Source organism: Apus apus, chromosome 5 (assembly GCF_020740795.1).
Source record: "Apus apus isolate bApuApu2 chromosome 5, bApuApu2.pri.cur, whole genome shotgun sequence".
NCBI classification, from domain to species: Eukaryota; Metazoa; Chordata; class Aves; order Apodiformes; family Apodidae; genus Apus; species Apus apus.
This window is the reverse complement of record NC_067286.1, coordinates 1688532-1740197: the sequence shown is the minus strand read 5'-3', so window position 1 is coordinate 1740197 and position 51666 is coordinate 1688532. Positions and strand designations below refer to the sequence as shown.

At 52.2% G+C, this 51666-nt stretch overlaps 3 protein-coding genes and 2 long non-coding RNA genes across 12 annotated transcripts in view; 2 read left to right on the top strand and 3 right to left on the bottom strand.

The window, feature by feature from the left end:
• Positions 1 to 17111, bottom strand: part of RAB3IL1 (RAB3A interacting protein like 1) — a 21260-nt gene extending 4149 nt beyond the window's left edge. The window contains exons 1-9 of one of the 7 annotated variants that reach the window (XM_051620804.1): positions 16704 to 17107; positions 8720 to 8954; positions 8142 to 8237; positions 6398 to 6475; positions 5598 to 5813; positions 3238 to 3357; positions 1878 to 2006; positions 1651 to 1763; positions 559 to 582 (exon numbers count right to left, since the gene is read on the bottom strand). In XM_051620804.1, the coding sequence (XP_051476764.1) occupies positions 559 to 582; positions 1651 to 1763; positions 1878 to 2006; positions 3238 to 3357; positions 5598 to 5813; positions 6398 to 6475; positions 8142 to 8237; positions 8720 to 8954; positions 16704 to 16855 (1163 nt within the window). In that variant the 5' untranslated portion in view covers positions 16856 to 17107. Of the gene's footprint in view, positions 1 to 558; positions 583 to 1650; positions 1764 to 1877; positions 2007 to 3237; positions 3358 to 5597; positions 5814 to 6397; positions 6476 to 8141; positions 8238 to 8719; positions 8955 to 11358; positions 11427 to 13632; positions 13753 to 16703 lie in introns of those variants that run through there. The other 6 variants (XM_051620809.1, XM_051620808.1, XM_051620806.1 and 3 more) reach the window with 6 other exon arrangements.
• Positions 17112 to 22979: 5868 nt separating this feature from the next.
• On the top strand, positions 22980 to 34991 carry BEST1 (bestrophin 1). The gene is made up of 10 exons (XM_051620799.1): positions 22980 to 23004; positions 25406 to 25565; positions 26477 to 26571; positions 27258 to 27491; positions 28289 to 28443; positions 29473 to 29550; positions 30922 to 31074; positions 31479 to 31559; positions 32401 to 32552; positions 33284 to 34991. Exons 2-10 carry the CDS (start codon positions 25414 to 25416, stop codon positions 34473 to 34475), a joined length of 2292 nt encoding a protein of 763 aa, XP_051476759.1. The 5' UTR covers positions 22980 to 23004; positions 25406 to 25413; the 3' UTR covers positions 34476 to 34991.
• Positions 34992 to 35906: 915 nt separating this feature from the next.
• Positions 35907 to 40193, bottom strand: FTH1 (ferritin heavy chain 1). Its single transcript, XM_051620839.1, has 4 exons — positions 39904 to 40193; positions 38053 to 38199; positions 37174 to 37299; positions 35907 to 36237 (listed from the first exon to the last, which is right to left on the bottom strand). Exons 1-4 carry the CDS (start codon positions 40012 to 40014, stop codon positions 36073 to 36075), a joined length of 549 nt encoding a protein of 182 aa, XP_051476799.1. The 5' UTR covers positions 40015 to 40193; the 3' UTR covers positions 35907 to 36072.
• Positions 40194 to 40362: 169 nt separating this feature from the next.
• Positions 40363 to 42172, top strand: LOC127385250 (uncharacterized). The gene is made up of 2 exons (XR_007889629.1): positions 40363 to 40728; positions 41502 to 42172. It is a non-coding gene; the product is annotated as an uncharacterized LOC127385250 (long non-coding RNA).
• A 3659-nt stretch (positions 42173 to 45831) lies between these two features.
• On the bottom strand, positions 45832 to 50840 carry LOC127385246 (uncharacterized). 2 transcript variants are annotated; one of them, XR_007889625.1, is made up of 3 exons: positions 50770 to 50840; positions 48038 to 48853; positions 45832 to 47495 (listed from the first exon to the last, which is right to left on the bottom strand). It is a non-coding gene; the product is annotated as an uncharacterized LOC127385246 (long non-coding RNA). The 2 variants fall into 2 exon arrangements; XR_007889626.1 differs by lacking the exon at positions 50770 to 50840 and having other exon boundaries at positions 45832 to 46507; positions 46690 to 47495; positions 48038 to 48988.
• Positions 50841 to 51666: the final 826 nt, after the last annotated feature.

Genomic DNA, 51666 nt, shown 5'->3' with positions numbered 1-51666 from the left:
AAGACTGCTCTGCAGGCCACGGAAGGTGACAGCACATGGGATCAGATGTTTCACAGAGCTTCTGAGCAGGTCTCTGTGTCTCATATCTCTCTCAGCACTCTACACACCCCAGGGCACTTTGCCAGACCCATGAAAACCAGGTGTCCTCCTGGTCAGCATTTTCCTCTGATGCTAAAAGGACAATGTCACATAGAGGCCAACTCAGCTCCTGCCTGTTCAGACCCCTCAAACTGCTGCACTGAGGTGTCCACACAGCAGGGTAGAGAAAAGTAGGTCTGGCAGGACCCAGCTTGGGCAGGGACTCTCAGCTTTCTCCTTTCAGGTTGACAGCATGTCCATAAAAATCATCTGGGAAACACAGGGGAACAAATTCCTTTTGGATCCTTTATTGCCAATAGGAATGTTCTTTCTCATCTTGTCTGGGTGGTAATTATAAGGAGGGTTAAAAAGTTAGCTCAGTTCAGCTCTAGTCTCAAAGCTGCTAAATTGCACTGTTAGTAACTTGTTAATGGATTAGAGATCTTTGGTCACTGACTCAAAAATAAATCCTTCACTTACGTTATAATTTGGGACCGGAACCCACTGTGAAGACACCAAAACAAATAATCAATAAATCAAAAAGAAACTGATAAGGATAAACAAAGGATGGGTTGTTCTTGGAACAGGCCTGACACATATCCATGGAACAATGTGCCTAGAGATGATGGAAAATGCAGAGAAGAGTGGTAGGAAACCTGCACACGAGCAGCATTTACTGTCTGAGGAAATGCTCAAACAGGAGTTTTGAGCTGATCTCTTCTGACCCAGGCTCAAACCCACCTGCTGCACCAGCAGGGTCAGGAGTGCAAGGTGAGCTCAAACCTCCCAGCATGCAAGAACATGAGATAACACAGCTGTGACTTAATCCTTTCAGCCCAGGTTATGCACAAACAAACCCTGAGAGAACATTAAACAAGTTGCTACCTTAAGGGGAAAAAAAAAACAACAACCCTCTCCTAAACCAAGGGCACCAACACATCACTAGGTTATCCCTCAAAACAGGCAGCTACAGGACATCAGCTGCACTAACTCCCCTTCTCATGTAAAGAGCTGAGCTGAACTACCACTGGTCACAGAGTAGGAGAACACTCAGCTGGGCCCTCGGAACTGCTCAACTCAACTGACTTGGGCAAGGACAAACTCCACGAGATTGTACAAAAAGATGAAGGCCAGAGGAGGCCACAGAGATGCTCTGAGGGCTGGAGCAGCTCTGCTCTGGAGACAGGCTGGGAGAGTTGGGGTGTTCAGCCTGGAGAAGAGAAGGCTCCAGGGAGACCTTAGAGCACCTTCCAGTGCCTGAAGGGGCTCCAGGAAAGCTGGTGAAAGACAAGGGAAAGGGAGATTTAGGTTGGACATTAGGAGAAGATTCTTCAGTGTGAGGGTGGTGAGACCCTGGCCCAGGTTGCCCAGGGAAGCTGTGGCTGCCCCATCCCTGGCAGTGTTGAAGGGCAGGTTGGATGGGGCTTGGAGCAGCCTGAGCTGCTGGGAGGTGTCCCTGCCCATGGCAGAGGGGGTTGGAACGAGATGATCTTTAGGGTCCCCTCCAACCCAAACCACTCCATGGTCCTATGAGCAGCAACAAGAGGACAAGAGATCACAAGCACAGCTTACTTTGGCCCACCACACTCTTCTGCTGACACCTCCACCACGGGCAGTGTCTGGGAAGCAACAGGCTCAATGGTGAGTGTGTTCTGCTCCACGGCCACTCGCACCAGCTCCGACAGCTGCAGCAGAGAGAAATCAGTGCAGACAGGAACGTGCAAAAGGGACCTCCATAAAGGTGCAACCTTGGTGCTGCCAGGCTGTGCAGGTTGTGTCCTGCTTTTTCCAGCACTCACCTCCTGCTTAGTGAAGTCCAGACAAGGTCCTACATCTTCTCGATAAATTCTGTCTAGGAAGGAGCAGGATTTATCCAAAGTTGGAGATTCTTTCCAGGCCTGGAATTCAGCAAATAAAATGGAGTCGACCTGCAATGAGTGTCCAAGAGGAGAAGGAAGAGGGAAAGGTGGGTGGAGGGAGAGAGACCATGTCAGAAGTTACCTGTTACTGTGCAGGTAACCTAACCACAAAACATCTGCTTCAGCATCTAGGAAGGCTCAGACATCACAGAGGTGTCTGAGGGAAGTTGGCCTGCTCCAAGGATCTGTCACCTCCCACCCATCAGCAGTTCTGTGCCAGCCTGACACTGCCATACTGGACTTATTCTGCCACAAACCTGCAGGAACCTCTTTATCTCATCTTTCTCCAGGACAGGGCAGCACCTCTGCTGCAGGAAAGCCACCGACCCAAGTGCCCACTCAGCTCATGGCAGGAATGAGGAGAGCAGCTGAATAGCAAAGTCCAGTGACACTGGCACCCAAGGACACAGGAAGGAGAACTCTTCTGTAAGGAAGGGACTGCTACAGAAAAGGACTGGAAAAAGCTCTTTAGAAAAAGCCATCAGCAGGACCACATCTGGTAAGCTCAAGTATGAGCTCACAGGGTATGCCAGCCCTTCAGAGACCACTCCAAGCCCAGAACTCTGGTGTTTGGGGAGTTGCAGAAGTAATGGGAACACTGGGCAGCCACACAGGCTTGCAGAGGCAAGTTAAGGGTAGGAAAGGAGGTGTCTCAAAGGGAACTCAAAGAGAAGGAACAGCATTCCCCATTCTCATGTCTGCTCCTTGCCTTTCACACCTGGGCCCACAAGAATTGTCCCTGCTCAGCAGAAAGGGGTCCAGGACAGAGCTTGTTCCCATCCCCTGAGCCAGCAGGAAGGTTGTTCCCTCCATCCCTGTCTGGCTGAAAATACTTCAGTTCTGGAGACTCTTTAGGACCTGACATTTAAACCTCAGAAGGATCATTAGCAGAACCACCAACCTGACTGACAGGGCATCACCTTAAAAGGTCAGCAAATCCTGTTAAAGCTGCTGAAAGGAAATGCAAAACCAAAGAAACCCTGCTGAGCAACACAAAGAACATGAGTGAACAAAGCTGGAAAACGTCTGGGCTCTAGCACATCCACCCAGTGCTATGGAGGCTGCTCATCCAGTACCAAGAGGCAGCTTCAGAGCCACAGGATGGAAAAACCAACTGAGAAAACCACAAAAAGAAAACAAAACTATGGAGGTTAGCAGAAGAGGAAGCTAGAACTGAAGGGCTGGAAGCATGAGAGGCAGATGTGACCCAGCCCTCCCCAGTGCTGTCCAGAAAGGTTACCTGCTGCAAGGTTGAGGAGCCATCTGCCCCCAAGGCCTGCCAGCCTGGCTCATAGGTGATGTGGACAGCCTTCCCAGGGAGGATACAGAGGAGCAGAGAGAGGAGAGCAGGAAACCCTGACTTTGAGGGCAGAGGAAGAGACAGACAGTGAAGGAAAAGGTTTAGAGAGACAGGCAAGAAAGGGAGGTAAAAAAAAACTGATACAAAGAAAGGCTCAAGACCTTCCAGGGAAGTAAGTGTGCTGCTGGTGACATCACAGGGCCACAAGCCAAACCTTTCGACTTGAGGTGCCAAAAGGGAACACAAACTTGTCATTTTGAGGCTCAATTTCAGATGGGACACGTTTGTTGTTTTGTTTGTGTTTTTTTTTCATGGAGGACCAAGCACCAGCTCTCTGCATGCCAGGTTCCCTTTTAGCACCTCTCACTTAGGTCACTAAGGAATCTGAATGACAGAAGTTAAGAACTGAACAAAAAACACTCCACCCTTGATATACAACATTCTTAGTCACTTTGGAAGCTGCAGCCCTGGGATTTTGAGCCCCAGGATATCTGCTCCACGTGGAGGTCACCTACACAAAGAACTGACGGGCCCAAATCTTTAACAAGCAAGTCACTTATAAGAGCTTCCATTTCTCTAGAGATCACGAGCTTTGCTGACACTGAGCAAAGAACAGCAAAAATAACAATCCAGTGGGCAAAAGTTCTCTGCTTTCTGTAGAATCACAGGATCCTATCATGGAATGGTTTGGGTTGGAAGGGACCTTAAAGATCATCTAGATCCAGCCCCCCTACATGGGAAGAGACACCTCCCACCAGATCAGGTTGTTCCAAGGCCCACCCATCCTGCCCTTGAACACTTCCAGGGATGGGGCCTCCAAAACTTGCCTGGGCAAGTTGGACCAGTGCCTCACCACCCTCACAGTGAAGAATTTCCTCCTAATGTCCAACCTAGATCTTCTCTTCCAGTTTTAATCCATTGCCCCTTGTCCTCCCACTACAAGCCAGTAGGCAGAGGGCAACTTCTACAGGGTAGTGAGGAGTTCGCCCAGCTGAGCTCTCTATTTAGAGCTCCTCTGTTCTGAATAGGGGAATGGTTAACACTGGGAGAGGTCACAGGACCTTAGAAAGATTAACATTTGGCTGCATTTGACTCCAACCTTTAAGTATCTGCACTGCTCCCTGCTTGACACCAAGATAAACCATCAGGCTTTCAGTTACTGACCTGACTTTCCCTTTGGCTTTCTCTCTGACACAGCCTTTGCTCCCCTCTGCCTGTGAACACGGTTAAACTTCTTCATCTCTCCTTGTTATTGCTGTTTCAGGACAATGGCTACAGCCAGTATTGCCTGAAGCATTTCATCCAAAGTCTAGCAACAGTTGCTGACAAGTCACATCCATAGCATCCACTACCAAAAGCAGGTGTTACCAGCACAGTCATGTTTGGAGAGAGAATTAAGTTCATGTGGCCCCTCACACGAGCCAAGTGACCAGGTACCTCAACAGTTCCTCACAACAGAGGCTGCAACTCCCAAAAAATCACTACTAGGGAGACATGCCCCCCCCCCCCCGCCCCAGTCCCACTCATTTTCCTTCTTCCTGACCAAAAGCCTTAAGCTGCCTCCTTTTTGCTCCCCAGGACAGCTGTGAACACATCTGGGTAGTGGAATGTTCCCAGACAGAAAGGTCCTGCAAGCATGAAGAAGCTTTACTCACATCCATGGTCACAGCAGGCGGAGAACCATCAAAGGATGACCAAAGGGAATTGAACAGGGCTTGTTTGAAAGATATTCACAAATGCTTTGTATGCTTATCTGCCCAGTTCCTTTCAGGGAGGAAGGAATTATATATAACTATTAAATGCATGCTCTGCAAAGAGGAAGAACAGTGACATGCCCAAAACCACAGAGCAGGTCAGAGACTACAAGTTGATGGAGGTGTCCTGGTGTCCAAGCCAAACTAGGTAGAGAGACAAAACAAGAACAAACCACACCAGAACAGGCAGTGGATTCAACTGCCAAGATGCAGCAGAACAATTGGCTTCTGCTCAGCAACTCCTGACATATTCACTCTCAGTACTGGTAACTCCTGGATCTGTCTGTGCCCTCCAGGGATCTCAACTGCTTCCTCCAGCAGTCGTCCTGATGTGGCCTTCAACATGCTTCCCAGAAGGGGAAATCTCCCCCACCGGAAACCCTCCCGAGCCTGCCTCAGCACAAATTTAGGGAACAAGCCAGATTAACACAACCAGCTTCTCCCAACACTGCAACCACAGAGCTCCCCAGGAAATCCAAGTCAAAAGCTGCACAGCTCCCTGAGCACAGTGGTGGCTCCAAGGCTGATGAAGCATGAGGCACCCACCTCTTTGCACTCCCGACTGACGGGCTCTGGAGTCACATTCTGGCTGGCAGCTGAGACCATTGCACTGCTGGTGCTCTTGTTTCGCCCGTGGCCCTTCCTGAAGACAGTTTTGGAAGGGCTCTGGAGCTGAGGGTGCAGCTCCCAGTTGGGAGAGGAAGGTGTGGACGTGATCACCAGGGTCTTCAGAGCTGTCACCTCTGCCTGCAGCATGTCAATCTGGGGAGACAAGGCAAGACACCTTCAGCACCTGCTGAACTCAAGCTTGCTGCACCCCACCAAACCTAAAGCCACAGGGAACCAGCTACCAGCCCAGCCATGAAGCCTTCTCCCACTTCTCCTACATGCCCACCATCACCCAGAATTTTAAACAGGGTTAAACAGCACCTATTTGGGAACCCACCCCTCTGAGCACATTTTGCCCCAGGCTCTTTTTAGACCCCATAATTTCCTCTCTCCTCAAGAAGGAACAAGTTGAACAGCCTTGTGATGTCAGGAAATTCCAACTCCCCAGCTCCCTGCTCCATCCATCCCCACAGCTGTGGCAACAAATGGCAGATCACCTCTCTGTGGTTCCCCTGGCATTCATTTCTCAACACGGAGCTGGAAGAGCAGCAGGGCTGCCTTTTCCCCCCCCTCACCCACCGTCTTGCTGGAGAGGGAACAGAGCAAATGCAGCACCTCAGAGAGACCAAGATGCTGGCACTTTACTCTCCTCCAGCCAACAAAGCACCATGGGCAGGCTGGGCAGGGATGGCACCAACCCAGCACAGAGACCAAGTCACAGGGAGTGCAGTTCTCACCTTCCCCCGCGCCTCCCTCAGCTGTTTCTCCGCCGCTGCCTGTTTAGTGTTTGCTTCTCTCACCATCTTGTGCGCTTCCTGGACCAGAGAGAATTTTAGTCTGCCTGCTGCAGCCCCAACTCCTAAAGCCACCAGGGCAGGCCAAAGCTCTGCCACATCACACGCTCTGGGCTAGCAAGCAGAGGCACAGACATCACTGCCACCTCTGAGGGTTTTACTCTGTCAGCTGTGAAGAGCCTTCTCCCAGAACATCCTAGAGAAGGCTCTCGGTGCCAGAGCCCAGAGTGCATTCCCCTTCTAGCTGTCTGGTTGGCTTAATTAAAGAGTTTAGCTGATCAAAGATGTCTGACTTGAAGTTAAAGAAATTACATTTGAAAAGTTGGAGATGCAGCACTGAGTGGGGGGTTGGGTAGAGAAAAGCCAGCCACAGGTGCAGGAGAGCAATAAAACTCTGTGGCAGGATATAAAAACTATAAAAGCCATAAGATGTCAGGGGCTATAGGGGAAGAAGTAAGGAAAAGGAAAAAAAAAAAAGGTTAATCTCTTTCACTGGTATGGGCTGCTGTGAAGACAGCTGGAAGCAAGGGCCGACCCCTCCTTGCCCTTGGGAACTGCTTCTCAGCCCAGTCCAACACCTCTGTGACACTGATCTTGGCTCAGACTCACTAGCTGGGCTTCCTGACTTGACCTCTGGCCTGTGTTGTCCCTGCAGACCTTCTGGTTGATCACTGGACTGCTTTCTGACCCTGACTGCTGTCTGTGGCACAGATCCTGATCCAGCCTTGCTGCTCCACATCCTGGCTCCTTGCTGGCAAGATCACTCCTCTTGCCTGACTTGATATTGCACTTTGCTCCCATTTCCTTCATGGAGCAGCCACCCCTCAGTACTCTGAGCAAGGCTGCAACCCAGCAGGAGCTGTAGCTCAGATGGGGGGCAAATGGGAGAGCCTAATTTAAAGGCATCTCCCACAGGAAGAGGGGTGAGTCCCAGCTGGGGCCTCCCCAGAGAGCAGTCTGGAAGCAGTCTGTCCAAGGCCACCAAAGGAAGGGGACAGCTCTCATCTAAATTATCTCTAAGTTTGCCCTGAGCCCAGGCAGCCAGATCTCCAGGAGGGGGGATGCTCTCTTGGCCCTCACACTCAGCACCAGCCTGTGTTTCAAAGGTACAGATGGGTCTGGCTTTCCTCACTGCTCAGTCAGATCCAGACATCAGAGCTGCTGGTAAGTGGGATTTTGCCAGGATAGAGCTTGGCAAGAGTCACATTTAAAAAAAAACAGAAGCAACAGGCCTTCTGAACACTCGGTGGGGCAGAGAAGATGAGGACACCCAGCTTGTTCCCACCCCAAGCAAGGGAATCATCTCTATTACACAGCAGCTGCTGTCCAGACTGCAGAGCAGGCACTGGAGAGGGACAGGGAGCTCTGCTCTCAAGCTACAGACACCGCCACGTCTGTTTTGTCTACTGGATGTACAGCCCCTTAACAACTGTGCTCTTTATGCCACCCCACAGCTGCTAGAAAGGAAAGAAATGCATGCAAATGCTCCCCAGGAGCAGGGACAAGCCCCTGCTCTCGGGCTCTGCCTGCAGCACTGCCCAGCTCTGCATCTCCAAGTGGGAAAGAACAACAGGAGAAAGAAGGAAACTGTGGGAGGAGATGGCTGGAAGTTCAGGGAAAGCCTGTCTTAAAGGAGTTGGATGTAAGCTTAGCTAAATAAATGATGGGGAAAGGAAGAGGGTGGTACCTCAAACAAGCTAGCTGTTAGCTCCTCTAGTTCCTGCTCCAGTTGTTCTCTGACTTTTGACAACCTCTCACATTCTTTGTCCTTCAGCTTCAGCTCCTGTGGAGGAAAGGGAGAGGGACTTGTGAGCTCCCAGCAGTGCTGATTCCTGTCTGTCCCCACCTGTCAATCACGACCATTCCCCAGCACAACACTCCTGTCACCAAGCTCTGTCTCAGGCTCCGTGCCACCCCTCCACAAATTGCAACAGGCTTTTCAGGCTGGAATTGCTCATTTGCCATGAGCAGGGAGGCTCCAGAGCACACACTGCCTGCCTCCAGCTGCTTTCTGCAGCAGGTTTCCAGGACTACTTTGGATGCTGGGACAGAGACTTTGGGTCAACCTAGCAAATGATGCAATGATACCCTGCTCCAAAGCACTTCATGGCCACCTCAGCTCCTTCTCACTCCTCTTCTGTGGGCTTCACACTGCAGCACAGCCAAATTCAGACCCTGCTGCACTCTGCACCACCTCTAGGAAAACCCCCACTGCCCAAATCTGTGCCACCATCCTCAGGTGTTTTCACAAACTCTGGGCCTTACCTTTTGTGCTTTGTGCAGCTCTTCCTTCAGGAATTCAGACCCCTTTTCACGGATCTCCACTGAGGAGCTGCGTAAACGTGACACATCAAGCTGCTCTGTGGACTGGGTCTCATCCACACCTCCAGCATCTTGGCATCCAGCTTCTGGCTCCTCCTTGCTGCCTTTGGATGGCATTAGTGTCTTCCAGTGTCCCACAGCTACTTCCTTCTGGCTGTCTTCCTCAAAATTGGCCTGGCTGTGGGTTAACAGCACAGAGAAACTTTAGATGGGGGCAACTCACAGCCTTCCTTGGGAACACATCCATGTCCAGCCTCTCACAGGCACTGAAGTGAGGCAGGGAGGGTGATGGGACATGAAGAGGCCAGGACTGGCTTTCAGGACCTGCTTTGGGTCCAGCAGCACCAGTTCCTTTACCCTGCACACAGCTACTGCCTCCCTGTTGAGGTGCTTCACCCTTGGCATGGATTGCTTCCAGACCAGCAACGCAAGAGGTGATGACTGTCAAAAAGAGACACTTGGGGGAAAATCTCCACTCCTACCCTGGGATCTTTAAGAATCCCACCAAGTCTAGTGTGAAATGCCCAGCCTGCACACCTTTGAAGGGCTGGTTTCTCAACAGTCAGCACTCCCTCACAGACAATTCCAGGCACCCTTCTCAACCAGCATGTCCCAGATACTATTAACACAGGAAAAAGCATTACTAAAGACAGCTGCTCCAGGAATCCCATCCTCTCCTGCTTTCAGAGAGACAGCCTGCAGCTGGCTTGTTTAGGACTCCAGTATATACCCAGTAGACCTCAGTTCAGAGACACAGCTTAGCCAACTGAAGGAGACTAGCAAGAAGGAAGCACAGCTCTCCCATTTCCTAGCAAAGTACAGACCCTAATCCCCTGCTCTGCAAACCCCCACCCCTGCTTCAGAGGGGAAGGATTTATTTTTAACCTACTGGTCTCCCACCAAAGTCCTCCACAGAGCTGTCTAAACCAGTGCGTCCATTGAGCTGAGGCCCTATTTTTCAGTTTCAATGGCTGGCAAGTAGAGATGGGCTAAGAATAGGAAAGCAGGAGTCACCTAGGACACTGCTTCCCAGTGATCAGTTGGACTTTGTCAACTGCCAACAGACTAACATAGGCTCTGGAAGAGACTGAAGAAATTTGCAGTTGCTGGGGTCTTATGAGAGGAAGGCTTGAGTGCCTGCCTGAGAGGGCTCTGCAACCACAGTGTGTCCTGGATTGTGTGCATCACCATTTCTTGATGCACTGGGCTGTCCTCACGTGGTCACTTGTCATTTGAACAGTGGGAGCACGTGCAAGCCTTGCACACGTGGAAGCCTTCTATCACCTCCAGCCACTCAGCAGGATACACACACACTGCACTCCAGATTAACCTGCTGCCACTTATCTCTGGGTCACAAGGCTTAGCTGAGCTGTGGGGCACACGCACAGCACCAATCCCTCCTCCTGCACACCCCTGTCTACTGCTTCTTGCCCCTTACCTTCTCCTACAGAGAAGCTACCACCTTCTTCTGGTTAGGTTCACTTTCTCTTCTTTTCCCAGTCTCTCTTTTCCCCCTCGCTGAATTTGTCCTAACTCCTGTATTCCAGCCAGGCCACATCTTGTCCCTTGCTCTGCCTCCAGCCCCATACTGGGCTTATCTCCTCAGCCACGTGCAGCTCCAAAGAGCCTTGTTCTCCCTCACCTTATCCAAGCACAAAAAGCAGTCAAACCATGAGGTCCAGCTACTGCCAGGCCTTTTTCTCCTGGGCTGGGTCACCCAGCAACAGCATGATGCTACCACCTCTCCCACTCAAATTGCTCCCTTCCTGCCTCTTAAATCTGTCTGTGAGCAACACCTGGCCACAGTCATCTTCCAAAGAGGGAAAGAAGCAGCAGCTACCAGCAAATTCAGTTCAGGTACCACAGGAAAGCATGTGGAAAAGCACACATGGAAAAACCTTTGGAAGATGAAGAGCACAAGATCACCACCATGCCATGCCAACTAGACAGCATTTTTTACTACAGACCTGGAGAAGGAGGACAGTGAGTATGACAGATTTTCTTGAAGGCCATTGAGCAAGAACAAGTGAAAGCATCAGAAGGACAGTCACAGAGCAGGGCTAAGAAGGTAGGAAAACTACCTTCTTTTTCCTAGATAGAAACTAACTAGTGTCCCATTGACTCCACCTGGTTTTACTGAACCTTGACTAGGAAGATCTAGAAAAGGAGGCTCACCCTGGAGATACTATTAAATTTGGAAGCGTGGAAAAAAACAAAACTGTGTTGGGGAAAAGGCAAGAAACTACAATTAGTTTTGGCCAGAGGAAAAAGGACAGACAGTGCCTCCAAGCAAAGATAGCTCTTTTTGAGCCATTCAGTGTCCCTGGGCTGCTTGATAAGAAGCAGTGTGCATAGACACAGAGTGAGCTGTGACCAGCAGAAGTTCCCAGGCTGGCATCTACAGGTTGATGTGTGAGAGGGCACCTGAGTGCAAACTCTGTGGTGTTCAGAGTGTGCACTACCTGCTCCATCCAGTTCAGCTGCTCCCCTGGCACGTTTGGTTATTCAGAGGAAAGGCAGAACTGCACAGAGGAAATAAAGGGGCTTAAAAAGGTCAAGATGAGCTAACAAGGATCACTTACCTACACAGTGACATTGCTAACAGCATGAGGTCTCCAGATGCTCCAAATGCTAAGGAAGAGGATCAAGCAAGAGAATGACCCAAAGGAAGGAATTAAATCCATTTCAGGAAGGTGGGGAAGTAATGAGATCAATTCATCCCAGAGATCAGGGGAGGTTCCCTGCAACGGATTTGCCACGGAGCAGGGGGAGCATGCCAAACAGGGAGGTCTGTTCAACACTTAAACTATTTCTCAGGCAGCACAGTGGAAACCTTCTCTGCTGTGGACTTTTCAGATTAGACAGGGTAAGTCACAGGGAACACACCTCTCCAGGTTCTCCTGCACCAGAGAGGAAACACACCAGAAGGGCCCCAGCCAGTCCGAGCACCCCCAGCTTCTGTGATCACAAGGGGAAAAAACCAACAAAACCAGAGCACAGAGAAAAAGCTGGACTCAAAACCAAGCAGCTGGTAAAAAAAATAAAGCAGCAGTAAGGAAAAAGGACATCCAACAGTTCACTAAACTACTTAGGACAGACAATCTAACCTCTACATAACAGGAAGGAAGAAAACAAACACTGTTTCTTCATGATTCTCAGGTTCTGAGCTGAAAAGTTGTTTGTATTGGGAGATAGGTATTCCAGTGTATTTCCATATGCTAGGGAAGAAAAGTGGAGGACACAGAGGAATGAAACAGTCCCACCCACACTCAAGAATGCCAAGGGACCTAAAAAACTATCCTGAAAAATTATCCCCAGATTATTTTCTATATTTCACCACGTACAGCCACACTCTCTCCCTGGTCTGATGGGTGGCATTCTTGGAAAACATACCCTGAAGGTCTCACACAGACACAAGAAATGCAAACTTATACAAAACAAAGAAAAAAAAACAAACCACAGAAAACCCCAACACCCTGCAACCTTCTAAAGCTGGATTTTGTAGAAAAAGCAAAAAAATGTGCAGGATCTGCACTTTTTCCAGTGGGCCCCACATGTTCCCTGCAGTGCTGATCTGACAGGGTTATTTCCTGTACAAAGAGCCTGTGGGTGTCTCCAGGTTAAATTGTTACCCTGGGGCTTGCAAAGAGGACCTGACTTTTCCATCCTGATTTCAGACAGAAGCTTGGATGGTGCTTTTTCTGCACCACCAAGAAGCAGCATTGCTCCACAGCCTGCTCACCACCCCACCAGCTCTCAAAAGCTTTTGCAAAGCTGTTCTATTACAGCCTAAGACAAAAATCCTACTTATTATATTTCTCTCAGTCACCCTCTGTGTCCGTGTGTCGCTGGTGGACAGGGTATCTCCTTATTCTGTCTCCTGACTTGACTTCTCTAAGGCTGCACACACAAACACACACCTGCAGAGCCTTGAGAGCAGCCCGAGCCCTGAGGTTTTCAGCTGCAAGGTCTCTAAACAACAAAACAAGCAAACCCAATGGAAGTCCAAGGGGAAATTCAGCCTGGCTTCTCCCAAGCCTCCCTAATCCTTGTCCAAGCCCAAGCCTCCCAGGAGTAGGTCTGGAAGCCAGACCCTGCGGGTCCTCAGAGCACACAGAATCGTTCTGGTTGGAAAAAACCCCTTTCAGATCACTGGGTCCAACCATTCGCCCAGCTCTACAGGGTCCAGTGCCAAACCGTGTCCCTCAGCACCACAACACGGCTTTTTAACCCCTCCAGGGATGGGGACTCCCCCCCTGCCCTGGGCAGCCTGGGCCAGGCCCTGACAGCCCTTTGGGGGAAGGAATTGTTCCCCAGATCCAACCTCAGCCTCCCCTGGAGCAGCCTGAGGCCGGTTCCTCTTGTCCCATCCCTTGTTCCTGGGGAGCAGAGCCCGACCCCCCTGGCTCCAACCTCCTCTCAGGAGCTGCAGAGCCAGCAGGTCTCCCCTCAGCCTCCTTGGCTCCAGGCTGGACACCCCCAGCTCCCTCAGCTGCTCCTCACAAGTTCTCCAGCCCCTTCTCCTCCTGCTCCAGCCCCTTCCCCAGCTCCCTTGCCCTTCCCTGGCCACCCTCCAGCCCCTCCATGTCCTTCTTGTCATGGGGGGGCCCAGAACTGACCTCAGGATCTGAGGTGCCGAGCCCAGCGGGACGATCCCTGTCCCCGCTGCCACCCGCCAAGACGCCGGTGGCCTCCTCAGCCAGCCGGGCACCCGGCCCCCTCACCCTCCGCCGGCTACAGACGCCTTTTCTCCCGCCGGGCGGCTTCCCAGCCGCAACCCGCCCTCCTCCCGCCAGGCCCCGCCGCCTCAGCCTCCCCGGGGCCGGGCTCCCCGGGGCCGGGCTCCCCGCACCTACCCGCGCCGCATCGCTGGCTCCCGCAGCCGCCGGGGGTAGCTCAGGGCGGGGGAAGGGGGGCGGAGGAGCGGCCGCCCCCATCTCCGGCCGCCGGGGCCGCGCCCGCCGCTGCGGGAACCGCCCGCGGGGCGCGCTCCCGCCTCAGGGCACGGCGGGGGCACCACGTGATGCCGGCGCGGGGGCGCGCTCCGGGGTGGGGGGGGGGGGGGGGGTTTGTCGCGACTGTCGCCGCCGTGTCCCGGGGATGGAGGGGGGGGGAAGGGTGGGGTGGGGACACACGACACACACTCGCCCCTCAGCGATGAAAAGCAAAACGCAAAAAAAAAACCCCAACAACCCCGCACGAAAAACCCCCACAAAGAAAGGAAAAAACAAAACAAACCAAACAGAAACAACCCCCCCAAAAAAAACCCAACCAAACAAACAAAAAAAAACCCAACAACAACAACAAAGAAAAAAACACACCAAAACGGACAAACCCGCCCCCCCCCCCAAAAAAAAAAAACACAAGCAAAAAAAACCAACAACCCAAGAAACACAATCAAAAAAACAACCCAAGAAACACAATCAAAAAAACACCCCAAAAAAAACAAACAAAAAAACACCCCCCAAAAAAAACAAAACACCAAAACCTAAACCAAACCAACAACAAAAAAAAAAACCGCACCAAAACAACCCCCCCAAAAAAAAACAACCCAAGAAACACAATCAAAAAAACACCCCCAAAAATCACAAAAATAAAACACCAAAACAAAAAAAAACCAACAAAAAAAACAAAAAACAACCAAACAAAAAAAACTAAAACAAACCAACAACAAAAAAAACGCACCAAAACAAACCCCCCCAAAAAAAAAGCAAAACAAAACAACCCAAGAAACACAATCAAAAAAACACCCCCAAAAACCACAAAAATAAAACACCAAAACCAAAACAAACAAAAAAAACCCCAAAAAACAACCAAACAAAAAACCGAAACCAAACCAACAACAACAAAAAACACACCAAAACAAACAACCCCCCCAAAAAAAAAACCCAACAAGCAAAACAAAAACAACCCAAAAAACACAATAAAAAAACACCCAAAAAACCCACCAAAATAAAACACCAAAACAAAACAAACAAAAAAACACCAAAAAAACAACCAAACAAAAAAACCTAAAACAAACCAACAACAAAAAAACCACACCAAAACAAACAAAAAAACCCCCAAAAAACCAAGCAAACCCCCCCCCCAAAAAAACACAATTAAAAAAACACAATTAAAAAAACAAAACACCAAAACCAACAAACAAACCAACCCCAACTAACAAAGAAAAACACCCAAAAACCAACCAACCTACCAAAAAAACCAACCAACCAACCAACAAAACCCTCAGCAAAACCAAACACCTAAGAAATAACCCCACCGAACCCAGGGATGTTTCCAGGTTCTCTGGAAATCCTGTGAAAAGGCCCCCGGGGAGAGGTGTTTTGGTTTGTGGGGTTTTTTTACCAACACCAACCTCCTGAGTTCTGGGGGGTCCCCAACACAAGGACATGGAGCTCGTGGAGAGAGTCCAGAGAAGGCCACGGAGATGCTGGGAGGGCTGGAGCAGCTCTGCTCTGGAGCCAGGCTGGGAGAGTTGGGGTGTTCAGCCTGGAGAAGAGAAGGCTCCAGGGAGACCTGAGAGCACCTTCCAGTGCCTGAAGGGGCTCCAGGAAAGCTGGGGAGGGACTTGGGACAAGGGCAGGGAGGGATGGGATGAGGGAGAATAGCTTTAAACTGAAGAGGGAGACTGAGATGAGATCTTAGGAAGAAATTCTTCACCATGAGGGTGGTGAGACCCTGGCCCAGGCTGCCCAGAGAAGCTGTGGCTGCCCCATCCCTGGCAGTGTTGAAGGGCAGGTTGGATGGGGCTTGGAGCAACCTGGGCTGGTGGGAGGTGTCCCTGCCCATGGCAGGAGGGTTGGAACTAGATGATCTTTAAGGTCCCTTCCAACCCAAACCATCCCGTGATTCTCTGATTTTGGAGCTCCTGGCTGGTGAGGTCTGAGATGTGCCCTGCTGGGGAGAGTGAAAAGCCTTTCCTACAAAGCTGAGGTTGTGGGGGGGGTGTCCTCAGACTCCTGCTGGAACAGCTCAGTGGGGCAGCCTGGGATGTAAAGAAGTGATCAGATCCATCGTTCTGAGATTGATACACAGGGAGGTGAAAGGACGGGGCGGGGTGGTGGGGAAGGCCTGTGCTTGTTAATGGTGGGCAACAGGATTTTTAAACTCAGCCTAAAAAGCACTGGGCTTTTCACACCCATGACATGAATGAGAGAAGACAGTCTTGTTGTTACTGAGCTTTGAACTTTGGATGCTGTGGCTCCAATTTTGAGCCAGTTCATCCTTGCACTCACTGTTTCCAGGAGGCCGAGGGAGCAGGACAGCTGCCCCAGCAGGCAGAGCTGTCATGTGGCTGCGCTGATTTGCATCCTCTGCGCAGCAGAGGGAACACACTGTTCTCTGTCCACCCGACCTCCTCCATCACCACCTGTGCACAGAATCATAGAATCCCTTTGGTTGGAAAAGACCTTTAAGATCACTAAGTCCAACCACCAAGGACCCCCCTTTGCATACTTACCCGGAAAGCTTTTTCCTCACTTACTCTGCTAGCACAGAGGGACAAAAACTAAGTCAGCTCCAGGTGATTCCTGGGGTGTTTGGAAATGACCAGCCTGCTCCACAGCCCATCCATGGAATCAAGAGGAGCTACAGTTTTAGGAAGTTCATCCTCTCACTGGGACATCAACTGCAGGCAGAGAGACCAGCACCGTGGGGTTCCCACCTCCCCTGAAAGTGCTCCAGGGACTGCACAGCACGTTGTCCCTGTCCCCGGGGGCATGTCTGCCCGATGGGAACAAAGCAGGCAAGACACTCCAGCTCGTTCCTCCTGTCCCACAGCATGGGACATCCCTCTGGATGGACAGCACTGCAGTTCTGGTGACAGTGCCTCCATTGCACCAAGAACTGCCCGTGCCCTCGCAGGCCACCCTCAGAGTCTGCTTTCCAGACCAGCAATTCCCTCACCTTTTCTCTTGTGTCCTACCTTGCCGTTGCCCTGGGCTTTCCTCCCGACAGTGATATCCCTTGGGAGCTTGGGCACTCAGGAGCAGCTCCTGCCCTGCCTCCATCCTCTGCCTCGCTGCCAGACACAAGGCTGAAGGCAGGCAAGGTGGACGTGGCCATCCTCGTATCCATTGCAGAGCTCTGCTCTAGATACTGCACACGATTCCCTGTCCCAGCTTCTTTGGGGTGTCCATGTCATCTACAGCCCTGCCCTGCCACCCGGCCAGGATCCATGGTGACAGCAGAGGCCAACCCCACGCTCTGAAGGCTCGGAGCGAAGTGTCTGAGAAGTTTGTGTCGATGGCTGTAACCTTTGTTATCTTCAGGGAACTTTTGGGAGGAGGGGAAAGATCTTCAGCTTCGCAAGGCGGCACCAGAAGTAATTAGTCTTTGTAATGATTAACTCCCAAGGCCTGGCTGGCAGGGACGGAGGGTCCTCAGATTAGAAAGGTAAGAACTTCCAGGACCCAACAAAGGCAGGAAGAACAAGTTCTGATCATGCAGACAGGAAGCGTTAAGAGGAGATGTGCTGAGATGCACGTTTCCCATTTACGTTTCATTATTTCCCATTTACATTTCATGGAAGCTGAAAAAAAAACCTCACTGACCTCCGGGTTATGAAGTGTCATAAAATCCTCTCGGCCTCCTGCAAGTCTCCCAGCGAGGCAGAGGCCTGGTTTGAAGGCCCTGACGTGGAACCTCCCCACCGCCACAGGTGTTTTTCATCACCCTTTTTTCCTCCATATCTTCTCCATTTCTGCTCCCTCACTTGTCCCTGCTCCTCTCACGTCTCTCCTGCAAATCCCCCTTGCCAAGCTACTGCCTCTTCACCTTTTGTTTCTCATCCTCCCACCTCCTCCAGGCAAAGAAGCATCTTGCTAGAGCTTTCTATGTCTTCTTGAGAGTCAGGTCCACCCAGGTCCTTTGCTCCCCATGGCTCTTTCACAAAGGAAAGAAACCTCCTCCCCCACCCCAAATCCTTCCCTTGGGTTTCTCAGGTGCAGGGTTACCCTTGTGGCACCCCAAAGGTCCCCCACAGAAACAATCCCCTGACCCAGCTCAGCATCTCCAGCCTGGACACCTCCCAAGCAGATCCCTGCCACTTCTGGAGCCCCTCCACACCATTCTCCAGCAGCTTCCTGGAGGCTTTGTGGAAACAGACACTGATGCACAGGTACTGAGCAACTGAGGAGCCACCAGGGCAAAGCAGAGCCTTCCATTTGGTGGAGTCTGCTTCTGGTGGTCCTAATTTGTCTAGACAGCAAGCTCTCTGCCTGATCCTTCATATTCCCTTCCTGGAGAGCCCACATCTTCCTTTGAATGGGTGATAAGTGGAGGGTAGGACTCAGAATCCTGAATGTGGTTCAAACAAGGTGGGAGACCACTCTGCAGAGCAAAGCAGCTCTCTGGGCTGCATTGTCTGCTCGTGGCTTCAGATCCCACTATATTTAAAACAAAACCAAACAACCAGACACAGGCTGAGAAGGGCAGGAGGAACCAGGGATTATCTTAGAGCTTGGAAAACAGGACTACACCCCTGACCCAGCAAACCCAGCCCGGATGTTATTGCCGTGAAAATGAGAATGAAAACAAATGGCATCAAGCTCCGGGCTTCATCCACCCACAGGGATGTTATTGCCATGAAAATGAAAACAAAATGGCATAAAACTCCAGGCTCCATCCACCCACTGGCTCCCCTCCCTCTCGCCTGTCTGGGCCAGCTGTGCAGCATGTTTGCTCAACTGGCTGGAAGGGCTTCAGCAAAGTCCCTCTGGGATGTCTAAGATCTCTGATTTCCTGGAGAGGATCCGACCTTGAGCACCCAACAAAGTGCAGCTCCGGGGCAGCAGGGTGAAAGGAAAAGCCTGGAAAAGCAGAGTGTTCAGCTCCTGACTGAGAGCAGGAAGAGCAGGGGTGGCTTTGCCTGGGCCAGCAGTTCCACACTGCTTAGATGGATGCTGCTCCTCCTTGCCCTGAGCAGGGACCCACCAGAGACACTGCTGCTCCTGCTGGTTCTCAGCTGCAGGCAGAGAGCTCAGCAGCATCCTTGGAAGGAAGAGGAAGGGGAAGAGACACCAGATGGACAAGGAAGAAAAGCAGCTGGAAAACTCCCAGGGAAAGGAGGACTGTCCCTCAGCTTTTTAGGAAAGTCTTCCTTTCTGCTGGCTGGTTTGGTCATTTTATCCCACCAGAAACTTCTCAGTCCTGCAGCCTTCCCACAGCATCTGGAGGGGGGCAGCAGGCAGGCCCTACAAGTGATGTCCAGGACCAACACATTTGGTGCTCCCTGTGGAATCTAATCCTCACCATGGTAGGGCAAGAAAAGGGAGATCTTGCTAAGGACTCTTCCCTCCTTCTCATGTCTGTACAAACTGGACTAGGCAACACCAGAGGGTTTGTCACCCTCCAGGCCCCTGAAAATTAAAATGCAGAGGGTCAGGCAGAGATTGGCACTGGCATTTGCAGGGGGATACAGTCCAAATGGCTCCTTGTACACACACATACCAGCCCCACCTCAGAGGAACAGGGAGCCTGGTGCTACCAGATGGCTCTGGAGTTGCCACAGAAAAAAAAAAAAGGCAAAACAACCCAAAGACACTTGTAAAAAGCAGTAGAGCTGGCAGGGACGTGGCTGCTTCTGTCAGCAAGTTACCCCTTGTCAAAACAGCACTTAGTCCATCAGGAAAGAAATTACCCCACTGAACTTGAGTGCTGGGTGGCAGCACCCTTGAGGTGCCCCCAGCTCTCAGGCCCCCCCAGGATGGTGCAGAATGAGTGATGAATCCTGCAACATAAGGGGAAGAAGTCTGGGGGTCCTCACAAAAGCCCTGGGGGTCACTGCAGCCTCTTCAGACCTTCCTGCCCGACTCACACGCAGAGTAAATAATCCAGTCTCTGCAAAAACAGCACCTCCTACTTCCCACTCTTTTTTCAATTTATTACATCAGATTGCAGGGAAGAATGTCAGTTTGAGGGATATCCCTGTGCCAGGTCCCTCTGTGTCTGTCTCAGCACTGAAGGTGAAGAAGGGAAAGGGATTTCACCAAGGTTTTTGGGTGTCCTTCTGAGAAAATAACTTGTGATCCCATCAGCCCTGCCGTGCTGGTAGCCCCTGAGCTATTTATTTTCATATGGAATTCCACAAATATTTGGTGCTGTCCTAACAGCAGCTCTGAACCACACCAGCTGCCAGCTGAGGAGGGCAGCAGAGTCCCCCAGATGCCAACACATCCCTCTGCAAAGAGCAGGACACTTGAGGTTTTGGTCTCTGGTGTTAAAGTCTCCAGGGGCACCTAAACCACTCCCAACGATTCCAGCAAATGTGTCACCTGAACCATTTTTGTTCCTTGCCACGTTTGAGGGCTGGGACACTGTGACCTTTCATTTCAGCCTGCCTGTCCACTAATTCCTTCTCTCTGGATACCTCCACAAAAGGGATGACCAAACCATGGAGAGGGGCCCTTGTGTAGGCCACCTTGCCTTCAGAGAGGGTCCATCCCTGGTCCATCCCAGCTTTTACCCCCACTCACAGAGCTCTCTGGTGCTTTGAGACATTGTCATGAACCTGAACCACTTGGAGACCCTGTCCCAACCCTGTGATCCTGGCCATGAAAGGAGTCCTTTGGGAGCAGCTGCAACCTGGGAGCAAAGTTTCAGGGTCCTCATCACAAGCCCAGCCCCATAACAGAGCAGATGACACAGTAATTGCACCTGAGGGAGAAGACTGTCCTGGACCCTCAGCAAAACCAGGGCACCCCAGCCCCTGTCCCAGACACCACTCACACCAGAGCCTGAACCAGCCCCCCTACCTTGCTGCTGGCCCAGGACAAGGCTTCAGGACGGAAAGACAACTGGAATGACTTGGTCCTGGTGGACACTTCTCTCTCCCCCTGAGCTGGCAGGGGCTGCTCGTGGCAGCAGGCCCAGAGCTACGTGCTCCTTCAGCATGACAAGTTTGCTGTGGTTGGGCCAGTGAGGCAACCCTGCACTCACTAGCCTCTGGCCCCTGATAAAAGCCATTATCTAGTCCCACACCTTGAATGCGGGGCTCTCCCTGGGCCCTCCATGTGCTGCTTCTCCTGCCAGGTCTGTATCTCACACTGCAGAAGCATCATGCTGATTTTCTCTTCTTCGTTGCCCTCCCACCCACCCAGGGCAAGTCATCCCTGCTTGGGGGGCTCCAGGGCCAGGGAACTGCAGCCCACCCTGGGATGCAGGGTGTTCATGCAGGAAGGACTCTGGTGGGGCCAAGTGCTCCAGGTCCCATCCCTTCCCTCTGCAATTATACCCATTCCCCTAACACTTGGTGTGGCAGCCTCCCAGTTGCATGGCCAGCTGTTGTAACTTACTCCCACCAAGATGTGTGCCTGTGTCCTTCTGCACCTCACACAGTCCAATACAGAGCAGCTTCTACCCAGCAGAAGTCAGGAGATCTCCATGGTTTTGGTGCCAGGCAGAAGAAGCAAGGATTGTCCCCTCCGTTTTTGTCAAAAAAAAAAAAGGAATCGGGACTAGACATAAACCAACCTACCACAGCCTAACCAGAGTTAAAACCTTTGATGCTGGAGCTGAGACTCATGTCTTAAACTATCATCTCCTCACTGTTAACAGCAATTCCCAGGGCTGCCCCAGCAACCCCACGTGAGAGAGAAGCCAGGCAGCACCTGCTCGAGAGGAGAGGGACACAACAACCTCCCCTTGCCCAGGCTCAGCCACGCAAAAAGGAGAAACCTACAGTTGGCACAAATAAATCCCTGATGCTAAACGAGCCTCAGAGACACCAGCACATAGACCAGCCCAGGAGAAAGTAGGTTATTACAAGAACAAGCTTTTCATTAAATTTCACTGGAGACTTTTCTGCCTGCTGGCTGGAACGAGCAGTAAAAAAACCACATGTGGCAACCCCAGAGCCTCACCAAGAAGCCTGGGTCTCCAGCTGCAGGGACCAGACCTGTTCTCCCTCTCCACAGTGACCCACAGCTGGAGAAGTGATGGAGGCCAGGAGGAGCAGAGCACATTTATGAAGTTGGGCCCAGGTGGTGAGCCAGGGCCATGGCTTGGCTTATGGCTCAGAGCTCCTTGTCTCCAGGACACTGTTGTAGCTGTGCAAAAGCTGACTGAGGAAATGTGGGTGTCTAGGAGGTACCCCAAACAACAGAGACAGCTTCCCAGAGGAGTGAGAAGGAAGGGGATGGGAAGACATGGAGGTCTCATGAAGAGCTGTGGGCTCTCCAAAGTCCTGTGGCTGTGGGCACAGGGTTGCTGCCCAGGAGCCTGCTGACAGCCAAGGGTGCATGTCACAGGAAGACTGATTTGGGAAGAAAGGATCTTGATTCAGAGACTTATGGAAGTGGAATGTCTTAAAGACCTGACAGGAGGTGGTGGAAGAGAAGGATGGTCAGAATTGTGAGGGACAGCTTGGGAGCAGAAAAGGGACTGAGGACCCTGGGAGTTCTCTGGCTTGGGGGAGGCTTGAGGACAAAGTCATGGGCCAATATTTTCCATGGTGGGATGCAAGAAAGAGCAGGGAGAGCCCCCAAGTGCTGCTGGAAAAGCAAGCAGAAAAGAAAACGAACACATGGAAAGAGTCTCAGGGAGCCAGTGGCAGAGTGGAAGTCCCCAGCATCCAAACCACAGCTGGAAGAGAGGATCAGAGTCATCCAGGGACAGCAGAGACAGTGAAGAGTTAGAAAGAAACACCTGCTGAGAGCCAGAAAGAGCATGGGCCGGGTCTTCCCCTGACCTAGGGAGCTGGGAGCTTCCCCAGGGAAGAGGGGGCCGTGCAGCCCCCCAAGGGCACCAGATTTCCTCGCCTTTGTGGAAAATTCCAGCCCTGCTTAATCCCCTGGGGCTCCTGGAAGATTGTGACACAGGGGAAAGGGACCAAACAGGAAAGAATTAGAGGCAAAATGCCTCTCTTCTGGCAGCCACCATGGCTGTGCCAGGAGGCAGCAGCAGCTGCAGAGCAGCCAGCCCTGCCTCCCCCTCCTCTGGCCGCCTCTATAAACACGCAGGGCTTACTCAGAAGATTAGCAGGGACCAGGGCAAAAGACAACAGAGTCTCCTTTGTAATGAGGAAGGATTACAGCATCAAGTGACCGGCTGCAGCTCCCGAGTGGGTCCCAGGCTCCTTAGCACACCGTGTCTGGCAGGTTCAATCCCCCCCATGAGCCCAGGGGGCACGAGGAGGCGGGCGGTGGCGTGGGCCACAAAGGACCCGGCGAGGACACGTGTGGGACCAAACCTCCCCAGCCTCCAGAGCAGCTCAGGAGCCCATGACTGTGAGTATCGACTCCTCCCAAGAGCGGACAGATTCCCTCCAAGACCTCTCTTCCTGCCTCTCCGTGACCTTCTCTCTCTCTCTCTCTCTCTCTCCATCTTTGCCACGGCTGCTGGTGTCTGCTCCCCATCCCAGGTGGTGGGTGACACACCTGGCCCAAGGCTGGTTGTTGTGGGATCTTGGTTGTTGGGGACTCCCACAGCCCGATTCGTGTCAGTCCGACCTCCAGGTCCAATGGTTAGTCCGGATGGATGCAGGCAGATGGATGCAGGCAGCAGCTCCCTGGGGAGGGATCCACAGAGGGGATGGCTCTTCCTCCCCATCCCCGCTCCGGTGCTGTGGGGAGTCACCTCCCACCACGTCCCTCAACTCCAAATGGTACCTTGTGTGTGCCAGTGACATCCCGGGGCAGTCCTGCACAGGCAGGGAAGTGCCTTCACCAGCCAGGGCTGGAGGGAGAAGCAGTGGGAAAAGCCCCATATCCCACACCCCAGCAGAACCGCATGGAGGTGGGTGACATCCATTATTTACACGGGCAAGAGCTGAAGTTTTCCATGTTTGGTAAAGAGTGAATCTGTATTTCAATTACGCAACAAAGAGTCTCCCTGAGCACTTTTAAGACTCAAGGCATAAACCAGCCAGATTTCTGCAAGCAGCCCCCCCCTGAAAAAAAACATGTAGGGGTGTTTGCACCCATTTCTCATTGGTAGGGCCCACCTGCATGGTTCCTGAGGCAGTTAAAACTCACCTGAGTCCTTGCACTGGGCCAGAAATACGTATGGGAACAGCAGGAATGTACATGAGGCTGGAGTGGAAGTGCATTTGTGCAGCTGGGCAGGGCAAGTACCAGCTCTGCTCCCCCATATAACCCTTATATTGGGGGGGGGGGGTGTACATATAAACACATATAGAACCCCTGAGGTGGGATTCAGGGAGAGTTATGACAGGGAAGCACAAAGGAAGAGCAGCACCAAAAAGTCAAAGCCAGGACAAAGATGCTATTTGGCTGAAGTAACCAACAAAACAGAGCTTGCTGGGTTTCTTCACAGCACCAGCTGACTGAGACCTGGGCTGTCCCCACCTAAGTGTCCTTATTTCAGTGAGGAGCATGGACACAAACTAACCTCCCTTCAGCTGCTGCTGCAGAGCAGTAAGGTCTGAATTGGCCCCTGAAGTGCTGCTTTGCCTCCACCATTCAGGGAAAAGCCCAGGGCCCCAGAACTATTAACATTATTGCTTCTGTTAAATAGCAACATCTGTGTAATGTCCTGGGAACATCTTCTGATTTAGAAATACCAACAGTTTTCACATTGGATAATTATTTATGAACCAAGGGATCATTGTCCCTGCCTGGCATGAATTACATTAGTTTGGTTGTTTCTTTGACAAATGTAGGTTTCTATGAATGCAAGTCAGATTATTAATTGATGATCAAGAATTATTTACCCAGGATTAGGCTGGAAGAAGTGCAGTGGGGATGCTGCATGGTGGGGAGGCATTCCCTGAGCCTGAATGCCTTTTTTCCTCCAGCCTGATTTCTTGTGCAATGTATGGTTGAAGGAAAAGGGAGGTGGAGTTGCTGGAATTTGTGCTCTGAGCCTGGCCCAGCTCCATCCCTCACTTCTCTAACAGGGAGGGCTGTTCCTGCTGCAGGACTAGGATCAGCACAGCCCAGATATGGCCCTCAGCCCACATTTAAAGGCAATTATATTGTTGGGCAAATGCCACAAAAACTCTCAGATCTCCAGGGGTACCTTCATCTGGATCAGTACCAAGAAATCTCTCCTTTCTGGGGTTTTTCCTTTGGGTTTCTTTTTTTGTTTGTTTGGTTTTTTGCTAGCAGTATTCCAGGAAGACACTTCCTGACAAGCAGATTTACAGGAACAAGACATTTGAAGCATACACTACAAGAAAAAGTAATTTGGAGTTTTGTGATCCTGAGAATGAATCTGAAATTGTTGTGGAAGGCAGTGGCAAGAAGGTTCTGTCCACTCCAACCAACCAGCCCTGCTGATAATCAAACACTAGAAAACAAGGGCTCCACCAGGAAGTATATTCTCTATCCTTGGATCCAGCTCACAGGCACCTCCAAGACAGGACACAGATGGCAAGCTTATCAGTTTAATTGCCTATCATAAATCTCCTTCTGGTTTGGGTTGGAAAGGACCTCAAAGATTGGGGCGGTGGGCTGGAACTAGATGATCTTTGAGGTCCTTTCCAACCCAAACCATTCCATGAAGATGATCTTACCTGTCTTTTGATCTCCATTCATTGTTTCATTCTCTCTTTCTCTCTTCCTTCCATCTCACTCACTTGCTGGGACCCTCGAGGTGTCCCTGTCTCCTCCCCTTGCACAAGCTTGCTGGCAGCTCCAACACCTGCTCATCTCATGTCTCCCCCAGGACCTGTGATGACAGTGACATACACCAACCGTGTGGCTGATGCCCGCCTCGGCACCTTCTCACAGCTCCTGCTCCAATGGAAAGGAAGTATCTACAAACTTCTCTACTCCGAGTTCCTTATTTTCATCTTTCTCTACTTCACCATCAGTCTTGTCTACAGGTAAACATCCTTTCAGCCCAGCATAGCCCCTTGCTCTCAGCCTGTCCTGGAGCAGGACAACTGAGTTAACACAGGTTTGGGACAGTGATCCTGGTGAAGAGGACCTGGCCAGCCACTCACCTGTTCACAGGAGGAAAGGAAAGGTCCCTCCTCACTGCTCCACTGTGGCCAGGCAGCTGATAAATCTCCTTTTTCTGGGAAGCAGACAGTTTCTCTTCTTTAGGCTGAAGTGTTGCATTTGATGATTACCTCCAGAAGAATAATATCTAGATCAGTGGAGACCACAACTGAACACCACAGATGTCCCACAGTGGGGAGCTTTAGGAGGGAGTTTCCTTCGTTACACAACAGGCAATATCTTGGGTACATTTCTGAGAGCAGACATCAGCTCTGGGACCACAGGTCTGCTATGGGGCAACTGGACTCTGTGGCTGCTTTGGTTTTGGTGAGGAAAGACAGGGAGCTCCCTAAGCTGGGTCCATCACAGATGTAGCAGAGAGGCAGGGAAACAGCTCTAAGGAAGAGGCAGAAGTCAGGGAAGAAAGAGCAGAGCTTGGGCTGAGCTTTTGCAGGACGTTAAGTGACTTGGGGTGCACGTCCAAGCTCTGTGTCAGACCCTTGACACCACACAGCACTCTGCTGAGTGGGAAGAACAGGGATCTCCCTGACATCAGGCTCCATCACTCACCACCCACTCTCCATCAGTGACCACTTCTGGCTCCTCCAGACTGGTCTGCAGGGTGTTTTGGGGAGCTGGGCTGAGGTCCTTGGCTCACCAGGGCTGTTCACTCACATCACCCCCAGACTCACAGCGTGGCAGTGTCACCCACCCTTGGCTCCCCTTGCCAGGCTCCTCTCCCAACAGGCCCAGACTCTTCTCTGAGACTGATGCTTCTGCTTCTCCCTTTCAGGCTGATCCTGAGTGAGAGCCAAAGGCTGATGTTTGAGAAGCTGGCACTCTACTGCAACAGCTATGCTGAGCTCATCCCCGTGTCCTTCGTGCTGGGTAAGGAGCTCTGCCTGGGAACACACTGGGAGGGGAACAGGCCAGCATTCCTTCTCCCTGCTTTGCTAGAGCCCAGCAAGTTTCACCAAGCAGATCCCTCCCTCTGCCTTTCTAAAAGTCCTCAAGCAGAAGACATCACCCCCTGTGAGGTATGGCCCCAGCACACAGCTTGCTCTGTCCAGCTGTACTAAAGTGTTCTGGGTCCTGCTGGGAGGGCAGGCACAGAGCAGCATAAAACACCCTCCTCCCCCCCCCCCCAAACCCAGACTCTCACTTTGGCATGGAGGTTGGAATTGCCCTCCAGGCACCCTGCCCTGCATCCCCCTGTGAGCAGCACCAGCCTTCCTGTACATCATCTACAGGGAGATGTAGTGAGAGGACAAGTGGGAATGGATTAAAATTGGAAGAGGGGAGACCTAGGTTAGACATGAAGAGAAAATTCCTCCCTGTCAGGGTGGTGAGACCCTGGAACAGGTTGGCCAGAGAAGTTTTGGAAGCCCCATCCCTGGAAGTGTTGAAGGGCAGGTTGGATGGGGCTTGGAGCAACCTGGGCTGGTGGGAGGTGTCCCTGCCCATGCAGGGGGGGTTGGAACGAGATGATCTTGAAGGTCCTTTCCCACCCACGATCCCATGGATGACACCCCCCGCTCCTTTAGGACAGACTAATCCTCTCAGCTCACCTCTAGGCTTCTACGTGGCCCTGGTGGTGTCCCGCTGGTGGGCCCAGTACGAGAGCATCCCCTGGCCTGACCGCATCATGAACTTGGTCTCCTGCAACGTGGACGGGGAGGACGAGTACGGGCGGCTCCTGCGCCGCACCCTGATGCGCTACAGCAACCTCTGCAGCGTCCTCATCCTGCGCTCCGTCAGCACCGCCGTCTACAAGCGCTTCCCCAGCATGGAGCACGTCGTCAGGGCAGGTCAGCTCCGGCAGCTCAGCTCCGGCAGCTCACGGCTGCCTCCCGGCCTGAGGAAGGAATGGTGTGGTCAAGCCGGGCCAGGGAGGTGGTTTTTTTACCCCTCTGCTGGGCACCGCCGAGGTTGCACCTCAAATCCTGTGTTCAGTTCTGGGCGTCTGACTGCGGGAAGGATGTTGAGCTACTGGAGGAGGGCGATGAAGCTGGTGAAGGGTTTGGAGGAGAGGTCTTGAGAGGAGCAGCTGAGGGTGTGTAGGCTAGAGAAAAGGAGGCTGAGAGGAGACCTCATCACTCTTTACAGCTCCCGGAAAGGAGGCTGTAACTTCACTGCTCTTCACTTCTTGTCCTGTCCCTTGTAACATCATGGAACAGCCCGATCCCCACCTCTTTACAACTCCCTGGAAGGAGATTTAGATGCTTTCATTTCAGACCAGCTCCCCTTTGCAATCCAGAAAGAGAAGGCACAACGAGGACAGAAATGGTCCCATTCTCAGCAGGTGTCTCTGAACACCACTGCACCCTCAGCAGAACTTTGTCTCCCTTGCTGGCTGGGATCTGGCCAGGTGTGCTGCAGACATCAAAGTGGAATGAGAGGAAGCCTGCCTCTCACTCCCATAACTCAATGCTTTAATGAGACTTGTCCTCTTTCTACGTGTCCCCCAAAGGGCCTGGGTCTTCCCTGTGCTTTTTAAGGAGAGCTAAAGTGACCACCTGAGATTTAGATGCTTTCATTTCAGACTAGATCAGTTCCTTTCTTCATTCTATGCCCAACCCTCTCCCATCTACTCTTTTCCACCCAGGCCTCATGACACCAGAAGAGCACAAGAAGTTTGAGAGCTTGAATTCACCCCACAACAAGTTTTGGATCCCATGTGTGTGGTTCACCAACCTGGCTGTGAAGGCAAGGAACGAGGGGAGGATCCGGGACAGCGTGCTGCTCCAAGGCATCCTGAACGTGAGTGACTGAGGCAACAGCCTGAGATCCTTGTCTGCTCCTCTAGGGGGAACTACCGGGATTTCCAGAGCTCAGGCAAGGAACGGGAATGGTGAGGAAGGACAGGGAGCCAAGCCTGTCCCTGGGGATATTAAATTGGATGGGAAATGCCCCCACTGCAGCTCTCCAGCTCATGACAGAGCAGAGGTTTTTGTGGCCTGCTGACACAGCAGCAACGTCATGTCTATTAGAAGCCAGGGACATGTGACATCTTTCAAAAATGTGGGACTGGGAGAAACCATGGGATTGACATCTAGGTGTGGTAATGGGAGACACACATAGCAGGTCCTTCATCAGCCTTCACACACTCCAGAGCAGTGAATGACAGTGGCCAGTGGAGGCCACAAGGAAGCACGTATCTGGAAGAGACCAAAAAGCATCCCCAACAACAAAGGTCCGTGTAGAAAAACTTCACTAATGAAAACTCTTGGCTAGTCCTGGGAGGCAGGCCATGCTCCACAGGCAAGACCTGGCAATGATGCCCAGCTGCAGAGGAAAAAGGTCCAGAGCAGCTCATCCTTCCTGGCATTCATGTGCAGAGAAAGTCCTGTTGTGTCTGTTGCCTGGAGTGAGATTCATCTGCCCAGAGAGCAAGATCTGCCCCTGGGCTATTGATCTAGACTCACTAGACAGTCTGGAGAGAGAAATGGAGGCTCCCAAGACATTCTTTGCCTAACCTGTTGGCTACTCATTTTCTGAGGAGAAAAACTCTGCTATGAAGTGAGCTAGGAAGGGATTCTGGGCTCAGATGGAGACACCCAGGGAGCAAGGAGATCCTCCAGGGCAAGAGCGAGACCCTCCTGATGGAATGTTGGGATGAGGCTGGGCACAGAGGGAGCAGGCATCCTGGATGATCCCCTCCTTCCAGAGAAGGTGTGAGTGGGAGGGAATGGGCTGAAGCAACAAAGGGCAATGGGGTTGGGGTGGCTCAGTGTCCCCAGTGAGGAGATGGGAGATGATGCTGCCATGCCACTGGTTTCTCCCCTGCAGGAGCTCAACACCTTGCGCAGCCAGTGTGGGCGACTCTACGGGTACGACTGGATCAGCATCCCCCTGGTCTACACCCAGGTGAGAAGGGACCCCCCAGGCTCCCTACCCACACCCCAAGATACACTTGGACCCCTCACCCCCACCCTACACACGTCGGCTCATCCAAGGTCAGGCTGGACGGGGCTCTGAGCAACCTGATCTAGTTGAAGGTGTCCCTGCTCACAGCAGAGGGGCTGGACTAGATGGCCTCTGAAGGTCCCTTCCAACCCAAACCACTGGATGACAGGGAGCTCAGCAGCACACACCCAGCCCAGCCTTATTTCCCTACCACCTCTGCAGGAGCACTGGCTGTCCAGAACTAACCACATGTGCCACCCAGATGGCAGGGCAGCTCTGGAGCTGTGCCACGTGTGTGGGAGCTGTTTAACAACCCTCTTGATGAAAACCCAGACAGACACTTGGGCACCAACTTGCTCCTTTCTCTCACCCAGTCCAGCTGCTCAGATATCACTGATGCACTGCACTGGGAAACGGGATCTCCTTCCACTCAGGCAGTGCTGAAGGTTAATGGGAACACATTGGGAATCTATATTCCTGCACAGACCAGTGTCCTGCACACCAGGAGCAAAAGCAAAGCATGTCTCTGCAGTACACAACCCCTTTTTTAATTAGCACCCATCCACAGGTGTCTGTCATTCCAGGCCCTCTCTGTCCTACCTGTGGTGGAACAGCCCTGTGCTGTTCACTGCAAGGAACAAGGCTGGTTCCAGAGCCTTGTGATGCCAGGGGTTTGTTTTCAACCCTCTTGCTTCTCGTGTCAAGGAACCACACAGGAGTTCTCAGCTGCTTTTCATTTGAAAAGGGGAAGTTTCCAGTCTCGTGATCACAGAGAAAGGCACAAAGTTCATTGGAGCCTGAAATCTGGGTAAACAAGCAGGCAAATATAAAAAAGGCCCAGCGTGAGGACCAGGAAGGAAGGAGCTAATTCAGAGTTTGGCAGCACTGCCAGGGCTCCCCTCCCTGGGGTTGGAAGCAGCCCCAGGACAGGCTGAGCCATGAGGGGCTCCAGACAGGAGCAGGAGAGGGAAGGGGAGGAATGGAAAGGGCTCTCAGCACCCCTCACTTCAGGAGCAGAACCACCATGCAGAAGGTTGTTCTGGCTCTTTCCATCCAGGATGTCACCTGCTTTCTTCTGCCACTCTCTTTCTCTGACCCCTGCACAGATGTCATTCCAGGGACAACATGGGCACATTTAAAGCTTTCTGCAGTGGAAATGCATCTTCCTGCAAAGAGCAGAGGAGAACCCTGTCATTACTGAACCCAAGGCTTTCAAAAGGCCCCAGAGCCAGCAGTTTGCTGCTGTTTGGAGTTGTGTGGGGTGGAACTGATGCTGGGAAAGCAAGCTGGGAACTCAAGGTCCTCTGGTGTGTCCCCTGGCATCTTTCCCAGGTGGTGACCGTGGCTGTTTACAGCTTCTTCCTGGCCTGTCTGATTGGGAGGCAGTTCCTGGATCCAGAAAAAGCATATCCTGGCCATGAGCTGGACCTCTTTGTGCCTGTCTTCACGTTTTTGCAGTTCTTCTTCTATGCTGGCTGGTTAAAGGTAAGTCCAAGAAGATATGTCTGGAGCCCAAATCTGACCCAGCCAAGGGCCCTTCCCAGTTTGTGCTCAGCAGGTACCCAGCTGTGTTCTTTGGCCAATGGACAACATGCCAGGTGCTGGCAGGGAAGTGAGAAGCCAGCAGGGGCTCAGGGTATTGCAGAGACCTTCTCAGTTGGAGTGTCTCACCCTGGAGATCAGCTCTGCCTTTCCTAAGCTTTGGTCCTGACCACTCTGGGGAGAAGGCAGTGGGGTACACCTCTATCACCCCGCTCCTTTTTGGGAGGAAAAGCATTGCTCCAAATTCAGGGGATGTCACACTTGACTGTGCCCCACAGGCCTTCTCTCTGCAGGCAAAGGGGCAGGTATGACCATGATGACCTTTGCTGTGTGCTCTCCACATGCAGGTGGCCGAGCAGCTCATCAACCCTTTTGGGGAGGACGATGATGACTTTGAAACCAACTGGCTCATTGACAGGAACCTGCAGGTAAAGTGAAGGAAGGATCCTCCAGATGTGCCTGACCTGCAGAGGAACCCTCAGGACTGCTCCCGAGGGTTTAGAAACCCCCATGAGTCACCAACTTCTCCTGCAACACCTCTGCCACCCACCTCCTCTGCCTGCCATGGGATGGAGAAGCAGCCCCTGTTGCCCTTCAGGTTTCCCCAAGGGGTCAGTGGCTGCAGCTTTAGAAGGAGACTAGGATCTCCAGAGGGAGATGGGTAGGAGAGCAGGAGAAGAGCAATAATGCTTCCTAACAAACATGAGGGTGAAGGTGGTCAGCTCAGTGTTCCCCCTCAGCAGCAAAAGAGACATCCCAGGCTCCAAGAAGAATGTGGGGCAAGGCTTGTGCCAGGAAAACCTCCCTACACCAGGGACAACGTGTCTTTTAGGGCATCTCTGTACACAGAGACCAACTGCAGCTTTAGTCCATGCTCTGGGACAAACCACGGATTCAGATCACCTTTCAAGCCCTCACTGCCTTTCACTGACACATCATTCCTGCCCCTCCCTCACTTTTTCCACTTGTGCCTGTATCTAAAACTGCCTCCTCTGCTTTCTTCCATGCAATAACTCTTCACCTTCAGCCCTTCCACCGAGCCCTTCTGTCCTAGGGAGCATATTGCTTTCCTGTCTCCTCCAGCATCACTTTCCTTCCAATCAATCAAATCTCTCAGTGTGAAAACCAACCCAAGTGACAGGAAACCACACAGCAAACCCACCCAGCCCTCACCACATGGCTCCCTCCTACCCAGCATCTCTTTCTCCACCAATAGCAGCCACACATAACGCTGCTCACCCCATAAGACACTTCTGCTGTCCCCTGCAGGTCTCCCTGATGGCAGTGGATGAGATGCACCAGGATTTGCCCATTCTGGAGAAGGACCTGTACTGGAACGAGCCGGATCCCCAGCCACCCTACACTGCAGCCACTGCTGAGTACAAGCGCCCGTCATTCCTTGGCTCAACCTTCGACATCAGGTGAGCACAGTCACAGGGTGCCAGGACAGTCCATGTCTACACCTTGGATCAGGTCTTGTGCAGGATATTGTACCTGAGGAATAAGAGGGAGCACTAGTAGCTTTCTCCTTCGCCTGTGAATTCTTGCTCCAAGATACTTTTTCGCTCATCCAAAGACAGTAGCAAACATCCTCCGTGGAAAATCATGGAATGGTTTGGGTGGGAAGGGACCTTAAAGGTCATCCAGTTGCAACCCCCCTGCATGGGCAGGGACACCTCCCACCAGCCCAGGCTGCTCCAAGTCCCATCCAACCTGCCCTTCAACACTGCCAGGGATGGGGCAGCCACAGCTTCCCTGGGCAACCTGGGCCAGGGTCTCACCACTCTCACAGTGAAAAATTGCCTCCCAATGTTCAACCTAAATCTTCCCTCTTCCAGCCTGAAACCATCCCCCCTCATCCCATCCCTCCCTGCCCTTGTCCCAAGCTCCTCCCCAGGTTTTCTGGAGCCTCTTCAGGCACTGGAAGGTGCTTTAAGGTCTCCCTGGAGCCTTCTCTTCTCCAGGCTGAACACCCCAATTCTCAGCTTCTCAGAAAATGATGGCCCCCATTGTGGGGGGCCTAACATATCTAATAACAAGACATGAAGGGAGAGGCTCACCCCTGGCAGCAGCATTCCCTGTGTTGCCCACCTCTCCACCAGCCACCACCTCTTTTGGTGGTGGCATAACAGCCCCTTTTGCCTTTTCCCAGCATGCAGAAAGAAGAGATGGAGTTCCAGCCGCTGGAGCAAATCAAAGAGAATGAAGAGGCCAACCACTCCACACCCTTACTGGGACACCTGGGCCGCCTCCTCGGGGTCCAGTCACCCAGCTTCTCCAGGTCCTCTTCCCGGATGAACCTGCTGCGCAGACGAGGAGACCCCTCAGCCCCCTTCTCCCATTACACCTACCAAGACGTGGGCAAGCCTGGAAGCCCTTGCAGCATCAACCAACCAAGGAGAGACTCCAGCTCACAGGACCAGTGGGACAGCGAAGACAGGAAACTAAGGGAGTTTGATGCCTTCATGTCAACCTCATTCTACGAGAGGCCTGGTTTCTACAGTGCTCCACAGACACCCATCAGCTCCATCCCCATGATCTTCCCTTCCAGACGCCAAGGCCGCAAGAAGCCTCCTGCCCTCTCCAGCATTGCTGCCTGTTCCACTTCTCTTCGGGATGGCATTGCCAACACCTCACCCTCCAGGGTCAGTGACTTGTATAAAAGCCAGAGCTCCCTTGGCTCAGGGGCAAAGGAAACATTTATTTGGCCAACAGATCGGAGCAAAGGCCCCGACTCGCTGATTCTACCAGTAGAAGAAGAGCAGAGCAACTCGAAAAGCAGAGAAGCTTCCACCACAGGAAGTCCAGGAGTTCGGTCCACAGCATCAGATAGCCCGAAATTCCCCTTCCTGGCTGAGTCCCCAGACCATGAGAAGCAGGGTAGCTTCAAGAGCCTGAAGAGCTTGAAAGGTTCCCACCCACCCTGGCTAACCCTGGAGAACACAGCATCAGCGACCCCCAACTCTGAGCACTCAAGTGCCTTTCACACCCCCACGAACAAAACCCCTGGAGGCAGCACCTCCCTCTGCTTCTCCTTCCCTCCTGTCACGTCCCCAGTGCTGGAAAGGTCCTCCATGGGGAACATGGGCCCAGACACTTGCAGCCTGAGTTTAGAAGATGCAGCCAGTGCTCTGGACCAACACCCAGCTGAAGTTTCCAGGACTGCAAGAGGCAGTGGAAATGGAAGCACTAACACTCCTACAAAAGAGCCAAGAAGAGCAGAGAGTCCATCCCCCAATGACTCTGGCATCTCTCTAGCTGAAGGTGACTACGTGGGGCTGATGGAGGTGATCATGGAGACAAGTGAAAGCACAGGTGAAGAGCAGATAGACCAGTACAGCTAGAGGAGACCAAGAGACACAGGGTTCTGCTGAGATACCTGCTGTGTTAGTGGTACTGCAGTATCTCCACATCTTGACCACACTGGCACTCACCCCAGCAAGGACAGTGCAGCCAAGTCACCACGTTCTGGCTGGAACAAGCAGGTAGAGCCCAGCCCAAGGCTAAAGGCAGCACTAACCACACAGCCCTGCTGGCTTCAGGCACAGCAGCAAGCACAGCTGGGGTTGCAACAACAATAAAACACTTTAAAAACCCTCTAAATTTGTAGCAAGACAAGAAAAAAATACTTGAAGTGTTAAATACTGCAGATAGCTACCAGCAGAGCAGGAGCTCAGCAGGGATCTGCCTGAAGAACCTGGAGTGCAGGTGTAGCCCCAAACAGGAGTATAGTTAACATGGATGCCTTCCCTCCTCACAGCCACTGGAACTGGAGCTTGATGCCAACACTGGTCCCAAGACCCACTACAGGTCTCAGGCAAGACTTGCACTAGTCAAGATACTCCAGGGAAAGAGGCTGAAGCAGCATTTGTGCTGCAGCCCCACAGTTGTGTCTAGCTGGTGTTTTCCAGTAGTGGAAAAGTGCCAGGGTAGGGCAGGACAAGTGCCCACTGGAACAGGAGGCTGCAGGCAGCAGCAGTTGCCCAGCACATTGCTTCCTTTCGGGGTTCCACATCTGCCAGCAACTTGGCAGTGCTCAGCCATGTGGCTGGCAGCAGACCCCGTGCTGCTCTGAGCTGTTTACTCTCTCCCCTACAAAAATAAAAGGCTGAAGTCAAGCACCATCTGTTTTGCTTCCTCGTTTTAGTTTCCCCGCAACAAGAATTAAGGAACCAGTTTTTCCTTCTTCTCTCTTCAGAAACAGCTGCAAGCCCCCTGCACCACAGGGAGCACATGACAAATCTAATCTACCTCCCACAACCCTTCCCACCCTCTCCCCACCTTCCCAGTGCAACTGCTGGGCCCAGGCAGAGGTCACCACTACCAAGTGGCCTTGAGGCAGCTCCTGTAGCTTCAGTCCAGCCTCTTAACAGTTCCCACCTCTGAGATCTCCCTTCACTCCCTGTTTTCTCCACACAGCAGCACCATTTGTTAGACACAATGGTGAGGTGCCAACCCCCACTTCAGCAGCCTCCCCTGAATTCACAGGGACACATTCAACAAGCTCAGATACTCAAACCTTCCTTTCCTTGAGCATTTATTACATCAACAGCTTGGGTGGCAAAGACATTTTAAAACACAACTTCAGTCACTGAGCAATTCCTGCAGGAAATCCCACCAGAAGGGACAAGAGTCATTTTTATAAAAGCACCAAAACAAGTAAAACCTGATCCCTCTCACATTTTCCATCTATGCCCAACTCATGGCTGCACAGAGCATGGAACACAACCCTGCCAGTGCAGGCCTCTCACTCCAGAGAGAAACAGAAAGCCACCTGGAACCAAGTCACTTTATTGGATGGAGGGCAGTACACAAAACACAAGAGAAAATAGGGGTGATATTTGGTACAGAATATAAGAACTGTTTTATCTAGAGAGCTGAAGATGCATGCATGGCTGGACAGCAAAGTAGGAGTCCCACTGAAACCCACAGGGTGGCTCTTCAGCTCTTATTGTCACTGTCCCCAAGGGTGTGCTTGTCAAAGAGGTACTCTGCCATGCCATATTTTGGTGCCCCCATCTTCCGCAGGTTGGTCACATGGTCACCCAGCTCTTTGATGGATTTCACCTGCTCATCCAGGTAATGAGTCTCAATGAAGTCACACAACTGAAAGGGAGACAAGAGAGTGTGAAATTCAGGCCCAAACACAAGCTTCTCCTGCTGAAGCAACGTCAGAAATCCTACCAATCCTCTCCAGGGAAAAGATCCAGAATGACAACTTTAATGCTGCAGAAGACAGCAGGGAGGAAGGAGCTCTCTGTTTTGCCTCAAAGCCAGAACAAGACCAAGAAGTGAGGCAGGCTCACCTAGGCATGCTTGCTCCAGACCCCAGCTCAGGGAGCCTCCCCCTGCCTCATTAGAAGCAAGAGAAAAGTTTCCAAACAGATGCAGAAGCCCCCACTGCTCAGCACTTGGATCCACAACCATCTAGATTTATACCTGTAGGGTGGCCCAGCAGTATTGTTTCTTTCAAAAGAAGTTCCTGTACCTCATGCACAACACTTCCCTGATTCAGACACCTGCTGATCTCTCATACTAAGAAGCCTCAATCCAGCCTTGCCCATAACTCCCACCTGTGAAGCAGCCTTTATTTCCAGACACTGTGTTCTGAAGTGTCAGGGCTTTTAACATTTGGAAGCAATGCTTGAACTTTATGACAGCCTTACAGGCATCCATTGATTGAAGGAACTCATCCCACACAGAACCAAGGCCCTCTTTCTGTTTGTCCATGAGCACCCTCTGGTCCCAAGAGGGACAGAAAGGTCTGAACAAAGCAATGCACCTACTGGTCAGCAAGGCAGGCCTCAGCCACCCCAGCCACACTGCAACTGGTCCTCCTGGCCACTTGTGGGAATAACCCAACAGCTGAGGTACAGGCTGACACCCAGGCCTTCCCTTTGGCAAAGCTGCACCACTAGTTCACATCCTTTTTCCACCTTCAGGCATGTCAGGGACACACAGCTTGCCCCTGAACCCCCAGCACTAGGCAGACATGAGCCCCCTGACAGCTCAGCCACATCCCCAGCTGCTGCATCCACTTACATGTGGGTCATTCTTCTCAGTTGCCAGTTTGTGCAGCTCCAGCAGTGATTGGTTCACATTCTTCTCCAGGTGCAGGGCACACTCCATTGCAGTCAGGCCATTCTCCCAGTCATCACGATCTGGCTTCTACAAGGGGAAGAGCACATGACTCTGTTTTAAGTACCCACAGAGCATCAGGGAGCAAAGTCTTTCAGACCAGTCTCTCAAAGCCTCTCTTTAGACAAAGTTCAGGCATTTAGGTATCCTTTAAAACTTGGTGGACACAGTGCACATCCTGAACAGGACTGAATGCACACAGACTGGTCCCCATGCCCAAGGTTCTCCTCATATTATGTTCTCCAAACTCCTGTAGGCAAGAGAACTACAATGTACTGTCTTTCCCCTCCTGTTACAACCTAATGGCTTAAACATGTGGCTCTATGAGCAGGCAACAGGCAGGATCTCAGAAATGAAGCAGTTGAGACACCACTGCAGGCAGATCTAGTCCTCAGCTCAGAGCTGCCTGGTGTTTACAAGTACTCAGATTTACTGGTAAACAAAGGAATTCTTCTCAAGTGCCCATCACTTGCTGTGTTTGCTCTTTTCTCCCACAAAGAGCTCATGCACTAAATTGCCCCCACAGTACTGCTTACTTTCTGCTGTGCCAGATGATGTAATTAAAGTGACTTCAAGAAAACAGTGCTGTAAGATCTTGCAGTGAGCCATAACAAGCCATTGCAAACTTGACATTTCATATTGCCCTGGCAAGAGACTCAAGAGCTCTCTAGAAACCAGCGTGGAGAACAGAGAAGCTCTTGCCATTAAGTTGAAGGAGCCTGGAAACAGAACAAGAGTCTAGATCTGCAATTAGATAGGACAAGGCACAGCTCCACTCCTCACCTTGATGTCCTGCAGGAAGATGCGCCCACCCCTCTGGTTCTGCAGCTTCATCAGCTTCTCAGCGTGCTCACGTTCCTCGTGGGACTGATGCAGGAAGTACTTGGCAAAGTTTTTCAGGGCCACGTCATCCCGGTCAAAGTAGTAGGACTGAAAAAAGAAGAGTTGATAAGCTCAAAGCCCCGAGCCTCACACAGCCAAGTCCATACTGTGACTTGAGACACCCTCCTATCAGCCCTGCTTTGAGATGGCTGGAGGCCAAGCTCAGGCTGGTGGCAGCAGGAGGACAGCAGGGCAGGGTGGCAAAGCTCTGCCCTTCGTGGCAAGTTCCATTTTGCTGACTAGGACTAAGCTGTAACCTGTGCCCCTTCAGAAATAAATGGTTCAGTTTTCCGAGACAAAAAAACCCCACAAAGATACCATTTCAAACACAGCAGACTTCAAAAGCCTCTTTCAAGAAGGAAAAGTCCTCCCTGCTCCCTTTGTTTGCCCGGGTTTGTTTACAATGTTCATAAGTCAAAGTTCTGACTTGCAATAGACCTTAAAGGTGGCCAAGAACTTGGAGTACTTTTGCAATATAGTTCCCATGTTTCCGTGGCTTATCAGGGATTAGACTAAGAAGTACACTTTCTGCTTCCGGGGGAAAAAAAGTGTATCTCATTTAAAAGACAAGATGATAAAAGAAACTAAAAATACATATTCAACAGCAAATACGTCATGTTTTTTGAGAGCCAAAAAAACTGTAACAGCAGTTAGAAGCCATCACACAGCTTGTGTGTTCAGGATTCAATGGAAAGCTTTGTGTCAACTGCCCAGTTATTTACCAAATTACCACAGAATTTTCTGCTCTTAAACCAGCAGCTTGGAGGTTCAAGGCAAGACACTGGTGCTTGTGGGCCACTACCCTTCAACAACACAATCACACTCAGCTTGTAGCTGAGGTGCAGACCTTCACAGGCATCCAAAAACAAGCTGTGAAGTTCTACACCTACATGCCACAACATACTAGTGTCACTGGAAGGTCTCGAGTTACCTGCACATCCAAAGCAGTAAAGATTGCTGCACAGAGGTCAAGAGCAGCTGCTTGGACCCAATTCACTCATCCCAGCTACGGCTAAAATCGGAGTCTCATGCCAAATGAGACATGTAAGCACAGCGCCAAGGAAACCACCGGTTCCTACTAATTCACTTTGCAGTTGCAAAGGAAATAAAAAAAAAAACCTTGCCCCAGAGACAAGAACGCCCGTGGGAAAGGTGCCAATCCCTTCGTTAGTCAACTCCTGCCAGCCATCCAGCCCAGCCCCAAGGGCAGAGCCGCCTGGAAGCTGCTGAGCTGTGCTGATAACCAGCCCGCCAAGGGCAAGGGACAGAGCGGTTAACGTGCAACCCAAGTTCGACACCGAGATAAAAGGCCTTACCTAGGGAAAACAGGCGCCCGCCCCACCCCCCGGGGAAGGCCGAGAACAGCTCGGAGGCAGCGGGGGGAGGAGGAGAAGGAAGAGGAGGAGGAGCGCGGCTGCGCCCGCAGGCACCGCCCGGCCCCCGGGAACCCCCCGCCCGGCCCCCTCCCGAGCAGCGAGCCCCCCGCTCTGCGCCAGCCGCCCCTTCCCTCCCTTCACTAACCCCTCCCCGCCTCCAGCCCTTCCTTCCCTACTCCCTCCCCTTCCTCAGGCCTCACACACAAGGTGCGACGCTTCTCCCCCCCAAGCCCGGCCCGGCCAGGCCTCTCCCCTCAGGGAGAGGCCACACGGGGTAGGCCCCGAGCCGGGCCTGGCCTCCCGCCCCTACCTGAGCGCTCCGGGTAGGCCCGAGGCGCCTCCCCCCTCCCTGCCAGGCCTCCCGCCTCCCCCTCACCATGCTGAGGTACACGTAGGAAGCGTAGAGCTCCAGGTTGATCTGCCTGTTGATGGCGGCTTCGCAGTCCTGGTGGTAGTTCTGGCGCACCTGGGAGGGGGGCGCAGCCATGGCGGTGCCTGACGGAGGGTCGAGCCGACGGGTGGGGCTGGTGAAAGGTGGTGGTGGTGGTGAGGAGAATGGGGGGAGGGGGGTGGCGAGAGCCCGAGCGCGGCCGGTTCCGTCCAAGCACTGTTGAAGCAGGAACCCGCTCCGCTCCGCTCCCGACGCGCTCTGACCCAGGGGGGCAGCCCGCGCCGGCTTTTTATAGCGCGGTGGGCGTGGCCGCCTCGAACCACGCCCCCTCCTCCGAAGGGGGCGGGGCCTCCCTGTTCTGCTGCCCCGCCGTGACTCAGCACCACGCCCCCCCCGCCCCGCCCCCTGCCGCGCGCCGCGGCCACGCCCCCCTCTCCCCGCTCCCTCAGCCCCCTCAGCCGCCATCATGGCCGCCCGGCCCGGGGGGGGCTGTCCCCGCTGCCCCCCAAACTGCCCCTCAAACTGCCCCCTTCCCCACCCCCGCCTCTCGCCGTTACCCCCCCCGGGGGCCTCCAGGCGCGGTGTGTCGTCTCTCTCCGCCCAGCTCCGGGCCCCGCGGAGGGGAAGGAGCAGGCCCGGAGAGCCAAGGGCCTGGGCGGCCCTGCAGGCGCTGAGGTGGGTCGGTGCAACCTCAAAAAAAACCAAAACAAAACACCTTGGATCCCTTCGCTCTTAAACGTTCGAGCTGCGCGACGAGGTACGGCGTTGGGAAGGAAGGAGGGGTGAATTTCCACGGTGGATGGTTTGTTGGTTCTCCTTTCATTTACACCAGTGGTAGTTGGGACTGGCCACCAGTCTGAAAGCTGGGCTGGCTGTTGGTGGCAGCTGTTGGCCCTGGCTTCCTACCCCAGTAACGCAGCTGGAGAACCTTCTTGTAGCCCTAGGAGGAGGGGTAATGGTTTCAGGCTGAAAGAGGGTACATTTAGATGATGTGGTAGGATGTCATGGCCCCTGTGAGGTTGGTGAGACACAAGTACAGGTTGCCTGGAGAGGGGGTGAGAAGCCCTGTCCCTCAAAAGTGTTGAAGGGCAGGTTGGATGGGGCTTGGAGCAGCCTGGGCTGGTGGGAGGTGTCCCTGCCCATGCAGGGGGGCTGGATCTAGATGATCTCTAAGGTCCCTTCCAACCCAAACCAGTCCATGGCTCTAGGATTGTATGGCCAGCAAGAAAAAGAGGCTGAGGGGAGACCTCCTCACTCTCTACAACTCCCTGAAAGGAGGTTGGCCTCTTCTCCCAAGGAACAAGCAACAGCACAAGAGGAAATGGCCTCAGGCTGCTCCAGGGGAGGTTGAATCTTGGGAACAATTCCTTCCCCCAAAGGGCTGTCAGGGCCTGGCCCAGGCTGCCCAGGGCAGGGGGGGAGTCCCCATCCTTGGGGGGGTTTCCAAGCCCTGGAGATGGTGCTGAGGGACATGGGGCAGTGGTGGCCTGGGCAGGGCTGGGGGAATGGGTGGGCTGGAGGGTCTGAAGGGGCTTTTCCAACCAAAACAATTCCATGACTCTTATGACCTGGTGAGCTTTCAGACTTCCTCCTGTCAGTGACCAGGCCCTCCTTTGACTGCCTCAATGACACTCCTAAGAAATCCAAGAAACAATTAAACACAGGGCAAAATCCTGGGTCAGCCCGATGAGCCAACCAAACACGACTGAGCAAACATGAACTGAACTCTTCAAAGTTGCTCCAACCTTATTATCAGGCACCTGCAGTGATGGCTCTGGGTGTTTGCTAACAAGGCACCCTGGATGTTGGCACCAGGGATGACTAAAGGCACCATCCATTAGAATACTGGTGAGAAACTAACATTTTTTTGCCCTCAGATACTCGCTTTGTTTGATGGTGAGGTTTAGGAGTCTACACTCAGTTCAAACCTCATGCTGAATAATAAGGAACTGAGAAATAAGAAAAAAACTGAGCCTTGAGGTGAAAATTTCAGCTGCTTTTAGCACTTCCACAGCCATCTGGTTTGTGCAGTCGTTTATTTTCAAGAACCACTGGATGATTTTACTTTCTGGTGTCTGAAATGTTAAGCAGTGTGACCTTGAGGGCTGGAAACATCCTCCTTCAACTGAGATCATCCCATAACACCAGGCTCCCCAAATCCTGCCTTTTCCTAATCCAATGCTAATGCTGAAAATTCATCAGCTTTATGAGGTTGTGGAACCTGTGGACACAGAATAAATCGATTTTCCTCTAACCTGTTATTTCTACAAAGCTTTATTTGCTCTTTGAACCTTCCTGATAGTTGTGTGATTGCCCAGGTGTGAGGGCAGAGGTGTGTGTGTGTGTGTGCAATGTGCTTGTGTCAGCACAGGGGCACTTCTGGAGGTGCTTAGAGTGCCTGAGGCACCCAAGGGCTTCCTTTGTTTCATTTTTCTGTTGCTTCTCTCAATTAACCATCACAATTCATTAAGGTATGTAAGACAACACGGGTCACACACCTACCACTTCAGCAGGCTGCCAGCTACATTTGATCAGCTCCTGTTTCCCTCCCACACCAAGGCTTATGTAAGGAAATAGAAAAGAAAAAGCTGTAACTGCTGGCCAGGTTTGCATCATTATTTTTTTTGCATCATCTGCACTAGATCTGGCTGGAGAGGCTTCCCAAAAATCAGGAGCTGTCCTGAAGCACGAGATGACTTGACATCAATTAGCAGTTGATTGCAGAACCTGTCGTAGCATTCCAGAAAGGCCAGCCTTGAAGCCACAAAACACTTAACCATTTTTTTTGGTGTGTTATCTTTACAGTTTTTGCTTTCTTTCCACCCAGCCTTTCTGCCTCTGGCTGACCCCTGGAATGACAAGAAGAGACTTGCCCACAAGTTTCTAAATGTCAGGGTGTTGCTGTTTATTTATCTTCCCCGTCCTCATGACACCGTTCCCTGAATGGTGGAACAGCACAGCTTGTGAGAAACTGAGCAAACAATTTCCACTCTTTCCAGTGTTCCCTCTGTAGTTTGGACACCCTGTGCCACCCGTGGCTGCCTGTCAGCACCAGGAGATGAGGGAAGTCCTAGGTTCTGCTTCCTGGCCCCCAGGCAAGTTGCACAAACCTTCACGTTGTCTCTGATGACAGTGGATTGACGTGGGCAGAGGAGGAACCACGGGTTGGTGGTGCCTAGTGACCAAGGTGCTCAGCACTCTGCTCTCACCCCAGCCTGGGTTCAGCTGTACCCAGCCCTGTTCTGTCCATTGTGCAACTGACTCCCAAACTACTGCCACATCATGGTTTAATTTTCACTTCCCACTGCTTGCCTAAGGCTTGGTTCTTTACTCTGGTGCCTTTCTGCCTGACGAACACGTTGGCAAACATCCTTCAGAAGCAGCCTTGCCATGCTCAGGCTAGACTTCCCATCCAGTGGCCTTCACACTCAGCAACTGCAAGGTCATTTCTTGCATCTGACAATGCTTCACACTCTACTTTTCCCCCATATTCTTCACCAACAGTTAATTGCTCACCTGACTGTTACTCATTACACTATTGGAATCAGAGGGGAGATCCTGGCCTTGCTTCTCACATCCAGTAGGCAAAAGATGTTGGTGTATGCAGGGAAAAAAAAAGAGCCTGCTCATCCAAATTACTTCTCCCAGTACATTTTTAGGTCCTTCAGTAAACTTTTAAAAACTGACACCCCTCCTCTCACTGTCACTCTGAGCTCCTGTCAGCTCTCAGCTGCCTCCTGGCCTCAGAGGCTTGTCTCATGCTGCCCACAGGCAAAAGCAAACATTGTGTGCCCACACCAGCCTCACATGGTTGAAGACAATCTCTGTTTTCCCTTGGACATGATCCCTGCAGAAACAATGGATTCAAGCTCTCCTCTTTGCAGCTCAGAGATGACAAACAGAGCACAGACCCAAACATCAGCCAGTCTGGGGACAGTAAGGCTTGCCTTCCTCATCCCACAGCTGGAGAAGATCACTTGCATTTAAATAATTGAAGCTTCTGTGATGAATGTTTCCACAGATACACAGAAGATGATGAAGTCACAGACCAGTTGTTCATTTGGGAGCTGAGAGCGGGGTTTAAGAGGCCAGGACAGGTGGTTACAGCAGGTCTGTGTGGGCAGGACCCTGCACAGCACCAGGCAGCAAAAACACCTGATGTTGGCAAAGGCTCTGCAGAGGGTGAGACCCAGGGTTAAAAAAGAGAAAAAAAGGGAAAATTCCATGATTCTTACACCCACTTCAGGCTCATTCACACTGACTTTACCTCCTTGTGCCATGATCCTTCCAAACAGTGGCAGTGATCCCACTGCTGGCAGAAAATATGACTTTTCAGCAGATACTGGACAATATTTGCACAGAGGAAATCCTGAGCTTGTAAAACCAGTAGCCAAATTCTTTGCTGAGACAGTGACTGAGGAAGAACTTGGCATGTGACTGAGGCCTCCAGCTCGACCTCCAAGGAGAGAGGGCTCCCTTGGTGTGAGCAGGCAGAGCTCACTGTAGCTGGATGAGCCAGAATCTTGAGGAATGCTGAAAATTTCATTTATCATCCCAAGAAATGCCTTAACATGCTTTTAGCATAATGGCTAAAAGAACAACAAACCCCAGTGAAAAAGCAACAACTGTTCCAAACCCAGTGAGAAAGACCTGAATATGCCTCACAATAAAATACAGTAACTTTTATCTTTCAAAGCTCAGAGTCCTGTAAACAAGATAAACTGTATCCAGTCAAATATTTGTTCTGGAAAACTTCCACCCTAGCCCCAAACTTCAATGTCACTCCGTTTACAGACTCGATGTAAACACAAAAACAGCCCCAAACTTGGCTCGGAGGTGTTGATCATGTGGCTGGAAATTTGACCCTCATCTCAACGGTGAACAGCTTAAAAACATCTGGGATCCACTTGTTTGGGAAGATATCCTGAAAATGGAACTGCCATTAACTGCAAATTCCTCCTCCAGTCCCTCGGGTGAAGATTTTTTTCTGTCATTTCTTTTAAGGGCTGAAATATCTCCATGTGGGAAAGCCAGGATTTAAGCAAGAGGTTTTTCCAGCACAGAATGCAAATGAGTGGGGGACACAGAACTGCCAGTTCCTGGAAACACTCTCCTGGGACAAAAAGACAAAGGAAGTCATTCTGGGAAATTGGCTTAGGAGACAACTGAACCACAAGCTGTTCTGCTACAGGAAAAAAAAAAAAAAAAAAGCCCCAAAGACAAAATAACCTGCAACTGTCTGTGCTACAGGATTTGTAGGCAAGGAGCACAACCCCCTCATTTTAGACAGACATTTTCTGAGCTGTGTTAGAGGTTTGATCCTCACTGTGGAACCTTCTGGCACACACTCAGCCTCGATGGAATGTCCCAGGAGGTGACAATGCTCTAATTGGTTCAGAATACCCTTTGGATGCAATTTGGTGAATTGATGACCACCTCTCAGCCCCGTTTCACCTCATTTCAAGGCTGGGACTGGAAAGTTCTCCCTCTGACCCCAAGGCCCTGTGCACTAACCCAACACACTGCAGCTTTCAAAGGTTTGCCAAGTTTTTAAAGCCAAAATGAATGGCACAGGCCAGGCCACAACCCCCAGCATTTGCACACTGCCATCATCCTCTTAGAGCGTGATCCACTGTTCCTCCCCCCTCCTCAGATTTACAAAGTCTTCAAAACAAGAAGCTGGAGGGTGGGATTCATTCTTAGTTTTGTTGTACCTCACTTTTTCCTCAAACGTTGCAAAGCTGGGAAAAAAGACAACACAAACCACCCACACTTGCCAACAGAATCACTCAGCTGAAGTCAACAACTATTTCTCAATCCACCAAAAATCACCTCCTTCCTATCATTGAATTCCCCTGCAAACCACTGGTAAATGTTGAAGCCTTCATGAATGACCAGGCAGCTTTCATCCTGACCAGGAAAAATGTCCTTTTTTTTATTATTTTTAAAGGTGGGGTTTCATCCCAGGTGCAATTCTGGCAGTTTGTGCAGCATCAGATTTGAACAGACACTTTGTTTTTCTCTTGAGCCACCCAGGAAGGGGCAGGCAGGCAAATGCTTTGGAGCATGATGAGAAGAAAGAAGCTTTTGCAGGGAACTGACAGTTAAACACCAGCTTAAGGAACATGCACCAGCTTAAGGAATAGCCCAATAAAGCATCAACTCCACCACAATAACAAGCACCTTGTCCCCCACCTCTGTCAGGCAGGATGTGCTGATGGCTCTTGTTGAGCAGGTTACTCCAGGAACTTATTTCATGGCTTATTTAGAGGGAGTGAAGAGATGAGGTCAGCTCAGTTTGGCTTAAAAGAACTGGAGGGATTTTCTCTGGTGAGGTGAGGCAGAGGTTTGGTGAGGTCAGGTGGAAAGCAGAGGGAGTTTCCTGGGAGTCTGCAGGAAGAGCTGGTTCCTGCCATGCTGGAAAGGGACATGGAGAACACCCATGAGGTTCCTCAAGCTGAGGTGAAGCCACAGCCTCTGGATGAGCTGGACACAGGTCCTTCCACAAGCCAGGACCAGCTGGTGGGGGACTGACCCACTGCTGCTTTCCCTGAGCTGTAACTGCTCCCATCCCACCTGCTGGGAAAACCTGGGAAGAAAAGAAAAAGCACCTCAAAACCTGAGAACATGGGTCTCAAACTTCTTCCACCACAGAATTTGTCAGGGGGGGGTAGGCGGGGGGGGCAAACCAAACAAAAGCAACGAGACTGGGCAGGGAGAGAAATAAAATGGGGGGAACAGTCAGCAGGCTCTGCTGGGGCAAGACCTGACCTTGGTACTAACAGGGTCGGATATGAGGACCATGTCTAAGGTGTCATCTTCAGCTCAGCAGATGTTGGAACCTGCCCACAGATAGCAACACTTCAGCAACCAAGAAACCAGTTGGAGAACGGGCTGCCTGAGAGATAAGAGGGAAGGGCAGCAAGTGCTGCTGGAGAGAAGTCCTCACGGTCCTTAGCAATCACATCTGGCTGTTTCAGACCACAGCACCAGCTCCGTTGGCAGATGTTCCACAGACTGGGTGGAATCATCCAACCCTGGTTAGACCTCCAGCCTCTTGGACTGTGGCCACCAGCTCGTGTTGCCCCGTGGTGTTGGTCAGTGTGGTGGAAAGATATTCCCACTTAAAAGCTGTCAGTACCAGGCTCATCTGCAGGGATCTTGGACTTTCTTAGGATCCAGGCAGCTCCATGACAGGTTTAAGACAGCCAGAGGAATGTTCTGTTTGGGCCGAGGGATCAGTTCCTCCCCTCAGTTGCTCCATGTGATGAGTAGGCCTGCTCAGTCATGCATGGCCACACTGCCCAAAACCTGTCTAAATATGCAATGATGACCAAGACTGAAACCAGTCAAATCAGGGACTTTCCAGTCCAACAAATAAAAAGAAATAAAAAAGATTTCTGCCTGAAACTCCTGTAGCTCAGGCTGGACTCCCTGCCTTTGATGTTCTTGGGTACTTCTAAAAGCCACCACACACACCTCATTTACCTTTTTTCCCTGTTTCCAGTAACCCCTGCTCCCCTCCCACAACCTTCACTGTTCATCAGGGCCTCTCCAGGCCAGCTCAGCTCATGAACCTGGCAGAAAACAGGAGAGGAAAAAAAAATCAGAGTCATGAAATTGTTTGGGTTGGAAAAGCCCTTTCAGATCATCAGATCCAACCATTCCCCCAGCCCTGCCCAGGCCACCACTGCCCCATGTCCCTCAGCACCATCTCCAGGGCTTGGAAACCCCTCCAGGGATGGGGACTCCCCCCCTTGCCCTGGGCAGTCTGGGCCAGGCCCTGACAGCCCCTTGGGGGAAGGAATTGTTCCCCAGATCCAACCTCAACCTCCCCTGGAGCAGCTTGAGGCCGGTTCCTCTTGTCCCACCCCTTGTTCCTGGGGAGCAGAGCCCGACCCCCCTGGCTCCAACCTCCTCTCAGCAGCTGCAGAGCCAGCAGGTCTCCCCTCAGCCTCCTTTGCTCCAGGCTGGACACCCCCAGCTCCCTCAGCTGCTCCTCACAAGTTCTCCAGCCCCTTCTCCTCCTGCTCCAGCCCCTTCCCCAGCTCCCTTGCCCTTCCCTGGCCACCCTCCAGCCCCTCCATGTCCTTCATGTCATGAGGGGCCCAAAACTGACCCCAGGATTTGAGGTGAAGCATTTTTTGGCCAGTTTCCAGGATGGGCTTTGCCAACAGATGGATCTGACGAGCTCCAGAATCGGGTGCAGGGTGGGAGGACAGGAGGTTGCTGGATGAGCTCAAGCATCCAGGTTGGGCCTTCATGCTGAGGTGGATGAAGGTGCTGGCCAAGCTCCATAGCAACAGGCAGCAGAAGAGAGGGGAGACAGAAGCAAATTGCTTCAAATACCACCACACCAGATCCTTGAGAGCTGGTGGCCACCTTCTCTGGAAGCAGAGGGGGCTTCCTCACACCTGCTGTGGCCAAGACACTTACTCTCACAACTGCATGGGCTGAAAATCCCCAGATAGGGACTGAAGCTGAAACAGCAAAGCCTGAACACCCAGGATTTGGCCAGGGTGCCAGGACACCAAGCAGTGAAGATGTTAAGTCCAGAAGGGAAGTGGCTGTAACAAGTTCTCTTCCAAAGCATTTCTCCAGTCAGGAGACCCAGGCTGACATCAGCTGAAACACCAGGAGGTGGAGGGAGTGGCTCAGATGTTAAACCACGTGGATGTTACTTGGGACACCAACTTAGAACAGCAGGGAAGAAAAAAAATAATAAATCAAGCAGAATTGCAGGGTTGTTACTTCATCCAGGAAACTGGGGCAGCAAAGTTCAGCTGGATGGGCTGGCTCAGCATGACCACACACAAAAAAAAAAAGCATCCAGCCTTCTCCTGGAAGTCATGAGCCACGGGGAGGATCCACCAGCAGGGAAGGCTGCCCAACACTGGGAGTTCCTTCTTCTTTCCCTCACCAAAGCCAAGATTTCCTGGAAAAGATGCTGTGTCAAGTCCAGGTTCTTGCCCAGGGAGGAGTACACACCCCAGCCCGGCTCGTGATCCCAACTGCCTGGTTTTGGGAAGCAAGGATCAAAGGGATTTTGCCATCAGACCTCGTGCTTATTTAACTCCCACCCTTATCACACATCTCTCTGATCAGTCAAGGAACAGGCTGTTTCCCTGCCCTCTTAACAAACTATTTGGATTTAGGATACCCAGGGAACTGCCCATACATACTTTGCCAGCTATTGTCACTGGTTTTAACAGCAGATAAATGGTATTTGCTGGTCCTGCTGTTGAGTCAAGGAGGGCAGCACAGGAGTCCCTACAGAAGATCCCCACCATCTCTCCGCCTTCTTTATTTGCCCACAAGTTCACTGGTTAAGGAAATCCTGGCTTTATCCCCTGCTTCCTTCATCTTTTCATACCCTTTGGAGTCACTAAGGTCACCTCCTCCCTGTAAATGGGAACATTTCGAGATGAACAGGGTGGGTGGCCTGTGGCTGTCATCACAAACTTCCCCCAGTTGGGAAGGGTTTAACACCTTCTTGCTCCACTCTCAAGGCCAGAAAAGGAAGGAGAAAAGGGACTGAGAAACTCTCTTTCTACAGCCACATCCGACATAAGAAACACCAGTGCCTGGACAGACTGAGGCAGGGGAAGAGAAAGTGACACCATCATAACTGGGAACTTTCTCTTCTTGTCCTACATCCCTCAGAAGTGCCTCTTCCAGACACAACTGGTAGGAACCAGTTCCACCCCTTTCCCCACATCATCCCCAGCCATCACCAGAGAGATCTGGGTTCTGCTTCAGCCTCTGCTTTCCTCTTAGGTAGGACTATCAGGATTGAGCATGTAGGAAAGGAACCAAACCCTTGGGATGGGAACTGGGAAGCAGATCCAATCTTCTCCTGACCACCACGTGACCTTGATTCATTTCCCTTCTTGGGAATGAGACAGCATTTAATATCCAGGCAAAGTGTTTTGCCTGACACCTGCAGCCACCAGACCAGGCCAGGCCCCCTTCATTTGCCAAGAGCAAATTTTAAAAAGCATCTTTCTTTTTTAACTTTACCTTTGAAAACCAGATTGTCCCCGAGTTGTAACCACGAGTGAGGGGATTTGTGAAAGGTCGCAGCACTTGATTTCAGAGTGTGCCTGGCCTGGGAAGGATCCTGTGCTTGACAACCCTCTCCAGGAAGATCCCAGAAACCTCTTTCAGATCCCTCACCTTGCTTCCAGCACCAGGATTACAGCCAGCAGCTGGCACACTGAGGAGCTGCTCAGGACTCCCAGCACCCCTCCTCCTCCTCCTCCTCCTCCTCCTCCTTCAACCCCTTCCCCTCAGAACACAGGGATTTCATGGCATGTGGAGGGGGAAGGACACCAGAAAGCTGCCAACTGCCAGTCACACCTCCCAGTATCATCCCCATTGGCAGAGCTAACACACCTGCCTAATCCTGTCACCACAAAGCACATAAGCTCATTTTCCTATAAGCACTTTCCACTGGGTTGGCCTCTCTATACATTAGCTCTGCTCCCTCAAGCTGTGTCAGGACTCATCAAGACTCTTCCTCCCTGCACCAGAAACGATCCCGAGTGACACCTGCACCTCACCCCACCGCCTCAGGGGAACCTCCCTGCTCTCCCGCAGCTCCCCAGGGGCCGCGACTCACCCAGCACCCCCGGTGTCTGGGTCACCCCTCCCAGCCCTCCACCAGCCCGGACAGACGCACCCGCAGCCGCCCCGCGGGACCGGGACAGAGCCGGGCCGGGCCGGGCCGGGCCAGCCAGGGAACCACCCCGGCAGCACCGGCCCCGTTACCAGCCCAGCCAGCCGCTCCGGCCCGGCCCAGGCAGCAGCGGGGCAGCTCGGGCCATGGCCGGGGCCCGGGACGGAGCTTACACGTGGTTGCGGAGCCCGGTGCGGGGCCGGCGCGGGGCTCCCGGGAGCAGCCCCAGCCCGCGCTGCCGCCGCGGGCCCGCAGGGGGCGCTGCCAGCGAGGAGTGCCCGGCGCAGCCAATCAGAGCGCTCCGTCGGCGGGACCGGGCGCATGCGCCGCGCCCCGGGGCACGCTGGGAGTTGTAGTCCCCGGTGGCGGGGTGGCGGGGGGCAGCGCGGAGCCTCCTGCCTCCCGCTCCTCGTCCCGGGAGGGGCTTCCGAGCCCCGGAGCCGTGGTGCTGAGGGACACGGGGCAGTGCTGGCCTGGGCAGGGCTAGAATAATGGTTGGGCCGGATCTTGAAGGCCTTCCCTTTGAAGGGAAGCTTTGCTGACCTTCAGGAGGTTCCCCCCTTTCCTCCACCTCATCCAGGTGCCCCCCGAAGGCTCATCCCCCCCGGGTTGCTCCTTGAGTGATGCCACCCAGAACTGGGGGTTTTCGGACTTCAAGCTGTTGAACTTCATGACCTTGAAGGTCTTTTCCGACCAGAACAATTCAGTGATGGTGTCACTTCTGCCTGCAGGTCCTGCCCCTCATCTTGCCCTCCCTGCCTGGCAGGGTGGCAGCTGCCATTCCCCAGGTTCTCCACCATCCTCCTGCAGGAACAGGCTCCCAGGGGGAGCATCTCTTGGGCTTCCAAAGATGAGGAAGACTGAAGTTTTATCTGCAGAGTGGATTGGCAAGAACTGGGCCAGAGCAACTGGAAGATCTACAGCACCAGCAAGTGGAAAACCACCAGGAAAAGGGGCCAGGGCTGAAAGGACAGGAGCCAAAGCAGAGGCCCAGCAGGGTATTCCCCAGGATATCATTAATATTTGTTTATATTGAATCCAGACACCAAAACACTTCAAAATTGTCCATC

Bases quoted from the DNA above. Each gene is read 5' to 3' on its own strand.
- BEST1 (XM_051620799.1), top strand. From the start codon at position 25,414: ATGACAGTGACATACACCAACCGTGTGGCTGATGCCCGCCTCGGCACC. The intron at 28,444-29,472 runs GTGAGTGACTGA...TCTCCCCTGCAG, and splicing joins TGCTCCAAGGCATCCTGAAC to GAGCTCAACACCTTGCGCAG. The intron at 29,551-30,921 runs GTGAGAAGGGAC...CATCTTTCCCAG, and splicing joins TCCCCCTGGTCTACACCCAG to GTGGTGACCGTGGCTGTTTA.
- FTH1 (XM_051620839.1), bottom strand. From the start codon at position 40,014: ATGGCTGCGCCCCCCTCCCAGGTGCGCCAGAACTACCACCAGGACTGC. The intron at 38,200-39,903 runs GTGAGGGGGAGG...TTCTTTTTTCAG, and splicing joins CCTACGTGTACCTCAGCATG to TCCTACTACTTTGACCGGGA. The intron at 36,238-37,173 runs GTAAGTGGATGC...TCTCCCTTTCAG, and splicing joins CTGAGAAGAATGACCCACAT to TTGTGTGACTTCATTGAGAC.